This window comes from Anser cygnoides, chromosome 1 (genome assembly GCF_040182565.1).
Source record: "Anser cygnoides isolate HZ-2024a breed goose chromosome 1, Taihu_goose_T2T_genome, whole genome shotgun sequence".
NCBI lineage: Eukaryota > Metazoa > Chordata > Aves > Anseriformes > Anatidae > Anser > Anser cygnoides.
The window spans coordinates 122,404,197-122,476,285 of NC_089873.1; the positions used below are offsets into that span (position 1 = coordinate 122,404,197).

General features: G+C 38.2%; 1 long non-coding RNA gene across 1 annotated transcript; it reads left to right on the forward strand.

Moving 5' to 3' along the window:
• Positions 1–8,998: 8,998 nt before the first annotated feature.
• On the forward strand, positions 8,999–44,691 carry LOC106042140 (uncharacterized). Its single transcript, XR_010825999.1, has 3 exons — positions 8,999–14,662; positions 15,369–38,898; positions 40,214–44,691. It is a non-coding gene; the product is annotated as an uncharacterized lncRNA (long non-coding RNA).
• Positions 44,692–72,089: the final 27,398 nt, after the last annotated feature.

Consider the following 72,089-nt stretch of genomic DNA (forward strand, 5'->3'; position numbering starts at 1 on the left):
GTGGCTTCTCTGATGGCAAAAGTATTTTGATCTTTCTTTGAGAAGCTCAAAAAGTGAGATTGGTGTGGAGAAAAGAGGGACCCTTTCTATGGTTGTTGCTTTTATATGAAAACTGTTTCACGTGTGTTATAGCCCTGATGCTAGCAAAGTTTTTTTTTGGGAATCAGCAGGTTCTAGTCTTTTCCAGTATGAAATCATCAGATCTTAGATATAGAAGTCACTTGTATCATTAAAAGATAGTTGCTTTTGAAGTCTTAAGGCTCTGGTAGAAATCAGTTTTCTGTCACTAGGAATATATGTGGAGTTCATGTTGAAGAAAGAAAACTGGCTTTGATAATTACACATAACTAATTTTCTCCAGAAATATGTTCTTTTCATAGTACTTACTATTATTTTTCCACATTTACTGAAAATACCCCTTTGTCTGAAAAATAAAACAGACTCCAACATTGTACTGATAAAGGTGTAAGTAATTAATTACCAACTTGTTCATTACAGTGCAAGTAGCTGAGCAGAAGTCATATTTTACTAAATTAATTCAGCTTTTAATAAAGAAAAGTTCTCCCAGACTTCATGCCAATGTGGGGTAAATGTTTCTCAGGTGGTCCATTCTCAGCCAATATGTACCAAAGTTGAATTTGATATGCTGTAAGAAGATTTCTAGCTCCAGAATCTTTTCATAATGATATCTCAGGAAACAAAAAAATGCTATATGGGACTATTTGCTCCAATTAACTCACTTAAATCTATTGCCTTTGCTCTAGGATGCTCGTTTTCTCATAATATAAACAAGATCTTTTTCTCTCAGCTTGCTCTATAATTTGGCATAGGTGGAAAGCTTTAATTGCTCCATCAATTGTATTGTTTGCTTTAGGCTGACATTAGGTGTTTCTTACCTTTCTCTTAGGTTTTGTGATTTTTAAACTTCTCATTCTTGAAATGATTTAGGAATCTCTATCCAGATGGCTTTTAAGTAAAACTTGCTTCAAAACAATGCAACTGAGAAACAATTATTTTTGTAATAATAATTATTTTGTCTATGCAGCTAGACTCATTTAGCTCATCTGTACGTTGTTGAAAGTTTTCTTGTTTTCTATAGATATCTTCAGTTTTTTTTTTCTACAGCTTCTTGTGTCTCTTACAAAAGTATCATAACAATACTAACAGTTTCTAAAGGAATTTCATTTTAATCTTAGTGGCCAGTGAATCAATAATCATGTATATTTTTACCAATCTACATGAAGTGTTTTGTAGCTCTGAAATCAGAGGCTGTCTGAAGTGGAGTAGGAGGTGTATTCACCTGATTGAGCGTATGCCCTAGGCTACCAAACTTGAACAATTATTTTTTACCAGAGAAGAACTTCAGTATAATTACTGTGACCTCTGTAGAGAATAAAAATTTAGGAATATTTATGGCTTACCTTCAAACAAAATGGTTACCTTAAAGCATCTATGCTAAATTTAACAAAAGATTGATTAAGAAAAGACTTTGTCAAAAGATTTAACCAAAGATTAGTTCTATTAGTGATAATAGGAACAATAGAGTGAAGCCAAAGTAAAAAGTATGTAAATCTGGTCCACTGGAAGAAAGAAAAGCCATTTATGCATTTTAAAAAGACAAACTTCATATGCCATGGTGTTGGTTATGTTCTCTTGAATATTTGATTAATTCGAGGAACCAGCTTGTAAGCATTAGGAGGCCTGAGTCAGTGTGCTTTTTTTTTTTTTTTTTTATTGATATGCAAACTAATAAAAGAATATCTCCACAAACTCCATCACATGAGCTACAGCATGTTCTTGTTGGTCTTCATTTAACCAGCACTGGTGAACCGCTCTTTACCTCAGACAGTCTCTGATTTCAGAGTTACCAAAGCCCTTAGAAAGATTAGTGTAAGGATGATTGACCGTTGATTCCTGACCCATAATTAAATAATAATAATAATAATACTGCTAACACAAGAGTGAGCTTGTCTTTCTGTTTTACTTTAGTACATTCACTTAGGAGAAGTGGATCCTGGACAGAAATCTAATCCTAGCAGTAATATTGCTTTTAACATATCTTATCCTGCTATGAACTCCCTCTGGTTCTTAGTGCAGGTATGCTGGTGTTCTGCTTGAGATGTTATGGCAAAACTTTTTTCCTTCTTGTGGCAGTGCTATACTGTGAAAACACAGTTTGTGAGGTTTATACATTTATTTTGGGTAAAGGGTTACTTCATGCAACAGATCTGATTACACAGTATAACGTTATTCCAGAAATGCTGCGGGCCAGGTCCATGAGGAGGGAAAAGTAGTGGATCTTACCCATTTATTCTATCTGATAGTTTCATCTAAAGACTGTTGTAGTGACCTTTTCACTGCTGGATTAATTTAAGAAAAAATCTTTTTATTGTGCCATTTTTGAATTAGTCTGACACTTGCCTATTTCTGATGAGAAAGACAACCTCTGCTTATGTGCTGCATTATTGTATATCAATAGTTTCTCAAACTGTTTCATGCTTCGAGTTAACCCTTATATCACTATCTTAAGGACCACCTAGAATGCACTCCCCATCCCTCCAAGTGCTAAGCCACCATGACACCAGAGGGGGTTAGAAATTATATTTCTTCCATAATTTTGTTGAAGACAGGCCCTGGAGCTGTGAAATAACCAGTAATTTGTAAATGTCTATGAAATGAAAAATCACAGAGCACTGAGAGAATACCTCAAGTGCTCTGCAATTACTGCAGTGCTTTTTATTATCCTCAAAGGCAGATAGAAGAGCCTCTCACCACTATCATAATTTTCACACAGAAAATGTTAATAAAAATTGGTTCATAGTTCTGTGTTGTACTAAAAGCAGCTATTTCTTCCCTGCACCCCTTTCAGGTAACTATATTAAAATTTAATATTTTACTCCAACAGTAACTGGAAGGATTTAAAATGGCTTCAGGACTACCTTTATGAAATTCTTGGTTGCCTGAGAGTTTCTGAAATAGCCACTAAATCTGTTATCTGCTACATTAGAGGCTACGTTTGTAGGTTTATTTTGTTGGTGGTGTTTTGTTTTTTTGTTTGTTTGTTTTTCTGAATCAGCTGGGATTATTACCACTGGTATAGGTTGAGGCTAGTGAAGATACTCTGTCTCCAGTACTCAAAGGTATCGAGAGGCAGCTGAGCAGCACACTCAAGTCAGCACCAAGTGTGAAGACAAGCATGATATGATAAAAAGGTATGAAAGGAAGTTCAAAAAAATAAAAATATATGTCTTTACTGCAATCAGTCAGCAAAAATCCTGTTTATTTTAGATGTTTACAAAGTAAGTTCTCTTTCTAGTCAAAGGAAAGAAAAGGGACTTTGGGGGCCAATTGCTGTCTTTTAGGCATTTATTTTGTATCTTAAAAGGTCAGCTGTAGAGCTCTACATTTAATCTGATGCAACTTGCCTGTGACATCTAAGTGCTGTGAGTCACACATCACTGCATAGCTTCAATGGAAGCTCTTTAATACTTTATTTTTCTTAATATACTTTTTACTTCTTTAATGAAGAAGAGGGGTAGCCCTGCTTACACCTGTCCAACATATTGCTGCACCATGCCCAGCAAACAGCTGTAGGAAAGCAGAAAACTTTCACATGCACGCAATAAGTTTGTTCTTCTTGTTCCTTGAAACCCGGAAACAAAGGTTTATCTTTCTAAATACTACTTAGTGGTGCTCTTTATTATCTGTTTGTGAATGCACAGGCAGTCATTCTATAACATTACCAGGTAACTGTCACTGGGCAGAAGCCTTTGGAAAGATGTACATAAGAGGCACAGAAAAGGCCTTGTATGTGTGCAAATGTATTGAATCTCTTTATCCACTCTCTGGGGCAGTAAGGAATTTGCCTGTAATTGGGTTAAACAATTTTGTGAGGTACTCTGTATAATTTAGAGAATTGCTATGTGACTCATTGGTGCCTTCACAGAAGTGAATAAATATATGAAGTGGGGGAGGTGAGCTTTTCTCTGTAGAATACCAAATATTTTTTATTTATTTTTATTTTATGGATGAGTGCACATTTACTTAACTTTTCAGGGTTGTTTGAGGTCTCAAGACATGAGTGTGCAACACAGATTACTCTTTCTGTTTCTTGAGTACCTACTCATGTATGGAATAAACTATTTGGGGTTGTTCTCTGGAAAAGTGACAGTATAATTAGTTCACATGCTTGCTCTTTCTCTTTAAGACAGTCATAAAACCACACAAGAAACATTAGAGAACATCTCTACCATGGTCTTTTAGCTGGCTGTAGGGAAGATGGTAAGTAGTTTCATACTACTGAGGTGAGTATATGACATGGTGCAAATTATTATAATTCTTCATAGACAGATCATCTTGGACTGGGGACTTGGCAGTTTTTCCTAGAGCAAAAAGTATACTGGTCCTATCTTAACTCATTATTTGTAAAGAGAACCCTTAAAGTTGATTGTCTACTATTCCCCCAAACAGAAAATACCTTTTAATAAGGTAATATATGTATACTTGTATTGCATTTAGACATAAACAATAATAGTTGTCATTAATTGCAATATCAGTTGTGGGTGAAAATTGTATGTAGTCAGAAAGCTCTGGTCTTGCATGTTGGCTTGTTTATCTTTTGTGTGTACTGCAAGTTCCTCTGTGACTTTTGATGAGAATAGAAACTGACTGATCAGTGATCTTGAAGCTGGGGCTTTAATTATTAACACTGACTTATTTTTCTCTACCAGTATGCTTTATCTTCTTTTAATACACGAAAAAATAAGGTTATTTCTGCCCTGGACAAGAAATGCAAGGAATCCTAACAGTAGCAAGGAATTGTAGGAATTATATGGTGGGTTTTGTTTGTTTGTTTTTTTCCCCCACTTTATCATTGTAAGTTCATTCACAGCCACTACAAGAAGTGATAAATTTTGGCAAAGGAAAACTTTCCTATACAACATTTCCTGTAATGTTCTGGCAGATATTCCCTTACTCAAAAATAAAATAAATAAATAAACATTGAGTCTGCATTAATAACAGTTACGCTGCCCCATGTGGGCATTTCCTTTCCATTACTGACACGTAAAGAATAAGCTAAAGAATATGAAAGCAACCCACTCAGGATTTCCTTAATGAGAAAAATGGCTTTGGAGCCATGTTGGTTGCATAAAGATTGAACTGATATATCACACCTGAGCTAAAGACGTCTGTTTCTTTTTTTTTTTATTATTATTATTTTCCTTTTCTTTTTTTTCTATTTCTTTGGTTTGCTTTGATGTGTAAGTGTGTGTCTGACTGCACCTAGTGAACAGAGCTGAGACCTGTCAGTTTGCTTTTTCCAAAAACTATTTTTACACATGAGCTTTCTTGGAAGGTTCTTTCTATTTATCTGTAGAGTTTTCTTTTTCTCCCTTGACATTTCTTCTATCATCTGATAAAACCATCTTACAAGGAAGAAGGAAACTGGTTTTTCTCTCACAATACAGATCAGATATCTGAATTAATAGACTGTGGTGATAATATTTCCATTGAACAGGTCAAAATGGGCTGTAGCTATATTTTTAAGTTTCAAGTACTCCTCTGTGAGCCACAAAGCTTTTTTTTTTTCCTTTTTTTTTTTTTTTTTTCTGTTTTCAAGGTGTTTCTAATTGAAGCTGAAATGAAATGTGGCAATACCCTGATTGCAGCTTTTCTTTCAAGGTCATACTGTAATCCTTTAACTTCATTTTCTTTCAGGTCTTATGGAGTTTCTCTCCCTAGGGAAATACAGAGTTATTCATTCGCTGAGAGAAACAGGGAGGATATTGTTTAATATTTTGCTTTGTTTATACAACGCTATTCGAAACATTTCAGGGCTCTGATTAAACTAGAGGAAATGACTTTATAACTAGAGTTTCTAAAGGCAATATATTCTGGGATGTGTACTCCAGACTGCCTCTGCTTCCAACAATTTTGTAAATAACTTTAATATGCCTGTGAATGCCATAGCTGCGTATCAGCAATGTCTAGGGCATTGTTCACAGGAAGGAAACAGAAGAATGAGAACATTGTGAACATGCTCCTGACAAAAAGAAAATAAGAATATATCCTTTTAATGGACAGCTATTTCTTCAAGGTAAATAAACAATAAACAGAAACCTACTATTGTGATATCTACTATTGTAAAATTCTGTTTTAGGTAGAAAACCATGCTGATGTACGAATCTTGGAACACTCAATCTTATTTAAACGAAAACCATATCTGAAGTTTCTAAATTAATTCCTCTCACACTGAAATGTTAGCACAGCTTAGATTAAGACATATTAAAAAAACATCTCACTTCATTAAGAAGTTATTAATAGATTTGCTGTAACCAGTCATCTTGGAGAAACACAATGTAAGATCTTATCAGCAGAACGTGAGTATTTTAAAAATAACAGTCAATCTGCAATAAAAGGCACTTGGGATGAAAATGATTACTGATTCAATACAAAGATTGGTAAATTAATTAGGCTGGGTGGGATTATTCCTCTTAATTTTCCTCTCACTGAAAAATAATTAATGTCGTTGATGTTGCTCTGAGGGATGCAGTAAGGAAAGCTGCTGCCCTTCCTTCTTTCCAGGTGGTAATAACACAAGTGTTAGCAGCAGGCACACTGGCACAGGTGTCTCAGGAGATCACATCTGGAGCTGTCTTGACTCCCGGGAGGCTGGTGGCACTGCCTTGCTGCCATTAGGTAGGTGACAGACATTTACATCAGCTTGTCAGCCCTGTGAGTGCTGCTGGTAGCTTCAGCAGCCTGTGTCAGAGCTGGCCACAATGGCTGGGGCCTACCTGTCTGCACTGGCCACCCTTTCCCAGCAGCCAGCCAGCTGGAGCACTTGGTGAGTTTCCGTGGAATAGGGAGGGAAGGAGAAAGAATGGAAGAGGCTAAATATATGCAAGACTGCTTATAACCAAGTCTTCACGGTGCGTCAGGGTCTGCCTGTGCTGGCCTTGATTGGGAAGGTCTGGGAGAGTTCCTGTAGTTTGCATCATCATGGTTTTGCAAGTTTTAAATGCTACTACACTCTGCTGAATGTATCATTTCCCAGTTAGCCACCCTAGACAAACTTGTTGAAACAGCAGCTGAAAACTTGCTTGTGTTTCATTGGCATGGGAGGGAAAAGAGAATCATTGATGCTATGAGTGCCAATAACACAAAGAGGTTTTCAAGCAACAAAAGCAGTGAAATGTGACACAGAGGTAAACAGCAAAGCCTGAAATGCGAGCAGTAGTGACCTACCTGTTTTTCTCAGAGGCCTTTGAACTGGCCAGGACACTCCAGTCAGAACAAAAAAGGATTCAGACCTGTTTCTGTTTGTTTCATTTTCATACTTGGATTTCTGTTTGAACTGAGATCTATGTAACAAGCTAAGCTTAAAATTATTGATTCTGCAAAATATGTTGTATCAAAATATATAACACAAATGAGTTTGGCATGCACAGGCCAGGGCTCTATTGCATTGTATTCAAACCAAAACTCAGAACTCAGGGACCAGGGGATAGACGCTATGTAAATTACTGAAATTAAATCATCTTCTGGGCATATTCCAAACATTTGACCTGATGAAATGGTTACTGGATACAGTCAGAAAATGAAAGAGAAGGCCATAATGAAACCAGCTTTTCAGTTCTAAAGCATAGCTGTTGCCACAGCAACCTGTGTAATGGGCATGTTTAATCCTAAAATTCAGCATTGCACCTGAACTGACTTCAGCTGTAACCAGGATGTCAGTGCTGGCAAGCCACGTGGCTGACTGAGAAGAATTCAACCCTCCCAGCTGGGATGAAAAGTATATATGTACATAAACTGGTGATGAACTTTATTTATTACTTTGATGCCATATACTTTTTCTTTGAAGATATTTATTGGGTTTCATAAGCCTAACAAAGATATGCACAGCATAAATGATATTCTGAGGAAGATACTGGGCTGAGGCAGATATTTCTGAAGACTGTCGGTTTCTATAAACCCAAGGTTCATGCACTAGACTGTAGTTTAACATGCCTCTATTTACCAGCCTTTCCAGCATGGTGTCACAAGATAGCTGATCTGTCTGTGCTTTGAGCCCTGAGTCATATCTGTTTTACTTGAGATTGTTTTTGTGCTCATTTTAATCCTGTCTGCTTCTACCAGAATGGAAAAATGAGATGACACCCTGCCAATTTTTAGGACAAGTAAGAATCGTACTGTTTTTGAGTACAGTGTGTCTCACTGTAGGTTCATTATTCTTTCTAGACTCTGATTTAAAGCATAAATCTGATAAGTTTTATATGTCATTAAGCAGACCATGAATGTCATTTCAGTCTGAAACTTTTTTCTTTTTGATTCCTGCTATGATTTGGAAGGAGCAGAGAAGTTTTAAGGTGGGCAGTGCTGTGACTGAATTACTTTATTTGCAGTATGTCATACCTCCATTCTTTTAGATGGTACTCTTCATGCTTCAGATAATGCAGAGACAAGATGGATTAACCCTTAACTTTCCTGCAAAGCATCTGCTGCCAGGGAGAGATCAATGAAGCACAGTCATAGCTGAAGACCTTTACTTTGCAGACCCCATGCTGTGAAAGGGATTGAAATAATATAGACAATGATTTACACTGTGGCTGTTTGGTTGATGAATTCATCTCTTTTCCACTGTGCGGGCTAAGTCTGTAAACGTGCTGTATGCCAGCAGGGTTCACTGAGGCAAGGCACAACCAGTTCATCTTGCTACTTAATGACAACATATGACAAGAGCTATCCCAAAACCCTGCCCTGATGGCTGGATCCTACCTCAACTCCCTGCTTCTAGTACTGGCACCTGGAGCAGCCTTTCTTTTCTTACATTTTTCTCCTATTTTAATTCAATCCTTAAAAAACAAGCACACATTTTCAGGACCTACCGCCCTGATGGCTGTCTGTAATCATTCTTGATGACAGTGAACTCAGGAAAAAGTTATTCACTGAGAGGGTGGTCAGGCACTGGAACAGGCTCCCCAGGGAAGTTTTCATAGCACTGAGCCTGCTGGAGTTCAAGAAGTGTTTGGACAATGCTTTCAGACATAGGCTCAGATTTTTGGGTGGTCCTGCAGGGAGCCAGGAGTTGGATCCCGATGATCCTTGTGGATCCCTTCCAATTCAGAATATTTTATGACTCTATGATTATATAATTCTATGATTCTACGAACCACTTCTTATGACGCAGTGCGCAGGGAAATAACTGTAAAGAGATATTATGTTAACTAAAGAGGTAATGAGTTAAAAGACAATGAGTAAACTGAACTTGAGATGTGAGAGAACTAAGGGAAGGGTCCAAAACTGAGCTAGGCACTGAGTTAATGACTAAGTAATGTGGACCATGACAGACACGGTTCCTTTTTCCTTCTTGTTTTTCTTTGGTGGAATAGAACTCATCATTCTTGTGAATGAAATTACCTGTGAAATCAGAGTGCGCATGCTGTTGCTTGTGGCTCAAACTGGGCTGACTTGGCTGGGAGCAGACTGGGGATGTGAGGTGTGGTGGCACATCACCTCTGTGCCTGACTGCCCTGTTGCCTTGCTGTGCTGAGGTTAATTTCAGCTGATCTGCCTTGTGCTCCTTTCCTCCTCCTCACTGGAGAGTAGTGTGTGCTGGCCAGAGAGCTTCCTGAGGACTGGACCTCTGCAGGGAAAAGCATGGATGAGATTCCTCCTGGGGAGGCTCTGAGGAAGAGTAGTACGTGTCCAATGTGCTGGCATCCAGGCACAGCAGCCTCAGGGTTCTCTGTTTGGCAGGTCTCCTCAGGTGAAAAGTGGCAGGGTTGACCTAGGACATGTCTCAAAAATTGTGCTGATGGCCGTGCATATGAGCCCTCTCTGATAATGTTAACATCATATTAATGTCTTCTCTAACCTTTCTTTTACCAGTCAACATTCATTATTGCAGAGAACTGCCAAAAATTGAGTCTCTCAGTTATTCTAGTAGCAAATGAAGATGTGATCCCTGCCTAGATTAAATGTAATGGAGTTTTCCTTTTAATTACACAACTTTTAATGTCCCAGTACCAACCCTTTTCTCAGTTTTCCCACATGTGACTCTCTCTTGGTATTTCTACATCTCTCTTCCTTTCAGTACCCCTTCCTTTGCAGATACCTTTTCGTAGGAAAATGTTTTAGGTCAGAAGATAGAATCAATATTTTGACTTTAATCCAAATATTTAGATTATAGTTCCATCTCTTCTTTTTCAACTCTTTTCTAAATCCTCTTGAACATTTGAACATTTGTGCTCATGAAATGAACTGATTCATGACTTTCTTTCATTTATCTCGTAAAATCTCTTATAGTCCCTTTTGGGTTGAATTATTCTATACCCTGGAAGTGATAGCATTGCTTAGGTTGCTTCACAGCAGACATTTGCTAATTTTAGGCCATGTTAGATAAATTCAAGTTTTTGCATTGATGTGCTGCAAAGAAGTTCTGAAGGGTGGTTCTAAATTACCCCCACTTTGACAGAAGAAGCAGTAATAAAAGTTGCTCAGCAGGTAGTAAGAATTTTGGTATTATGTGCTTTGGAAGGTTGTCTTTCAGGTATGTCTCAGTTATCGCAAACTTGCTGAAAAATTAGTTCTATGAATATGTAATAAAATAATAAAAGAAAAGAGACAGCTATGGAATTTGTTGTTATAGACAGTCTAGCTGCTCCAATGACATTTTTAAAATTAATATAAACATGGGACATGAAATACATGTAAAAATATAACCAGAAATATACCTTCACTCCTAACAGTCTGAACTTCAGATGTTCCCATAATGGTATGGCTTTATATCCAGTCTTGACCTGTCTTCTTTTTTAATCAAAAATAACTATGAAATTAAGACTCTACCAGTAAGAACTTCTATTGTGACTATATACTGAACTTAAAATAGGCAATATTTTATCTAAGTAGTATTATAGTTAATCAAAACAGTATCTTAGAGTGAAGTCTGGGAATTGCAAGCACCATACTTTATTATTTGTGTAGCTTTGAGTATTTTTTGTCAATTGAATTTACTATATCCTCACTATTTCTGGTCCACACTGAAGTCCCCTAATAACATGAAATTATTTTTACATTACTTACTTTTTATTCATTGAGCACTTTAAAAATAATCAGGAGACTGCCTTTAAATTTGAAAGCTATTTAAATAGCAAATATGTAGGGCAATATCCCTTTTACTGAATCAGTTCCATTACTTTGCTTAGGCAGCATAAAATAGTCAGCCTATGGCAGCATTTGTCCAACTGGGAATATCCTTGATGAAAGGGAAATTTCAGCTGGCAAGTATCTTGTTTACCCACCTTCTTTGCTAATCAGTCACACCAGAGCAAGCATAAGAAGCATGGAGGGACAGAAGAGCGCAGCTGCACCGTGCTCGTTTGCATTTGCTGTACGGTACCTTGGGGGGAAACTTTACCAATGAAAGTGGGGAAAAGTGATGATAGTCAGGCCTGAAAAATATCACTACAGTCTGCAGTTGTTCCTCAGGCCACTTCTCAGCGCAGACCTGGCTACTCACTCCAGTCTAGCTCCCTTCTCAAGAGCCCTGGGAGCTGGGACACTGCCTGGGAAGGGAGCCAGGATGGGATAGTCCCACACAGGCACCACAACCACAGCTGAGTGGGGTCCACTGCTGATGAGGCTGGAAGTTTGTGCCCCTGGGATGTTTTCCAGCATTCAGTGTAGAGTTCAGAAGCAGGACTGGTTGATGACTTCATACTGCCTGACAAGGAAGGAAAAAAAAAAGCCTTTTGGAGAGAGACGCTGCTCACAGACAAATGATGCTGGCTAGTCCACCTTTTCTGGTTTCTCAGGATGCCCCAGCAAGGACAGCAACCTGCAGCTTCACCACCAACACTGCTCCCTCTCCTCCACAGCTGCCAGCGTATCAAGCTGTTCCCCCTACCTTCTGTATTATCTAGGTGCTGTCTAGCACGAAGCGCCATCTGGTACTGCATATGATCCATCACATTCACAGCCATCTATTCAAATTAGCAGGTGGTGTTTTCATTTGGAAGTCATAAAGTTGTGGCCACCTCATATGGAGTAGATTGCTTCTCACTTTTTCCAGTGCCCTAAGCTTCCAGCAGGAGCATTTGTGACATGGAATTACACTGTGGAATATTAAAATACCTTATCTAATTTTGTTCCCCAAACTGAAGTCGTTAGTCTTAATCTGAAAGATATCTCTTCTCTGCATTCATAGGAGCCAAGAATAGCAGTAGCAACAAGAAGAAAAACTTCCTGTTCTGATGAACTTTTGGAGTTTTTAAAATATTTCCCCTTTTACAGCACACATCAGAAAATTAAGTATTGCTGATGTCTTCTCCTTGCCCCAAACCCTAGTGCTGGTATATGCACTAGGAATAGCAGGAGATATTTCTGAGGCTATTATTCTGAGGATATAAGTTTTTCTTGTAAGCACAGGTATAACTGTATGCCTTCTCACAGTCAACTGCCTTCTATCCCAATGTAATGTGTTTACTATATTAAGTACTAGAAAATACTGTCAAAGGAATCCAAAATCTAGGGAGGAAAAAAGAATGCTATAGAATGTATTGATGGAAAACAAATATAAAAATATCTTACAGTGACTGCTAACGCATGAACAAAGAGGCTATAAAATAATATTCATGGTTGTTCTACCACTGTTTTCTCCTCCAGCTTGTTTGTAAATACTTGGTTTTATCATTTTGCTCAAGTAACTCTTGCCTGACGTCTGCACCTCCATCTGTGAAACTTCAGTGATGTTATCCAAGGAAAATAGGAGCAGATGGAAAACATTTTAGCTCCATACTCACTGAACACAAGATTAAAATAAAGGCCGTGGTGCATTTTTAGTAAAGTAGGTGATTACACACATAGCATTCCTTTTCTGTCTGGGAAGTTATGTAATTTACACAGCAATCTGGACTTCCTTGGTCAGCTGGTTTCAAAAATAAATTTTAAATTCTGTTGCCACTTAATCTTTTTCTGGGCTATTCAAAGAATCCTTTATAATCAAAATCAACTCTCTGTTCTATTGCATGTTAACACTGTAAATTGTTGCACCTGGAACTGATGATCCCTTGGTTTATTATGCTAGAGGAGTCATATGCAGCTGTTCTTTCCCCAAGTGATTCATTATCGCATGTAAGGAATGCATCCTACATTGCACAGTCACTGAATGAGCTTCCTGTTTGCCATTCAACTTTCTAACAATAATAATAATAAAAAATAAAAAATTGTTCTGTATCAAAATTAGGAGATAATACCAAAAGATCCCCAAATTATCATGAGAGCACTTTCAGTAAGCAGCTTGTCTGATGCATCATTGGAGTTCCCCCAGCTGTAATATTTATTACAAATATCTTTGTTCATAGATGAACATTCTAAAAAAAATGACAAAAAGTCCTCAGATACTGAAATAGAGGGTGATAAATGTTCTACATATGGCAGAAGAAGTTAAGCCTTCTGCAGGGTATATCTCAACCATTAAAGCTCAGAAGATTTCTGTTCTGCTTCCAAAGACATCCTGTGGGACCTTGCACAAGGTACTTTATTTCTCCAGAGGAGAAGTCAAAGTGTATTGATTAGACTTGTCAATTGCTATATTCAGAAGGATGAAGGTTGCCTAATCCAAACGTTTTGTGCTGGTAAAGTAATAGTGCTGTTATATGATGGTTTTAAGATTACCTAAGATTGTACTGCTTCTGAAAAAGGCGGTCAACCCTCTTGATATCCCTGGCTACTCACCCCCATTGCTGCCTTCCTCCTGCCAGGTGGAAGCTAACCCTGATGAGGAGCAAAACGACTAATTCTAAGCCAGACCTATGAAACGAACTGGTCCACTTAATGTCTGGGATTACTCGGTGCAACACAAAGGAGTTGATGGGAATATGGACACAGAACATTTGGGAAAAGGCAGAAGTGTAATTTATGGGGCAGGCAGAGGTGACTGTGAAACCACATGTTTACATTGGTTAGGATTTGAATATTTCTTCATTTAAAAAAAAAATATTTTTTTTTAATATCAGCAGAAAACCTAATCTAAGCACAGTAATACCAAATGCTCATATACCTCCTTCCAAATCTTAGCAATATTAGCATGTCTCTCTGACTGATCATGTGTAAATTTGCTTACCCTTGGATTATGGAAAAACTTGTCCACATTTTGCAATAGCTCTAAAATGGTTTGACTAAGAAGAATATGTTACCTTGTTCATTTGGCCTAAAAAGGGCCAATTAACAAACTCTGCAGAGAACAATTTGTAGTGAAATTTTCCAAACCCAAGTACTCCGTCTTTCATTAAAAGACTTTCCAATTGTCATTTACAATACCTTTGTTCATTTTAACTGATGCAATATCTTGTAGGTAGGTCTTAATAAAAATACCCACCTGCAGTATACTGCATGGCATATACACACTTAATTACATAGTTGTGTAATATGTAAAATGTTACCACATGCTTAAAGTGAAACGTCCTGCTCTTTCTAGTGTCATTAACATATACTCTATATTGACACATTATTTGAGCAATTGGATTTCAAACAGTTTTATTCTTATCCTTCTTATTCTTATTCTTTATCCTTATCAACAGTTTTATTCCTTTTTCTGTTGGGACATCTGGGAGCATCAAGAGATAAGCAGACTTCTCTTTGTAGTCTGGACTGAGAGGTGAGGGAAACTCCACTTGTCTGCATATCAGTTTTGCTGCTTTTGTTTGCAGGAGACATCCTGCCCAACTGGAGTCTACTTGCTTATATAGTTCCCTAATTAAGAGAAGCTGCAGAATCAATGTATGATGATTCTGATAGTCAAGAATATTACAATATATGTATGATTGCAATATACAACAGCATATACAGTTTTATAATGGTATACTTAAAAATATATGCATGTATTGTCTCAATGTAAAGAGTTTCTGGAAAGCTTTATTTATTTTATACTTACTCTGCAGGATTCATTGGCCAGTTTATTTTTTTTTTCTTTGCTTCTTTCTCTGTTCAGAAAATTAATGAATATCAAATGTGTTTACAAATGTAAGAGAAGCATTTGTTATTTGCCTCGGCTTCACTGTGAAAAGGCCGTCACTTGTTTCCTGGCAAAAACAAATAAATCACAGGAACCCAGTTCTGAAGTTCTTACTAAACCTTGTTCAAAGTATATCCAAGGACAAAGCTGAGGTGAGAGGCATGTAAAGGTTCTTCAGTCTTCAACGTCATCCGTATTTTTGAGCACTCAAAGATTTACTCATAGCTTTGAACACTTACAAAAATAAGACAATATTGGTAGCATATGTACAGAATTGTCATTATTTAGGTCAGTCATTATATATTATACAAATAATCTTGCTTTGATATTCCTTTTTTTTTCCTATTAGGAACACTAGGAAGTACAAGGAATTTCCACTCATACACTCATGCAGAATTAAAATGTCTTGCTTTTCCTCCCATGGCATCGTTTCCTCTTCAACAGAACTGGGTCCTTCACAATACTCAAGGTACTGTTTTGCACAGGAAAAAAAAAAAAAAATTGGTCATGGGCTTATGCTTCTTCTTATATTATATTAAGGTTGAAAAAACCAATGTGATAAAAGAAAACCAACCAGTTCTAACCTTGACAACAAAAAAGATATAAGACATCTGAGCAGTCTTCAAATTTAAATACGTTGATAAAGCAACATCAAATGCTTTCACAGCAGAAGCTGATGCATTGAAATCGAAATTATGTGACATGTGCTTTTTCTTACTGCTCTATCGCTGTTATTAATACCCATTACTTCCCAGGAAAAAAAAATGCATTCAGTTCTGCTGTACGTCATATGGATTTAAAAAAAAAAAAAAAAAAAAAGATTCTTGTTATAATTCCTCATTCTCCTTTCCACTAGCACTTTCCTCTCTCTTTTTATGTCTTCTGGCAGATACTCAGCAATGATTGGAAAATATCTACCAGCTTTCATGTAGCACACGCTTTATAAGTCTTCTTCCACTTTTGTACTTAGAAGTAAATGAATACATATAACTATTTACATGCATAGGTTTCCCAGTAACTTCACTTCTCAGTCATATTCACATTTATGGTTTAATATGTGGACTTAAGAATGATAAAGAATTTCTGTAATAGCTCTGTCAAGGCTGGATGCATAGAAATACAGTATTACATTTCAAGTCATGCGGACAGAGAGCATTCCCTTGAAAAATCTTAAGAAAGCTCAAGAGAAGCTCCTGACATTTTCTAAGGGAAAAAAAAATAATAAAAGGCTAAACTCAAACAGTTAATCAGGAAAATTGCACAAATTTTACAGAAAGGGTTTTTCATACAAAACTGGCAGAACAGGAACAAGATTTATTCTCAGCTGAGGCAGACCACAAGAGGACAGTGACTCCAGGAAAATACTGTTCCTGTGGAAAACAGTGTCATAGTTTTACACCTCTTCACACTGTTTCTCAGCATGATTTAAGGGTAAATAACTCTACGGTAAATTACGAGTTTTGGGACATTTTCACACCATGCATTAAAATAATATAAATAACAAGGATAATAACCTAACACCACAAAAAGCAATAAGAAAAACAAACTGTTTTGCATAAGTTGAGAATACAGTGTTCATGCAAGATTTTCTAAATTATGTACTGCATTCTTAGAAAGGAAGTTAGGCTTTACAAAAATAGCTTTAATCATTCACTTATTACACTTTCTCTGGGATGAAAGATATTACTTTATGCTCACTGGTTCAAAAGTAAATGGAAGGAACAAAACTTATGACACAACAAAAACAGCGACAACAATAGTAGTAGGTTAACTACTTCTGAAATATTGTGTACAAGATCAAATCACTGAAGATTTTGAGGATTAAGATGACAGAAGATTAGATTAACAACTAGGAAAAATTGTATTTCCTTATTTGTAAGAAAAATTTTGCTCTGATTTAAAATCAATAGGACTTTTCCACAGACTTCATTTGAGCCAAAATTTCATATTTTGTTTAAAATGTTAGAGAGAAGATAAGCAAATTACTATTAGAGTGACTATAATAATTTTTCATAGGAACTTGAGAAAGAGGAATTCAATATCAATTCCAGTTGAAGAGCTATTTATTTTGTCTAGCTGCAGGGTCAACAATGAAATAGTAGACAAAAAAAAAAAATAAACATAGCTTTAGTAGCATCTGAAAAGTTTCTGAAATTCTTGGCTTGGAATAGTAAAGCTAGCAAAAAAAAAAAAAGAAAAAAGAAAAAAAAGTCTTCATCACAAAGTTTGTTCAAGCTTTGAAAATTAAGGAATACAAAATTTTGGATTATTGTACTGAGTTTACTTGGCAATTTTTTCTTAAATTATTTTGGGATAATAAAATTCTGGAAAATGTGAGTAGCCAAACTGTGGGAACACTTCTGCCTCCATTCATTTATTTACATATCTTCTAGATATTACTGGGTCTTAAAGATAGCTTTTTTTTTTTTCTCTTTTTTTTTTTTTTCCCCCTTGGAACAATGTAGCATATTAGGATTCCAAAAGGAACAATTCAAACTTTTGTTCTAAAAACTATGAGTGAAAGCTGACTCTTTTTAAGGAACACTAAACTGTCTTTTTCATTGTTTAAAAGAGAATTTCTGTCCTGTAACTTATCTTCTTTCCTTCTTGGATGTATCAAAAAGTGTTTCAGTCTTCCTAGAGCCTCCTTTTCTTCTTGGTGCATCAAAAACTTCAGCATGATTCATTTGACCAATTCAAATAAGTAGTTTTTAAATTGCTAAGTAATTTCATAACTAAAAGAGTTTCTTGAAAATTAAAATAAAAAAAAATACTTCTGCAACTTAATCCTTAAAGTATGATACATCCACTGTTATTTTGCTATTTCTTAACATTTCTTAATATTTATTAACACTTTTTTTTTTTGTAATTTTCTGTGTTCTATCAGAACATTTCCTAATAATGTAAGTTAATGAAGCCATTTTCCATCCTGCAGTTTCAACACCTCGATTCCTGTAAAAGCACTTGTAAGTATAGCTAAACTGCACTTTTTATTCAGCATGCTAAAAATTTACCTGCTACATTCTAGTATGAGGAGAAAACAAGTGGTTAAATAGAAACTAACATTTCAAGAGTAGCCATGTGATACAAGAATACAGGATGTGCATTATATTATATGGAATATTTTACTTCAGACACTCAAGTTATGCTGTTTCAAAAGATGCATACTGTACAATTGATCCAGTTAACTTCTATTTGTTTCCTAGTGAAGCAATGCATTGCTCTCAGACAACCACAATAGCTAGCTAATGATCTGTGTTTAGAAGGCGCTTCATTAACTCCAGTCCCGCTCTTCTTTTATGTAAGCTCATGTAGTGTTTTCAAAAGCAGTGAAGAACATCTCAGAATACTGCCAATACTTTCATTTTCTACTAGAAAAGAACAAATGCTGTTCTGCAGTCAACATTTTAATTTAAACCGAAATAGTGATGAGAGTCTTAAGACAATTGCGACTGCAGGCAAAAACAAGGCAAAATTGCTAAACTTTAGCTAGTGATAAATTTAAAGTTAGACTTGAAAATTTATAAAAACATCTTGCAAAAATTGCAAGTATTTTAGGGCCAAATTCTTCTTCGTTTGCATAGCTATTAGTCATTCAGTCAAAATGTAAGTTTTCTTAAGGAACAGAATAAAATCCACAACCACAAAGGGTATGTATTTATTTAGTTCCTGCAAGTTTGTGGAAATCTAAACCTCAAATTACTCAAATATTCTAAAAGTCAGATTGAGTTGCAATTTCTTAAATTGTTTGCATTCTCCAGTCATCATGAATTTAACATGCCCTGGTCTTTTTAGCAAAAGAAGTATGGATATTAGGCCATTTTATGAGATTTTTCTTTGCCTATGGCCAGCTCACAAAGCTGGCTAACCCTCCAAGAGGAATAGAGAAAGGAGAAGAAAAAAAAAAAAAAAAAAAAACGGAACAGCTTCCACTCTTGTAGAAGAAGGATATGTAAAATTAACGCACAACTTTTCCTTTCTTCCTCTACATCTGCAGATGCTGACCTCAGTCTGGAAAGGTATGAAGGGTGCATGTTGGTGCAGAAGGGCCACAGCTACATCACATACTTCTTTGTTAGAGTATCTCTGATGATACTTTTCCCCTCTTTGCTTTTTGCACTTGTGAACTCACACAGCCTAATACTCTTGTACTGGGGTAGAGCTTTAGTGCCAGTCAGTCTGGCAAAAGAGACACACCACTCTGCAGTGCTCTTGGGACTGACTGTCAGTCTGGTGACAAGGTGTCTCAGGTGTCTCGCTTTCTCTTCTTCTCCTGGGATACCTGTCCCATGAGATGGGATTCAGGTATAATGGAGCAACAGGCCTGAAGTAATCTTCACAGTCTGCCTCATGTCTCTCACATGATCAAACTGAACAAAACTACTCCTCTCCCATTTGCTGTCTCATCATCCCCATATTGGAGGCAATGACTATCTTGTCTGGCACCATTAAACTTCAGGGAACTGGAAGTAAGTCTTCAAACCTTATGAGAATTATGAAGATGCGTATACTGGGATGTGAAAAGGTAAGCTGTGATTTTTTTTCTACCTTGAGCTGACCTTGAGTGACTTGACATGTGGGCCTGTGCAAACCTCATGCGGTTCAACAAGGCCAAGTGCAAAGTCCTGCTTCTGGGCTGGGGCAATCCCAAACACAAATACAGGCTGGGAGGAGAATGGATTGAAAGCATTCCTGTGGAGAAGGGTCTGGGGGTGTTGGTTGATGAGAAGCTCAACACGAGCTGGCAATGTGGGCTTGCAGTCAGGAAAGCCAACCGTATCCTGGGCTGCATCAAAAGAAGCGTAGCCAGCAGGTCAAGGGAGGTGATTCTGCCCCTCTACCCTGCCCTTGTGAGACCCCACCTGGAGTAATGCATTCAGCTCTGGGGCTCCCAGCACAAGAAGGACATGGAAGTATTAGAACAAGTCCAGAGGAGGGCCACAAAGGTGATCAAGGGGCAGGAGCACCTCTCCTACGAAGACAAGCTGAGAGAGTTAGAGTTGTTCAGCCTGGAGAAGAGAAGGCTCCAGGATACCTTATAGCAGCCTTCCAGTATCTAAAGGGGGCCTACAGGAAAGTTGGGGAGGGACTCTTTGTCAGGAAGAGTAGCAATAGGACAAGGGGTAATGGCTTTAAACTGAAAGAGGGTAGGTTTCAATTAGATATGAGGAAGAAATTCTTTACTGTGAGGTTGGTGAGGCACTGGAAGAGGTTGCCCAGAGAAGCTGTGGATGCCCCATCCCTGGAAGTGTTCAAGGCCAGGTTGGATGGGGCTTTGAGCAACCTGGTCTAGTGGGAGGTGTTCCTACCCATGGCAGGCGGGTTAGAAGCAGATGGTCTTTAAGGTCCCTTCAAACCCAAATCATTCTATGATTCTACCATTCTCTGAAACTGTACAGGATTGTTTGGCCTTCTTGGTAGTTAAATGACCTTCCAAAGTTCACATCTTACTAGTGCTTCTACCTGCTGTTATTCTAGTAAGGACAGTATGCCTGGAATCATAATTAGAAGAAAGAGTATCTTGAAATATCTTCATACCTCTCCTATGAGAAAAGGTTGAGAGAGCTGGGCACGTTCAGCCCAGAGAAGAGAAGGCTCCAGGGAGACATCACTGTGGCCTTTCAATACTTAAGAGGTCTTGTAGAAAGGATGCAGTAGGACTCTTTACTCAGGTAGATAATGATAGGACAAAGGGGAATGGTCTTAAACTAAAAGAGGATAGAGTTAGACTAGACATTAGGAGACTAGACGTTCTTCACTGTAAGGGTAGTGAAGTGGCTTCTCTGCCTATGGCAGGGGGATTGGAGTTAGATGGTCTTCAAGGTCCCTTCAAACCCAAGCTATTCTATGATTCTATGAAATGAGCAACATAATGCCTGTCCTGAATAATAATGTAAGGAGATTCATGAGAAGTCATTCTCTATTGATGAATGCTTATATACTGGAAATGCTTAGATAAACACTCAGCAGTAGACATACAAGCAGCCCACTTGACTTCAGAATATAATTTTAAATATGCATGTAAGTATTTGTAGAGGCTGGATCTTTGTAGAGATAAGCTCTAGCTGTTTTCAAGGTAAATAATCATTTTAGAAAGTTCAGCCAGCACAACGGGTATTGCAGTTTTCTTAGTTTTCTTGCCATAAAAAATTATTATTATTATTATTATTATACATGTTATTATATGTATATAATTGTATTATTATGATATATAATATAATTAATAATAATAATAATAAATGGCAGTGCCAAGCTGGAGACTCAGCTTGAGAGTATCACTTAGGCAGTTCTTAGAAATCAGGTCTTTCCTCATGGCCACTCGTGCTTGCTGCATGAGAAAACCCACAGAAGTGATCTTTGAAGGAGCTCTTCCTTATTTGTCTTATTGTGCCAGACATTCCTAGGTGAGACAATCTCCACAACTGTAGGATTTCATTGCAACCATTTTCTTCTTAAATGTTTATAGAAGCGGTTTCATTTGGTTGATTATAGGGGAACAAAAGTTATAGCTCCCTCTTAACAAGAGGGAAAAGAGGATGAGCTGCTCTGGCTCCAGCAGCAAGCCTTGTATGGAGAGTGTTATTACTCTATTTAACATGCTAGAACATGGCCTTCTCCTCTCTCTCACAGGAGATAGAGGGGTGGCCAATATATATATATGTATATATAGTTGGTTTTTATTCATCTATTTTTAACACTACTCAGTCTCAGTTTATCTATTATTTGTCTATCAGTCTATCTACAACATTAATTAATAATCTTTTTTTTTATTATTTTTATATGAGATGTTGGAAATATATGACTTTGACACCAATTAAAGACTTGGTACAATTTCTCTTCAAAATATAATTTTGTAAGGCTTGACACACTAACTGGATGCACTCCACATGTACACTTTAGAAAATATTTTACAATGTGAATTTTAGAGGAAAAATAGGGGCCATTAGGACTTTGTAATTTATTTATCACCTGATTAGGAAAAAAAATCATTTGACCTAGTTAGGAAAAAGGAAAGGGGTGCTTGGTTACCTCATTGGAGACATATTACAAAGAAGTTTCTTGATACCATTTTGACAAGATAAAGAGCTTTTAAAGTGTAGGAAGTGTAATTTATACTCACTTGAAAGCTTTTGAACTGTCACTGCAATGAAAAGTAGCTTTACTGCAAATAAGATTCATTCCTCAAAATTTTAGTTTTTTATTTGAGGTTGGAAAGTAAACAATTTTAGTCTGAAAGTTGCTTTCATGGTAAGAGCACTGACACATGTACCTATTTCTGTGATGGTAAACAATCCCATGAACTAATCTTCTGAATGATGCATCTGCATCCAGAACACCGTCTTTTATCTGGTCATAGTGTCAGACTGTAGTACCATATGAAGCCAGCTCTGTATGCCATAGTGTTGAGTTATGGCTCAGTAAAAAGTCAAGAACTGATCCTGTAAAGAACTAGAAATGCAGTTGCTATTGTAGTTTTTTATTAGTAGTACCAGGCTCGTGACACAAATAATCCTCACTAGGACTGGGACAATGCATTTAAGCTATTTTTAGAAAAAAATACTGGTTTGGAAGCTTGACTATGTGCAGGGTCATAACCAACCTTATGGCACATTCGGTATTTTCCCTTTGTTTTGTAAGGAAAGTGAAGCTAATTTATCATGAATGTGATCATTATATATTGCACATTATAATAATTGCTATCTGTTTTTTGAGCTGTTTAAGGGAATCAAGACTGGTTTTCTGTAGTTTCTTCCAGGATCTGCAGTATTTTGTGAAATGTTGCTTGAAATATGTATTGACAATAATTTTCAACCAAGAGAAAAGATGGCTACTAGCATAATCTGGGATGCTACCAGTTTAAATGGCTTATTTTTGCAATTGTTTAAAAAGCTAAACACTGATTTGGAAACTTTTTCAGTAGCTTATGTCTGATTTCACAGAATCACAGAATCGTCTAGGTTGGAAGAGACCTCCAAGATCACCTAGTCCAACCTCTGACTTAACACTAACAAGTCCTCCACTAAACCATATCACTAAGGGCTACATCTAAACGTCTTTTAAAGACCTCCAGGGATGGTGACGCAACCACATTTATATAGGTTTAGTTTGTACCAATGTTAAACTGCAGCTAATATACATGATCATCTGATATATATACATGATCATGTACAAGTGTGTGTGTGTGTGTGTGTGTGTATGTATTGGTTTCCTGAGTTAATCTGTAACTAAAATAGTAAAATTGCACCACCATATAAATCACACTGTAAGATTAAGAAACCGTTCCAGTTAGAGAGACTTAACCATAAAAAGAAAAGTAGCTTAACTCTGCACAATGTTCTACTTGTCCCACTGTAAGTGCATTCCTAGCTGGAGAATTTATGAAGAAGCAATGCCAAGAAAATTATGCCTGTGGAACTGGGCAGTGAGGTCTGGGCTCCCTGATGGGAGCTCCTGCTACCTGAAGGAACCTTGCAAAGTGGCTGGTAATGAAGCAAGGAATGCTGTTGAGGGGGAGTATGAGGATGGGATGAGATTTTCTCTTTCATTTTTAGCTAAATTCAGTGTCAGTACAGGCACTAAAAGAGTTGTTTACCTTAAGAGAGAGAACTATAAGAACAATTTGGACCACTATGACAAGCCTATGACCAAGAAAATACTCTCTGAACATGAGAGCAGGTTGAGGTGCTAGCAGTACTAGGAGAGGATTAAAGCATTATTCTGGATGATAGGTGACTCTCACTTCTCACCACTTCAAAATCTGAGAGAAAAAGCTGGTTTACAGAAAGTTGCCTGATGGACAAATATATGCACACAGAGTGCAAAGCCTCAGTCAGCTGGAGATGAGAAAGTGAGCCAATGCCAATGAATAAAATTTTTGTACCTCATGAGTTGAATTTCTTTGAGATCTTAGTAGTGGAGTGGCTTTTATTCTTATTCCTTTTCTCAATGACGTGACTAGAACTGAAAAGGAGGAGTAGACACAAAGGATAAAAAAGCAAATCTCTGGTAAGGATCCCACAGTCTTTTGCCTTTAAATAAATCACATTGTATTTCATTTAGATCTGCCTTAACAGTAAAACTACCTGTACCACTTTTCTATGGCAATTTCCCAGCGCTGTTTAAGTACACTTATCATTTTGATGAAATTTTGAAAATAAAAAGAGGAAAAAAAATAGCCAAAGGTTCACATTAAACTTCAGAAGTGCCTTATCCCAATACCTTTCACTTGGTGATTAAATATCCTGTATTTAAATACCTTTAAAATAACTTTTGGCATTGGTACCGTATATGACCTTAAGGCAAGTCACTACCCTTGTTGGTACCAACCTGAACATGAAATGAAGTTTGTCAGTCAAGCAACACACACTTCATGAGGGACAGACCTAGGGAGAGTAGCTATTCTGGTTCCCTTCAGTTCACTCCACCATAAGCCGCTCCATCCACTACCTGACTCCTCTGGGTCACCTTGCTCAGGCACATCCTGTGTGCCTCTGTGTCCAGAAGACTCATATACCGATTATGTCAGTCACAGCTGCAGCCTCCATAAATAACTCATTGCACTCAGGGCACCCAGACTGCTGCAGCAAGGAAGCTGAAACAAATCCATTATCAGACTTGATAAATGGAAGGGGAGCTTTTGTCCCAAAAGATTTCTCACTCCATATTCTACCCTTGACACCTGTGCAGATGTAGTGACTCTACCTGAGGTAGAGTGAATGTTCCTTCCTTGAAGGCAATGCTACCTTCATTTGGGCAGTAGTTTCAGGGGAGTGAGATCATGACCATGGCTCACCCTCAAATGAGCAGAGGTCTTTGACAAGGGATATAGGAAACCACTAGAGAGATCAAGTTTAAGATGACCTTCCACACTTGTAAAACACCAGCATGAAATGCACACAGTGCCCCACTTCACTCCCCTCTTCTTCTTTCTTGCAACTTTAATTCACCAGGTGTGAGTTACTCGCAAGCTGGAGAATTGACCTCCTAAATCTTGGGAGTGGAAACACTAAAAGTCTTCTACTGGTCCTCTGCCTGGGAGATGAGAGATCTTTGGTGAAAACAGTGTCTGCCTGCTAGCTATTCTCCATAGCTTTCCTCATGTCTTCTAGTGATTCTCCTTGTGATGTTTGCACCTCCTTTCTATTGCAAAGTCTGAATGCAAGAGTTTTCCTTCTGTCTCTGTAGAGTTGGGCACAGCAATTGACCAGGAGAAACTGAAGTGTTAGGGATTCCTGAAAAACAGAGGGGAAAAAAGAGGGAAGTAACAAATTCAGTGACCCCAAGATGTTTATCAAACATATTACCTTTATTAGTTTTGTTTCAAAGCATGTCTTAACAAGGCTAAAGAAAAAAAAAAAAAGGAAACCTTATTTGGCAAAATAAGTTCCAGAAGTATTGTTTGGAAACAGATGGTGCATCAGCTATTTCTGTTTTTTTAAGAGTCTGAGAGAAATGACATTGCTGTGAAATATACCCAGGTGACAGACTCACAGATCAGACTAACAGAGAGAGAAGAGATTTTTTGTGAGTTCCATGAAGTGAGGAGAAGCTGGATTTTTTCTGCTATGTGAGAGGCAACATGTTATTAGTGTGACTGGGAAGGGATCTGGCCGTACAAAAGCAGTCTGTGGAGTTTTCCTGATATGTGCACTGCATAGCAGAGGGGGCAGATTTGCTATATGTGGCCAGCAGTGAGCTGTTTTGGCATTAGGTTTCTGCTGCGCTTGACCACTGCTGTCTCCAGAACAAGATATAGTGCTCATATCTGATTAGCCCCTGGTTTCCCCTGAGAAGGACCATGCAAAGTACTAATGGAAGACAGTTCTAGACAGTTTTTATCCATACAGTTGTAGTACATCTGCCTGAACAAATATACATATGGGGCAGTGTTGGACAGCTTGTGTTCCCTAAGTGAAACTCATAAGGCGTTAGTCCCAGTTTTCCAATCTTCTAACAACTTCATTTGTTCTCAAACTTCTAGCAATCCAAATATCTACATCAACAGCTTCATCAGATGTCTTGATGAAAATGATAGATTAAGGTGTTTTGGATCATTGTCCCTGGGCAATCTAGTTCAGTGCCTGTGGACACTAAAACCAGACTATTGACTTTCCAGTGTGCCTTAGCAAGAGCCACACCTGACCTGACTGCTGGCAATGGGAGGACTGGTTTTGATTTCCAGGCCAAACATCCTGTTTCATCCTTGTAGTAACAGAAGACTAATTGTGTTAGGCATGCACCTCGGTACTGCTTTTAACTTCTTAATTTTTTTTTTCAATTTATTTATTTCTTCCCTGTTCCTAGTGAACAAGAGCTGTGAACCCAGTGATCTCTCACAAAATAATTTCATGCAATTGGCAAGAAATGTAGTTAGCAGTAAAACTGTGAATTCAGACATGTTCTTTGCTAATGTTTACTTGATTTTTCTCATATTCTACTAACTGTTCTCTAAACATATGATATTGTGAGTGATTTATGAAATGACAAAGTTTCTTTGCAGCCTGTCAGATAGGGATCGTTGTTGTGGAGTAGCAATGATAACACAAAGTTGAACATTGTGGTTCTGAGGCAAGGTATGAAGGCAATGGAAGGCTTAAAGACCTGCTCAAATGCCTTTGGCCAGCCAGCCAGCCAGCTGGACACTGGCATAATGTAGATGCCTCCATACTGTAACTGAAGAAGGACTCAAATACCCACTTCCGGTTCCTCTGCATTCAGCTTTCCTCACCCAGAGGGCAAACTGACATGCCAAAATGGAGCCAGAGTATACACACCAATATGTAGGTGATTGATGTGGCTGGTCAGGAATGAAGACCTAGACCTGAAGTTGAGAGATCCTGCCCATAACAGTGCAGCTAGACCAGTATCTAGAGAAGTCTCTGCAGTGACTGGAGAGACATTGGAATCTCTGCTGGGTAAGTCAGAACAGAAACTCATGTAAACAGGGCAGGTGCCTTCAAACGATGTGGTATGAATACCTCCATTTACTTTAAGTGTCAAGAGCATCTCATATATGATGCTGATATTCCAGCATCTCCAGTTCTAAACAGCATTACAGGTGTTGAATTAATTTCTATTTTCATCTGCACAGAAGCCTATGGATATCTTTCCCACAGAAATGCAAGCCTCATTTTGCAACCTCCTTCTCACCAAAGAGAAACTCTGGGAGCCTGCGGGGGCAGCAAATGAGCCGTATCTTTCAAAGCTGTTGACATCTAGATCTGTGAGAATCCTGCTCAGTGGGTCCCGGGGTTTCCAGACACTCTGCAGCATAGATAACTTCACCTGTGGCAGAGGTACTCCTCTTAGTGCCTGCCCCTAACTCTTTGCAGCTATGCAAGTAGGTAATTATAGTGAACTCCAAGGCTCTGGATAGTCACAAAGTCCCAGAAATCATCAGTGGAAAGAAATAGCTGCATTCTCTTTCTCCAAAATGTTTTCAAAATATATGTGAAGGACTGGAGACAGATTCAATGCTTCTCTCTTTCTTCTCTGTTTTGCCAGAAATGTCTCCCTTTATCAAGAAAAAAGCATATGGATTGCAAACATTGCCCTATGAAGGCTCAGCAACACACGTGAAACCAGGATGCAGAGCAAGGCATAGGCATGAATGAAAGGATAGCAGCTGCTGCTGCCTCCGAGGACTGCTGCAGTGAAAGGGCACTGAGGCCAAGCACCTACAGGATTCAAAGAGGCTGGGCCAGGGCTGCAGGATCTGGTCTGCCAATGCATTCAGGATACGTACATAGAAAGTTATTTGGAAACTACTTTTATGGCTGTAATCTCTATGTGGCACCAGAAAATATCTAACCTGAATCTGACCCCAGGGAGCTGTTTTCTAGAGCAATATTCTTTCATTAGCCCATGGTATTTTCAGAAACACACAGATAAGAAAAAAGGGTGCTGTTTCAATCTTTTTTTTTTTTTTTTCTTTTTCTTTTTTTTTTTTTCCCCTGGGAAATCTGCTCTATGAGGGTCCCGTTATTGTCACTACCAGCCACACATTACATACAGCTCCTGCACTTCAGGTTACCCTCTGTTTTGCTGTGCCAATGCTGCTATATATAAGGCCACATTTTAAAATTAATTGTTGAAATTGTATACACTTGTTTTTAAATCAGGATTAAAAATAGCCCTAGAGAGGTCCCACAAGGAGACAGTCTAGATGACAAGGGACATTTGGTTAAGGGTAAAGGAGTCTAAATAGAATTAACATGGGAAATAACCTAAACAGGTTTCATTTGCATTTCCTTTGAGACTACTGTTTTTTAAAGAATGTTATACATGTGTACTGGGTCTCAGAAGAGGAGGGGGAGTGAGAGAGCAGTTGTGGTGGAGTTCAGCTGCCTAGCAAGGTAAAACCACCACAGGATGAAATACTTTTGCTGTAGCAAAAGTAGTTTACCGTTAAAAAAAACACAACTGTTTACTGGAGCAACCCACCTATATCTGAAGGGCCTGGGCTGAGCAGATACCTAATTCAATACTTGCTAACATCTTGCCCAGAAGATAAAGAAGGAAAGTTAACGTGGCAAAGGCATCTGTGTATTACTGTTTTTGCCCTGAGAATATATTACCATCACACACTGGCATGAGCAGCACGTGGCTGACACGAACAGACAGAGGAAAGAAGTGGTTAGCAGAAATCACTAGTGGAAAGGGCCTAGCAAGAGGAACTAGTGACTGCAGTTGGGATAAGGACAGCTAGCAAGGAAGGAAGTTATCAGAAAGAGTAAGCAGAGAAGACAGCTTCAGCTTAAGTACAGTCAAGACCAGTTTAAGACTAGCAAGACAACTCTGCCCAGAAGCCCAAACTGCTAATAGCAGATAGGCAGTACCGCCTCAGGATGAAACTTGTTTGGGCTGATGCACAGTGAGTACACTTCCCTACAACAAGAAAAGGAGATTAATTCTTATCTGTTCAGTTTGGGGAAGGAGGATGTGAGTATTCCTGTTGGGGATTTTTCTCACTCGAAGCGGGAAAACTCTTCTCTCTCAGTAAGCCTATGCTATTTGTTAGCTAGAAGGGCTGCAGTGTAACTTGTTGCCAGCCTTCATGGTCAGGCACTTTCTAAAATGGGACATTATTTTCCGTCTTCCTGGATAGACATGTCAGCATTTCAGGAAAGACAGGCTGAAGCTGGACTCACTTCAGCCAAGGCCTAGCAGAGGTTGCCATTATTATTTAAGATGGAACAATGTGCTCATTAATGAGGCAGCAAGCTAAGCAAAGCTGTTTCATTTCAGTGTTTGTGTATCTACATAATCTTCAGTAGCACTCCAAACTATACTGTAAACCTTGACCGTGCCAGTTAGGCTTCCCGTTCTTATTAGCAATGTCTGTCTTCTTCAAGACAGGGAATTTAGGATGACCTTTACTGACTTTTCCTTGTAAGTGGATTTCTTATGTTAAACAAATAATTACTTCTGTTTTGATGTGTCCAAGTACCCTGGGTTTGTTATAGCTTTTTATCACGAAATGCAGTTGCCCTTGCCCTTGATGGCTGAGGCCCAACCTAAGTTGTCCCCTGGCTTTGGAAGAAGATGGTGCTCTCATTCTGTGCAGTTTACAGCAAAGCAAATCTATTTTAGTTCCATTTAATCAAACTTCTGGTGGATCTTTTCTATGCAAAGGAGTACTACATAGACCCTTGAGGCATCCAGTCATTGTGGCATACATTATAGAAATTTGTTGGTTTTGTTCAGAAAAAGAAAAATGATCCAATTCAGCAGCAGCAACAAACTGTCCTGACTGAGGTTAGTTGTGATTCAAAGCAATTGTCTTTTTTCTTTTGTGCTTTCGTACTGATTACAGTTTGCAAGCATGTGCTTCCAAGAGCTTGTTTACATCTTGTAATGAAACTTTTTTGAGTCCCTATTCTCTTATTAATTTTCTGGGAATCATTTTATTTGAACTTTCTCAAACATGAAGATAAATAAATGAGGAATTCAGTCCTCACAGGCATATCCCCTAAATACGCGTGCATCTGTCATTGCATTTCATCATTTTCTGTTATTCTTCTTCTGTGAAGATACATCAAGATCACAGATGGTAAGTGACCAATATATTAGACATTTATTTTAGACTGATTACAGGTATACACTGTTGACACAAAACTGATTCTTTATCACAGAGTGTTGATGAAGCATTCAGTGTGATCACAAAAGGTGACAATTTCAGTCAGGTAGTTTCTAACATTGTTCAGAAGAAGATAATTATCTACCATGGATTCATTTTAAATTTATATGGTGTTAACTTCTCTCACATTGTACATGGTAACATTTTATGTTTATTTGTTTTCATAATATATCCTGATTTCAAAGTGATGCAAAAGCTACTACAGAGTTAGCATGGTGTACAAAGCTATGTTTTTTATATCAGGTTCCAGTAGATCTGCAGCCATTACTCTATAATCTCCATTATGACAAAGGTGTCCTGTATCACTAGTATATTTATGTTTCGTTTCTATTCGTGTTGATAATGAACTTATCGTCTTGCCATTTAGTGTGAACTGGAATAAAATTGTGAGTTTGCCTTAGTGAGATTTCGTTGTAAAATACCAAAAATAAATGTGAAAGCAAAATAGGATTGCTTACACTTTTCCAGCAATTTATCCTCAAGCAGTTATAAGGTGTTTTATATAGAGATAGATAGATAGATATTATTTATTTAATTACTTAATTATTTAATTTAGCTCAGTTATAAAATATTTATGCAGAAATACCCATGGAGAAGCAGCACTTCATTCAAAGAATGGCTGGCAGTAAGGGGTAAGGTGCACATTAAAAATAAATTAGAACAGAATACTCATTATACAAACACTGGTAAAAATAAGAGTGCTTAGGACATAATTTTCTAAAAACACGCACAACTGCAGCAACCTCCAGTGGTGCATATAGTAAGTGAAGTTTGTTATTTTTGTACAGCTGCTTATCTGTTACATGCCATTTCCCTCTGTAAGGGGAGGCAAGCTGCTAATTCGTTCAAATCATCAGTGAAAAATGCAGTCCTCTGTGCATTCTTTCTTTTTTTTTGTTGTTGTTCTTTTGTTTTGTTTTTCCCCCAATTAGAAACTCTCTCTTCTCCTGTGATTCAAACAATTGTTATTTATTTACCTTACAGTATTACCAAGGACCACAGTGCCATTATGCAGGCTACCCTACCTACAAAATGACTTTTGATTCAACTGTACAGTCAAAAGCTCTGATACTGGAAAAGCTTAAAGCTGCATAATGAGACCACCCTGATTAATGTTAGGCAAGTAAATGTCTTTGATGGTTCAGGGTTTGCTGGTTTGCTCTTGCCAAAGAGAAAAGGAAAAAGTAATAGCAAGTAAAAAATAAATACTAACAAAACTTAGTCATGCTCCTGCAGCATCAGAAACACAGAAGATACCAGGGACCCACTGGAGATACAGAATATCTTTATGAGGATATATTTTTTTATGGCACTCCTACTGAGAAGTGATCAGGCAGAATTCTATCTAGGACTTTCAAATATATATATATTTAAAAACACCTTTCATCCGAGTGCATAAGCTTTTTTTCTAATATCATTTGGTGAATAAAGTAAATGAAATACCCAGGCATACAAAGAAAAAGAGTAAGAGAGGAGCGATTTCTATCCATAGTTCCCAAACATAACAATGGCAATTATCTGCATCAACTAGAAAGAACTATGTGCATCTGCTGAACAAAGGGGTGGGTGAACTTTAACTTGGAATTATCATAAATATGTGCAGAACATTAGATTTTAGCAATTCATCTTCAAAGCAGTATATCCTTTCCATTACACTTGCTGCAGAGAATATTATCTGGGGATTATTATAATGTATATAATTACATATATATTAAAAATAATCTTTAACTATTATTTGTATTGATGCAAACAGATTGGGCAAGGTGTACTTTACCCCTGAATGATAAGACTAGCTGCCATTTATAATTAATTTTCATTTGTAAAAACCTTCCAGTAGGTGGATAGTGCAGAGACAGAATATGTTATCTTTTGGGATTGCTCTATATGAGATTTAAGGGGACACCACTATATGCAATAACAACAGTATAATTGGGTGGAGAGTTCACTGTGCTTCTCCTTCTCTGGCTCCCAGTTAAATTGTCACAGTTCAATATTTTCCTTCTTTCCCTACTGGAAGTGTGTAATCCAGTGGATTCTACCTGTTGTTGTCCTCTGCCCTAAGCCATGTTCTCTTTTACAACTCAGTTGTGTGTACTGGGAGTTTTGTGTGATGCATCCATCATTCCTCTCACTCTTATTTTCTTGGACTCTTCATTTTGCATTTTTTTTTAAGACATCATTGACTTTGTGTCACCGGTTGTACTATATCAATAAGGAAAAAGAATGGAGGCCTTCAATGATTTTATTCTAATCTTGATGGACCATATGTATCTGAAATTAAGTATAAGATCATTCACCCTTTGTTGAGACTGAGTAAGGAATTCTTTCTTTTGCCAAATGTAAAATATTTCAGGCATGGGACTTATGTTATCCCTAGATTAGTAACGTGGGGTTTTTTTATGTTTTATATTAAAAAGTTCAGAACATTTTTTTTCCAGTAAACTTATTGCTTAAGGGCAATTGGAAACAGACAATAGACCATGATAAACTGTGTTATTGTTAAACTGATGTTTATTTATTCATTAGGCAAATGGAGGAAAAGGTCATATGAGGCATTGTCATCTTGTCATTTTTGAATCTATATTCTGATTTAATTGAAGGAGATACATCATCTTCAATGGGGAAAGTGAACAATTTACTGTCATAATCACTTTGGAAGATATGCACAGTGGTTAAATTAGGTAATGGAAAGGTTTTAGCTGGCCAGACAGAAGTTTGTTAGAATGGTCAGTCTTCGCTCTGCTAAGCTCACTAATGCTTGAATTGCTGGAAATATGGGCAATTTCACTCCTGTTTGAACAGAGCTTCTCACGTGCCTGTACTTACAGTTCTTGCCTAATCAGCTTTTGAATTCACATAAAGTGGTTACTTCCACTAAGCTAACCAAATGACTCAAAAAATATTTCTGTCAAATCTTTTCACAATCCCTTTTCCATACAGCTGCTGACTAAAAGGGATGAAGTACTGGCAAAGATAGAGTGCAGTGGTCTCACAGTGGTCTCACAGTGGTCTGGGGGATCTGCTGCAGTATAGAGAGTTAGCACCTTGTAAGTTGCTGATTGCTGTGTTTAAAACAACTTAAACTACTTTCTTGGTTAATTTTTAGGACTAGCAGTTAGAATATAGTTAGTTTTTTAATGATTGTGTTGGTATAGAGACTAGGGATGGGACAGGTCCAAGTCTAGGTAACAGAACTACCTAAAAATAAGGAGTAGAGATAAGCTGTGTTGGATGAGGTTTGGAGGGGAGTAAGCAAGTCAGTAGGGAGGCCTCTAAATACAGGACAAACCCAAGCGGGCAGTAGGCAGCCCTGCATCTGCTTGTACATACCAACTACTCCAGCTTCATTGAGAAAATCTGTATTTACTGCTATGTATGTAAGTGCGAGTCCTAGTGGAATGTCTGTAGGGCAGGTGCATCTCAAAGCAGCTCTCCACAGCCACCACAGGGCCTGGTCTGGACACACCATAGGTCATGTCATGAATCATGGTGCAGAGCATGGGCATCACCCAGGCACTGGCTCCAGGGTTGCAGCACAGGTCTTTTACTGTTCTTTTGAAACCTGTGAGGACTAGATATCCTAGATGTCTGAGGCCCACATACCTCAGTATACTCCAGTATGCTGAAAAAATGATTAAGATACTTGGAGTAGTTGAAAGAATCCATGGTAATGTCAGGAAGCCAGAAGGGAAAGTTCTTGGTCACCGAAAATCTGAGGTAATGAGTGAATATTGTGGTTTGGTGATTAATTGTGTGAATAGCATTAATGCAATTTGAAAAAGTAGAATTTGTTGTGTTGCAAGTGATGTGTTTTGGTGGGGGAGAAGTTGGCATTGTAGGAGTTGATGAATTCATTCACATTAGTGTCCATTTCCTCCATCCCTTGTAGGGTGATACTTTTTTCATCTGAGGAGGAAACAGATTTCGTCTTGATTTTTTTTTTTTTCTTTTTCTGGGATTTTATCTTGCATGACATCCAGAAGAGCTACTGAATTCTGTTCTCTCTTGCTGCATTGTGCTTAAAGTTAAAGGCAGAAGGCAATCAATTTTCTTGTTCTTTTGCTGGGCACAATTCAAAATCCCAGCTTCCCTCCTCCTTGCGCACAGTCCAACGCAAGATCCATTTCCCATGAATGCTATCGTTGAGAAAAAAAAGTGATAGATTTTGTCTACTACTTAGCATTTGTGCAGCAGCAGCATACAACCCAGAAGTCCTGACAAACTGCTTGGAGGCAGCACTTGTTGTCCGTCTGAGTAGAGAAATGAGAATCATTTTTTAGATAGACGTTATCTCTGTGTCTGCCTGGAAAAAGTGTGGGGAATATTGGCTTGGCATGAGACCTGTAAGGAAACTCTGCCAATTTCCCTGATGATGCCAGTGTAAAGCAAAGATATGACAGCCATGAGGGAGACTTGCAAGCAGTATGGGTAGAGAGAGATACAGTATCTTCCTTGGTGAACTGATTAGATGTGGATTTATGACATCGCATAGCCTGATAACTCCAGGAAGCCAATACTGGTGCCTTGGATTCAGGTCAGTGGAAAAGAGTGAAGGGGAGTCTCTTGTTTGAAGACACAGTGATTTATGGCCAGTAAAATTCATGGCAGGATCCTCTTTGTGAAGAGATGCAGCCCTATCAGCACTCCAATTAGCTGTGTTTATAATTGATGGCATGACTGGAAATCACTGTGATTCATGACCAATAATATTCATGACAAGAGCAACTCTTTCATTTCAGGGAAAAAAGACCAAGAACTGCTCTAAATTGCACATGATTGTGATTAATGACTAGGGAAGATAAACGGTGAGTGGGTGCCTGAGACCAGTGCTGTGCTGAGAAATCTATTTAAGCCACTTTCCGAGGAACAGGAAGGAGAGGAGGGAATAGCTGTGTGAGCACCATTGCTTGTCAAATACCTCCCACAGACTCTAATGGGGCATTAAGGGTTGTGCAGATAGTGCAAAACTGTAGAAATGAGAAACTGGCCAAAATTCTGTTTTATTGATTCTCCAACCTTTTGTCTGCCGTGAGCACATTGAGTGATTTGTGGTATATCCAAACTTTTCTTTGTGATCAAAGAATCCCAGGTGAAAATAAATGGAGAGAGGGAGGGAAGAAGCTGACAGAAAACACAGGACAAGAAGTAGGGCTGAGTAAGTCTCTACACCTTATTTCCTAGCAGACTTTGAAAGATCAGAGAGTCTGCAGCTGAGTGGAGAGGATGACAACCAGCACCTGCAGAGAAAGACAGTGGACATTGTCAGAACCTCAGCAGAGCTCTACCCAGAGGAAAAAAAATAATAATAATAATCTGTAGCGTTAGAAATCAGATCTGAGGGAACTGAAACAGATTTATTTGGAAAAGGGGAAAAGTGCATTAAGAGAAATAACCAGCAGAGATGAGAGCTCTGTCTTTTTAACCCAAGAGTCTGGGGGCTCCTTTTGATCCTGTTCTTCATATGCTCATGGCAGAATTTAAATCCAGTGAATAAACCCATCTAGAGAATATCCATCTTCAGTAATATATACTAATAAGCAATTTTTCATCTTTTTATCCTCACAACAATCCTGTTTATGAAAGTTTCAGCCTATTAAGTTTGAGCTTTCCTACCAAAATTCTTAAACTGGATCTTGTTTATTAAAAATATCTGGCCGTATAGAGAAATACTGGCTTAGCTGATAATATCTGTCATTGTTACCTAGTATCCAAATGCCCAAGTCATGGACCAAAACTCCAGTAAACTGTCATCCAGACACTGAGAAAAAAAAAATCCTAATACATTCAACAGATAGCAAATGTGACAGTGAATGCAAGTGAGGATATAGTAACACTAAAAGACTTCTCATTGAAATTTAGGTCTAGTCTGCCTTAGAAGCAAGGTGTCAAATTAACTACATGCACTTATATTTGCAAAAATACAGGTTTTAGATCACAGATTAGAAAATCAGAGCTAAGCAGAGCTTGGCCTTGAAAAAGCGTGCTGTTGACATTGAACTCCTGTTCATGCTGAAGTTCCCACCCTCCAGGGAAATGAGTTAGTTGCTTCTCGCATCTTAATATGTGATGCTTGGCTAACTTTAAGTCCTAACAAGCTGACCACTTATTAGTGTTTCTTGTCCTGTTTAAACATATAAGAATTTCAGTATTATTTTCTTTCTGTTATAAACATCAGCCTATTTCTGTATTTCTTTCCTGCGATATTTGTATTACATTATTTTAGACCATTTCCTGTCTTTCTTGATTAATGTTTACAGAAAACTACCATTAAAATCAGTTATTTCAAAAAGGTTGACTTTTCTTTTTACCTGGTACTGATTCTTACCAATCTTCTGGTTTCTAGGTTGCATGTGGGAGTTATACACCCCACAACAAAACAATAATATAAATTTCACCAAAGCAGTACAAACAGTTTGACAAAGAGAACTTGAGTAATAAACAGTACATTTATTACTTCAAGCAGAAATAATATCTCAAAGCAGGGCTTAATGTTAGGTCCTCATCTAGTTGGAACAATTGTTTCTGTTAGGTACATTTTTCACCTACTTCCCTGAAGAAAACAGGCTGAGATAATCTCACTAACAGCTTCCTTTTGACCACTACCCCTAAAACTATTTTAACTTGATGAAGTTTTAATCCCATTGAAATCAAATTTGGTGGAAGGAAAGAAATCTCAAGAATTAAGATACTGCAAGTTTCAAGAAAACTAGTAGAATGCTGCAGTGTGAGTTAGTGTCTTCAGTGAGGAAAACTGAGCTGTTTCTCAGAACTGGCAAAAATATCAGGCCCATCCTGCACAGACAGAAAGTGTCCAGGAAACCAGAAATGAATACAACATCTTGCAGTTAGAGGGATTGCCAGGGTGACACGGTGCATCCACCATGCTTTACTACTTCTGCTGCTCTTAGGAAAAAACGATATTAAAATCTGTATTTATATAAAGGCTGCTGTTCTACATTCTTCTCTTATTTTTACTCAAAGATTCAGAAAGTATTTATGTGGCTGTATTTATCTGTTCTTCTTTAGCAGCTGTGTTTTCCTCTGTAGAACCAACTATAAAAATGTACCCTCCATGCCTTGCTGAAAGATGTCTTTTGGAGATTCTCCACATACTTATCAAAATCACTGATTGAACCTGAAGCATTGAATATGGATCTCATTGAATATGTAGGCTGGAGCAATACTTATTTGAAGGCCATTCACGTTCCACTGGCTTTTGACATGAATACTGCCATTAACCTATCATTTGGTGCAATTTTCTTCTCAAAATGTATTTGTGCCTGAAGTGCCCAACCTGACCCCTACTCCCCATGGGATTCTGAGAAGCCAATAGTGCTTCACATGAGGCTGCTGAGCTGTGAACAAGCTCTGCTGATGATGGAGATGTCAAGAGAAAAGACGATTTGAAAGAAATAATGGAATCTCCCTCACAAAATGCCAGCATCTTTAATGTGTTGAAGGTTCTCCTCTTGCTGAATTCAAGAGCCTCCTACCCTAAAAAGCAACTTCTTTTATGTTTTGTAAGGATTTCTCTTATCCGAAGAGAAACTGGAACCAGCTTATGCTACTTTTCATGAATAAAATTCCATTTCTCAGCTGGTGCCATCTTCCTTTCCTGTCAGTTCTAAGGAAGAACAGTAATTTAGTAGAAACAGTTGTATTGGAAACAAGGTCATATACACAGATACCACTTGAAATACATTTAAGAAATTTATTGTGAACAAATACGAATTTTCTTTACTCATATTATACTCTAGACAATTACAAGCTGATTCCAAACTATGTAGTGTGGCACCGTGTTTAAATTCATAAGCCTATAAAGAGAATGTCCATTTGCAGTAATATCCTCCATCACATATTTACACTTTCATCTTTCCAAAGATAAATCTATTGTACTGAAATGGTGTCTTTGGAAAAAAGTTTCTGCTGATATTCCTGAAAATATAGAAGTGTTGGAAATCTTGTAAGAATATCCACTCTACTTAGAGTTTTCAGGGAGGCAAGCAGAATTGTTCCCGCAGGTGGGTTTGATGAGGACTTAAGGCAAATACAAATGCTATTTGTCATATTCAGAATGGTTTTCATAAGGGCAAACAGTGAATGCCCCAATGTGGTGACCTTAGTTACTGGGAGTGAAAGATGGATTTCAAAATGAAAAAGAGTGTGGAGAGTCCTGGAGTCCCGGCTACTGTGGCTACCAGCAAAGCTAGTCATACTTGCCTCTGGCTCTGTTCTCTCTGTGTTTGCAGTAGATAGCCTTGCATTCCTCATCTTTCTACAGCTTTGACTTTCCTTGTTCAGTTCATTGTTACTTACCCTCCAAAAACTAAAGGTTCCTGTAGTGATATTTTGATGTTGTCAAAAAGGTTTTTCCTTTCCCTCAACTTATTTTCATCGTCACTTCTTTTTTTCTCCCCTACTAGTTTCCTGCCATTTATCCCTTGGTCAGTTGTCAAATTCATATCGTCTCCAGGGTCTGATTAGTCCCCTCCTAGCTTAGCGTAAGAACCATAAAACCAAAGCCATGTGCTCATGTTTATCAAATGTGGTTTTACTTCACCAAATCTTCTGCAGAGAGAAAAATCTCTTTGCATAGATCAAGCAAGGCTTAGCATATTTAGGCCTTTTTATTCTCTCTTGTGTTCAGCAAAACTGAGTGTATCCCAGATTATGTAGTTAATAAAGAATCTTATTGTAGAGATGAAGATAAACGTTTTCTGAGGAAATTTCCATGCGTGCAGTAAGTTTTTTTTTCTTTCTCTAATTTATGGTATCTACTTATTTTAGCCAGTTTGAATTATTTGGTTATGTATATTTTGTGGCTAATACTTATGGGCATTACTCACTGTGATCCAGGGATCTTTTGCCCCAGAGATATATTTGTGTGGCTCCCTGTAACACTATTATGTGCATACTAAGACAAAAGCCTACTCAAAGTTCTGCATTATCTGCTTTAGGTACAAAAAGGCTGATAGATTTTTAAGGTTTGAGACAGGCATGTTTATTGCCTTCTTTATACTCTCTGTTAGAGAGAGACTTGTTGGTTTCCAGAAGATTTTTCTACATGATAACATGAGACAGGCGTACTTATTTGGAACAAACTGAGAATCTGTCCAAACCAAAAGATGAACCTCTGCCCTTAGTATGAATTTTCACTAATCTGAGGATAATGCTTACTTTTCAAATGCTTTTTCAAAGGCAGTAGGTTGAAAGTCCTTCAAATCAGCTCATCTGTTTTTCTCCAGTTACAAGAATAGCACGGTAAGCTGTTTTGGATCTGTGACAAAAATAACACTTGCAAGGATGATGGTGCAGAATTTTTCAAACGTAGTAATAAACAATGTCTCCCCTAAGGCGTTTACACTCAAAATAAAGACTATGCCCTAAAGATTATCAAGATTGACAAGTCAGGTGCCAATTAATCCCCAATTAAATTGATTATTTCTTATGTTTTGAACAGGATATGGACTGAAATCAGCTCATTATATATAGGCCACAATGCACTGTTAATTAGATGGCAGCATTTTTCTGTCATTAAGTATTTGACCAGATCATGTTAATGATGACCTAGTGGTGAAAAGGTCTTTATATTGTTACCCAATGCTTCATTTGCTAAGCCTCCAGAAGAATATCTTTGCTATAATCAATGCAATTGCTTTAAGAAGTGCTAAAATAATTTTTAAAATATCTCTGATAACTACATAACAGTGACAATCAGAGGATGGGGAAAAAAGAGAGGTACCTTAAGGTCAACATGATGATTTCTAGCAAACCTATAGAAATTCCCATTATGCAAGTCATTTCTTTCCCACATAAGATTCCTTTTGCTCAGAACAAAACCTTTCTGTTCCTTGTGTCTTCTGATTCCTGTAGGCCTTCTCAGGTACAAAGAAAGTTGCCTGTTGTAACTGCAAGTTCTGAAAATAACAAAATGGTTCATAGTGAATTTAGACTCTAGGAAAGGAATTCAGAAAATGGGCTGGTTTAGTTATGTTGCTTTACTTCGACTCAATCTCTTCATGCTAACATTTCACTTTCTTTTTTATTCTTCACAGCACCATGAGCATTCATAAGATGCTGTTCAGGTCAACCTGAAATTTCACCTACTGGGCTAACTTCAGGTATTGCACCAAATTTCAGACTCTTGCAGTTTGGCTCTGATTTTCCCAATTCTGAGTAGCAGATCAAAAGTTTTTGTTGTCCTCCTTGTCATGGACGATTCACGGCAAGGGTAGACCTCTCCTTGATAGATAGACACAGATAGGGCAAACTACAGAACATGTCCCCAGAACTGGAAAGGAGCAGCAGAGTGGAATAGTCTGGGGCTTCTCTGAGCAGAGGTTATGTAGTGTGAGTGGAAAGCATAACACACTACTGGTGAGAAGAAAAGATGTCAGGTTACTGCTTGTTTGAGAGGTCAGACAAGATCAGAATTGCCCCTTGACCATACAGGTGACTGTGAAATGTCAGCTAAATAAAAATGATTGTTTAAACTACATGTCATGGACCACTGCTTCTCTGCAAGAGACATTGCATTACGGCGTATTTGAAAACCGTATAGAGCCTTGGAGAGCTGGCATCTAACAATGCTGAATAAAAGCATTGTCTACTTCTATATCTGAGTAAACTAATGCTATGGACAGTTTTAGAAAACTAGCAGTGGTTGCATTGGCTTCTGTAAACGCAATCACTTTTGAAGAACCTACATTTTTTTGATAGATATTCATTCAATACCTAAACAGATAGAGTGGTGTGTGTGTTTTTTTTTTTTTTTTTGAAGTTTCATCTTCATTCCATATTTTGTCATCTCATCTGTTCCACTGGGGTTTTAATCATCCCATAACTGAGAGACATACCTGTTTTCTTCACACATACATTGACCACATTTTTTTTTCCTGAGCTTACTGATAATGATAGTGCTTGAATGAGTAGAGTCAGCAATAACCTTAGAAGTCTGTGGAAATTTCAGATTCAATTTTTCTTTTCTAACAGTTCCCTTTGAAGAAGAAAAAGAACGGGAAAAAAAAAGGCATTAAAAATGTACTTTCCAACAGGGAATTTTACTTTCAAAACCAGAGGGGCAGAAGGAGGCATAGTTGTAAACAATAGTCTGTGAAGGCTTAGTGAAAGTAATGTGTAGGATTTTTCAGTCTCATCAAACAAGGGAAAAGAAGTTATCCTTTCAATGATCACTCTAAAGAAAGATGATATCAGAGAGCTAATCACTCCCATCCCTGTAAATAATAATTCATGGAAACAACTAATATAAAAAGTGAAAATTATAAAAACCTCTGTCGCTGTTCCAGAAATGAAACAAACAAACAAACAAACAACACAAAGAAACCAACAAAAAACAGCACAAATACATTTGTTTATACACTTTGTTTAGTGAAACTGATAATCTGCAGATAGAAGAGATAGTAGTATAGGGCTCAGTGAGCTACACCATTAATCCCAATATGACTTATAATTGCATGACTGGATGCCTTCATTATCCCAAAAGAGATGGGCTGGGCTCCTTTAAAAAGAATTTGTCTGTTAAGAAATTTGGGATTTTGTACGGAAGATGTTGAAGATTAAATGCATTTGAATCCAGATAAAAGAGTAGATATTAAAGAACATATATATATATTTCTGTAAGACTATCAAATAATTTTAGAAATAAAGCACTAAACATTAACAAAATAGTGGTGAAAACCTCTATTTTGGCCTCATCTTCACAATCTGCTTAGTTAAATTATGCAGAAACATAACTAATGCAAACAGAACAACTCAAATAATACTATTCAGGAAAGAAATGTTATTAATCTAGCACATAACAGATGATATCAATTTCTGCAGATGTTAGGATAGACTAGAGCAAGCTAGAAGTGGGAAATACTATTTAACAATCTAAGTGAACTATTTCTGCACACAGTACTAAATGGAACTGGGTTATAATTACTCTCACAGGCAGTTGAATACCATACCAACGAGAACAGAATTGCAACCAGAATTGGGGGGCGGAGGGGGGGAGAGGGAGGAATAAAAAAAGGACCCCCACAAAATATATTGATAATGAAGTTCAAACCATTGTTTCCAAGGTTGTGCACTTCTGTGTTTGTACAAAAATGAATACTGAAGATTATTCCACAGCCCCACCATGTAGCCAGCACATTTTTGCTACTCTTATTAATTGATTGTACATAGGAACTATTTTAGACAGAGTAGATTCTAGGAATGAGAAAATATTTTGGAGCTATATATTCAATAAATCATGTTTATTTTTCTCTTTGTGAATGTTCTGCAAAACAAAGTTTTCTCAAATGGGCTTGCTATTCAAATAGTTCTCAGTTGCAGTTTGGTCCCCAGCAATTCTCTCTAAATATTAATAATTTGAGAAGAGTTGATTAGTTGCACTCAGATTGCATGCTGTGGTCTTGGCTCCTTGGTTGAATGAGCTTAATTCTTAGCATCATGTTTTTGATATGAATGCTTGTGCAGGAATCTGATGTATTTCCTACAAATACTCTCGAATATTCATTTAATATCTGTTACACTGAAAAACATTCCTGAAAGTATAGTGCAGGTTCACAGAAGGTGAAACAGAGGTGAACTCAAGAAGATTAAATACAGTGCACACTTCTCAGAACTTTGGGGATAGAGGTACTATATTGGAATCCCTCTGAAATTATAGAGAGTAAAGAGTTGTTGTTTTTTGTTTGTTTGTTTGTTTTAAAGGGGGTGAATCATATGCTTTTAATTTCATTTTTGTTCTTATGTTCTACTAGGCTTGAAAGTATGGGGGAAAAAAGACTTCCCATGAAAAATTTGTATTCAACAAACAGCTTTCTCTCAAAGCTTGGTTTAAAAGGGAAAAATTGTTGATCCTTTTTTTGAAATTTGCCTGGTTAGGAGGGTAGGTAATCCCATCTAGCAAATGGAGCTGGAGGGTATATACTAAAGGGGAGGGAGCCATTAGAGAAGGAGGTCAGTAGCTCCTTTATCCTTGAGCTAAGGAAGTGTCCTTGATGCAAGGAAAGCTCATCTACATGACAGCAACTGATGCATCTCTGTATACCACAGGAAGAGTACAGACACTCCTCACAGCCCTGTTTCTTACTGAGGACTTGGCTCTGGGACTTGCTAAGATGCTAAAATTTAATTGAATTCTTTATAAAAAAAGTCTGTCACAATAGCTTCTGAACTTCATTTCCATTTCAAATTGCAAACATTTTTATGACACAGTGAAAAAATGTTTGAAACATTTCTAACACTACATGTATTTCCCTCTTGTTTATTTTTTACAAGAATGAAACAGCAACAACAACAACAAAAAATCCTTTTTCTGAGACAACATGTCGAGTTTCAGTTTGGGCTCATTTCCATAGCCACAACCTCTATACTCAGAGATAGAGGTTTGCAAATGGAAACACTGACACATCTTTAACATTAGATATTAAAATGTACAGCTAAAATCATTTGCACTTACTTGCTTTATCTTCCCTTCACAGACCAGCACCATTGGATTGCTGATGCTTTTACAATACATTACTGCAATTCCTTCATTTAACAGCTTGTGCTGTTCTTCAGGTTTGCTGCCTTAATTACGTAAAATCAGACTATCCTTCTCCCCCTGTAACATATTGATGCTACAGTTTGTGGAACAGAGGACTGACCTTTGTAAGCACACATTGGTCAGTGACTTCTGACTAACACCTGTGCACAGATCGACCCTTTTCTCTTCTGTGCCTGCAGACTCCTCCTCTCCTAAATGATAGATTGTCATTTTTAATTCTCTTTAAATTCAGTGACAGATATAAAGTGGAGCTACAGCCTGCTTTACTGACATGATTAGAGAGGCAGACTACACACGTGGATTCCTACAGATGCAACTTCACACGTATGGAGCTTAAGGCATTATCTCCTGTGGCGGTTTTACCCAGCTGGGCAGCTGAACTCCACCACAACTGCTCTCTCACTCCCCCTCCTCAAAGGGAAAGATGAGAAAATACAATCAAAAGGGCTCAAGGGTTGAGATAAGGACAGGGAGATCACTCAACAATTATTGTGACGGGCAAAACAGACTCGGAATAGGGAGATCGGAGAAATTTATTACTTATTACTAACAAGCTGGAGAAGTGAGAAACAAAGAAAAATTAAAATCACCTTCCCCCCATCCACTCTCTTCCACCTCCCCCTGAGCATTGCAGGGAAATGGGGGCTGCGGTCAGGCCCTAACTCTTTGTCTTCGCTGCTCCCTCACGGTCCCTCTCTGCCCCTGCTCCACGCGGGGTCCCTCCCACGGGATGCCGTCCTTCCCGAACTGAGCCTGCGGGGGCTGCCCACAGGCAGCAGCTCTTCCAGCACTGCTCCCACACGGCTCCGTACCACGGGGTCCATCCATCCCCCAGGAGCAAACTGCTCCAGCACGGGTCCCCCACGGGCGGGCGGCAGCTCCCCCCAGACCCCCTGCTCCTGCGTGGGCTCCTCTCCATGGGCTGCAGCTCCGGCCCGGGGCCTGCTCCTGCGGGGGCTCTCCATGGGCCGCAGCCTCCTCCAGGCCACATCCACCTGCTCCACGTGGGCTCCTCCACGGGCTGCAGCGTGGAGATCTGCTCCATGTGGTACCCATGGGCTGCAGGGGGATAGCCTGCTCCACCAGGGGCTTCTCCACAGGCAACAGGGGAACTTCTGCTCCCAAGCCTGGAGCACCTCTTCCCCCTCTTTCTTCACTGACCTTGGGGTCTGCAAAGCTGTTTCTCACTCTTCACTCTCCCAGCTGTTGTTGTGAAACATTTTTTTTTTTCCCCCTTTCTTAAATATGCTCTCACAGAGGAGCAAACATTGCTTATTGGCTCAGCTCTGGCCAGCAGCGGGTCCCTTTGGAGCCAGCTGGAGCTGGCCCTTATCTAACATGGGGCAGCTGCTGGAATCTTCTCACAGAAGCCACCCTATGTAGCTCCCTGCTACCAAAACCTTGCCATGTAAACCCAATACACTCCTGCCATGTTTGTTTTTTTTTTCTTTCTTTTTTTTTTTTTTTTTTCTGTGCACAGCGTGATTGACTGTAGAGGAGTGGGATCCTATCCTTTATGGGTTGTGGGGAGAGTCTTCATCATTTATTGGATGCGGGGGGAGCATAGTGACAAGAGGTGAGGAAAAGTCTGAGGTACCTAATGCCTTCTTTACCAAAGTCTTTAGCAGTAAGACCAGTTGTTTTCTGGCTACTCAGTCCCCTTAGCTGGTAGATAGGGGCAGGGAGCAGAATGAAGCCATCAAAATCCACAAGGAAATGGTTAGTTAGCTGTTAAACCACTTGGACACACACACACAAGCCTATGGAGTCAGATGAGATCCACCCACGGGTACTGAGGGAGCTTGTGGAAATGCTCGCCAAGCCACTTCCCATCATTTATCAGCAGTCCTGGTTATCAGAGGAGGTCCCAGTAGACTGGCAACTGGCAAATGTGATGCCCATCTACAAGAAGGGCCGAAAGGAGGATCCAGGAAACTACAGGCCTGTCAGTCTGACCTCTGTGCTGGGGAAGCTCATGGAGCAGATTATCTTCGGTGTCATCATGCAGCACTTACAGGACAACCAGGCGATCAGGCCCAGTCAGCATGGGTTTATGAAAGACAGGTTCTGCTTGATGAACTCGATCTCCTCCTATGGCAAGGTGATGTGCTTAGTGGATGAAGGAAAGACTCTGCATGTGGTCTACCTAGACCTCAGTAAGACTTTTTACACCGTTTCCCACAGCATTCTCTTGAAGAAGCTGGCTGCTCAATGCCTGGATATGTGTATGCTTTCTTAGATTAAAAACGGGCTGAGTGGCCAGGCCAAAAGAGTCGTGGTGAATGGAGTCTAGCTGGAGGCCGCTCACTAGTGGTGTCCCCCAGGGCTCAGTACTGGGACCAGTTCTCTTCAATATCTTTATCAATGATCTGGACCAGGGGATCGAGTAAATTTGAGTAAATTCAGTACTCAATGATAAATCATTAAATTTGCAGACAGTAAATTTGCAGACAACACCAAGTTAGATGTGAGTGTTGATCTGCTCAAGGGTAGGAGGGCTCTGTGGAGAGATCTGATAGGCCAGATCGACAGGCTGAGGGCAACTGTAGGAAGTTCAACCGTGTCCTGCACTTGCAGCACAACAAGCCCATGCAGCACTACAAGAGTGGCTGGAAGCTGCCTGGCAAAAAGGGACCTGGGGGTATTGCTCAACAGCCAGCTGAACGTGAACCAGCAGTGTGCTCAGGTGGCCAAGAAGGCCAGCAACATCCTGGCTTTTATCGAAAATAGTATGACCAACAGGACTGGGAAGTGATTGTCCCTCTACTTGGCCCAGGTGCAGCTGCACCTTGAATACCGTGTTCTGTTTTGGGCCCCTCACTAGAAGAAGGACATTGAGGTGCCGGAGCATGTCCAAAGAATGGCAATGAAGATGCTGAAGGGTCTAGAGAATGAGTCTTATGAGGAGTGGCTGAGGGAAATGGGGTTGTTTAGCTTGGAGAAAAGAAGGCTCAAGAGACACCTTATTGTACTTTACAATTACCTTAGAGGAGGTTATAATGAGGTGGGGATTGCGCTGTTCTCTCAAGCACCAAGTGGTGAGACAAGGGGAAATGGCCTCAGCTTGCACCAAGGGAGGTTAAGGTTGGATATTAGGAGAAATTTCTTTACTGAAAGGGTTGGGCAGCATTGGAATAGGCTGCCCAGGGAAGTGGTTGAGTCACCATCCCTCGAGGTCTTCAAGAAATGTGTAGATGTAGAACTTAGTAACATGGTTTAGTACTAGGTTAAAAGTTGGACTAGATGATCTTAGAGGTCTTTTTCAACGTGAATGATTCTATGATTCTGTGATCCCTGGTGACCCCATCTGATTAGATGCAGATGGCATGTGAACACAAGGCTCCAGTGGTCAATCACAGTCACCTGTATTCCCAGCAGTGAATGTTTGGGCAGTATAGACCTCAGTGCCTATACAAGTAAACACCTGCTATTTGTCAAATCAACACGCTGGGATACTGTAGATGAGTGTGTGGGCCTTACTTCTGCATGACCTACAGTTTCGGTTCAACCTTATCTGTGAATGCTTATCAGAAAGCAATAGCTGAAAACAATCTGTTATCCTGCTTCATTATATGTGGTCCTCTGGGACAGACAGGGCAAGAAGCCTATATCTATCATCCAGCATGCGGTACCCAGCAAATTCCTGATTCTAGTGCTGCTCTGATCTCCAACACAGGACTGTCCTGTTTCTTGCTGTATATTTCACTTATGCCTTCTGTGGAGCCAAGAACAGGAGCTTCTTCTAACAGAGATGCTTGGGTAAGAGCTGTTTTTTATACCAGTGGTGGGAGAGGATCAGTTTGGCTCTGGTCTCAGATGAAAATATTTTTCTTTCTACACCCTAATGTCACTGCATATCAGACTCCAGGCAGATTTGTTCGCAAGTGTGTTCAGAAAACTGTTCTGGCAAAATAGTGCTGTTAAAAAAGGGCATCTATTGCCATTTTTCTGTCCTTTCTGGACTGTGTTGTCAGTGAAGCATTTATACAGCAGATAAGTCTGACCAGCCCTAACAATTGCAGGGACCCACTGCTTTATCCCAGTCTGTTCTCGCTTTCAAATATTTTAGAGAACCATTGAATCTCTCTTGAAGAGTAGCTATTGCTTATTCTGATCTTGTCTCCTCTGTCATAAATTGCCAAGTATCTTTTCATTTTTCCTCTCAGGTCGTGTCACAGAAGCAGATGCTTCTACAGAAGGAGGTGAGAAAAAGTGTGAATTGTAAGCCAGTCCATAGAATTACATGTCTCTGTATGCATAGAGACTTCTGTGAAAAGGAGGCTTTGCCTGACCTCCACTGCAGTCCTCTGCAGAGAAGCTGGCCTAAGAGATCTGAAAAGTCAGAAAGAGAAGCTGGCAGAAAAACGTAGTGTGTAAAAAGTAGAGGGTATTACTAAAGATTCTATGTCAATGCAAGTGTAGTCATTGATCTGGGATAATTGCCTTTCTGGGCAGATGGCTTAGTTACATTTTTTTTTTCCCCTTCTGAATTGCCAGTCCCAACATGCAAACAATTGTATTGTGGAACTTTGATTTGCTTAGAGCAAAAAATTGCTCTGTCATTGCTCTGTCAAGACTGTTAATTTGGAGGACTTTGGAGGACAGGTCTCCAGCTAAAAAATGTCTCAGTTGTGTACCTCTCACTGAACCCTTCACTCAAGGCCCAGGTGGTCAAGGCCTGGTTCTTCCTGACCTGATTTCAGAAGACTTTAAAGATGCAGGAAAGTGGTTTGGGTGACTGAAATGTCAGTGCAAAGCCCTGAGGCCCTGGGGAAGAGAAGCTTTTTCTCTGAGAAAGAATAAAAGAGATGTATAATACTCGTCTAAAATAAAGGTTGTGGACATCTGTTTGGCATGAAGTTCATGGAAATTTTTAACACTTGTCCTGTTTCCTGACTTGGCCCCTGGGCAATGGCTTTCCTCTTAAAATCAACTTATTTTCCCTGTGAGCACACTGAAATCTTTGTTTTCTTTGCTTCTGGTTGTATCTTTGAGTGTTGGTCAGTTTTGTCAAGTCTGGGCTCTAAGGCACGTCCCAAAGTGAAGATGGTGTCCTTACCGTCTTCTTAAGTAGATGCTGTCCTTACCATCTTCTTCCTTGTGTAACGTAAGAGGAAGTGACAGGGTATGTTTTCTCCTGCATAGACATGTAGCTATGCAGGAGGTACTATTACTCTCTGAGTTGGTGGCAGAGTGGGTGTATTTGACTCAAAAGTGGGTAACTGCAAAGCCTTCTCAGGCAAACAGTACTGATGGAATAAGTGTCAAGGTAGTGTGTGTCTGATGCATAAAACTAAGGCACTCTCAAGAAATATTAATGATTTGTGGGGTGGATCTATACAAGGATTTCCAGTCTGTTGTATTATCATAAAAATGTGCTTTAAAAAAGTTTTGATATATTTGATTGAAGGTGATTTGCACTGGAAGAGCAAGCTGAAAGTCAGTGAATTCTGTAAAAAGACAGTGAGCCAATGAACTGCTTCCTGACTGTTTTGTTTCCTTTTTGGTTCAGGGAAGCAGGAGATCATTTGCATTCTTTGAAATAAGGAGCATTCAATGAAAGAAAAATGTCATCACTATCTTCTCTTTCCAGCAAAAACTGGAAGTCCTGAAAATTCACTAACCATTTGGGTCAAAGGGGAAACACTATGGAAGACAGTAATAGTGATCTTTAATGAGGAGTCAGTCATCGATGCAGTTAATAACCAGCTTTTTGAAGGGTTAGCATCATTGGAATTTTCTCCTAACAAGCCTGTCATTGACTGCTGGCACAAATTAATCTCTTAAGTCCTGTTCAGAAGTGATCTATGGCCTTCTGCACCATGTTAGGAAGTTAAAGCTCAGCTTGATGGATTTGGCCTTTGCATTTACTTCTTTTAATCAGCCCTCTAGCCATCAGGGCAAAGAAAATTGTGCGGGTATGTGTATTTAAAATACTGATGGCACAGAAAGACACAAAGAGGTTGTAAGGCTTGAAAGTCTTCATTATTCATCTTTGTGTCTTAGTAGAGTTCTTGACCACCTGTAGTTCTAATTAAGTTTGACAACAAGATGTTTATTCCTGATATGTTATCTGGTTGTTTGTCCATGCATGGAACAGCAGCATGTTCTCAGATTGGTAAATCAATCAATAAATAAATACATTCTGTAGTCATGTACTAAAAGATTAAATTATGAACTCTGCTGTATTACAAACACATTGAGAGACTGTAATACTTCAACAATGTCTTTATTGAAAAGGTGAAATGATAGACACTTTATTATACCAGCTGGACTGGCATAAGGATTTGTGTCTATGATTAGCATCAGAAAGGAAGGCTTGTACTGCAAGATCAGCAATTTAGTTAAATCTGGGGGGAATCAAATGTTTGGTTTAGGCTTTCCATGAACGGGACATGATGAGCTTTAAAGTTTCCAAAGCAGAAAGTTGATTATGAAAACAATCCGTAGTTCATAGATCTTGATCATCAGAACAAACATTTTGAATATGACTGCTACTTTTGCTTAACATACTTTACCCCACTAAAACCCAAATGAAAGTATAATTGGTAAATGATTAGTATGCTTAATTACATCTATTTTTTTCAGTGTTTAAGTCTTTGGAATCTTTGAAACAAACAGCCATTACACTGTACTAAAAACATTTTTTTAAAAGCACCTATTGGGGCCAACTATTATGGTATTTGATCTGTTTAAGAGAAATCGTACTCTTGGATGAGCTATGGAAAACTAGATTGCAAAAGATGTAGGTCACATACAATGCTAATGTCTTAATCAAAAGACAATGGTCATACTACCATAGCAAAGAAGAAGAAATCAATCAAGGACTTGGGAAGTAGATTGAGCATTGTCAAATCAGATTAAATGCTCCTAAACCATGGCAAGAATAATATTTCCTGTGGGGACTGACCACAGTGATGCTAAATGGGGCCAGGATTAATCATATGCTTTTGCATCATGGTAGTAGTGATAGGCAACTACAGAACTTTCATCATTTATGTTTGTCTTGAATAAACAGCTGAAAGTTAAGATGACTGAAGGCCATTCCAGTCAATTAAATCTAGAGGAATGAGTTGGAAAGCTTTCAGAAATTTTCTCATGAGATTCTAGCTTTGCTGGGCCTAGTCTTATGAAAAATGTTTTTAAGAACATTATTTCATATTACTTTTGGTCCCATCTGGAAGGTATACATAGGGAAAGAAATGCACAGATCTACCAGAAACCCATTTCTTGTTCTAAAGATCTTGAATATTCATGTAATATGATACCACTTTTTAAATTGTTACTTATAGGAAGGGTAGAGGTGAGCTGTGAGAAGTGTCTTGGCTTGGCTTATGGCTGGCTACAATAGCAACTTCTGGTTAACCATTTCATTGCATAAGCTATAGAAGCATCTCTCACACTGCCTTAGAGTGTTAGTTGCAAAATGTGTGTTAGTAACTTTCATTTCCATATTTTTTGACTTCAGTCAAAATAATTCTTTGTAATATAGTCCTTGTAATAATTCTCTGTGGAGGAGGATTGAACTTTAGGTGGCTCAACGGTACTGCTGGCTCACAATAAAAAAATCACTTCTGAACTCAGAATAAAGTGAATATTATAAAGGCCATTTTTTATTTCACTTTCACAACTTTTGCTTATCCAGTACTTCTGCTCACCACATATTAATCCAGTGGATTGATATGTGACACAAGGAGCGTCAGGGAAGGCAGTGTTGCCTAATACTCAGTTTAGTAAATGAGAGCCAAGTGCCTGGAGTTCTGCACCTGGCTGTACTGAGGACTCAACATCTCAGCAAAAGATCTCACTACTCTCTAATACTTTCTCTGTCTACCTTATATAAATTGAAAATCCTAAGACCGCTACATTACAGTTTTTAGTTGAATAGGAATGTCTTCTAAGCTTAAAAGTAAAAAGGAAGCATTAGCAAAAAAAAAAAAAAAAAAAAAAAAAGCATAAAGTCAGTTCTGGGTAGCAGCAGCAGCTCATGAAATAAGTGCCATACAGTTTCTGACCAGACCATCAGTAATTAAGGCAGTCTGAACATCTGCTGAGAATAAAATAGATCTACTAAACAGTGAATAGGAGATAAATTGACAATGGTGGGGCCTAAGTCACTTCCTATAGGGAATCTGTGGGACTCAAAATGGTTGGTTAGACAGCTGAAAAAGTTTTTTGGTTAGTTAGAAGACAAAAAGAAAAAAAAAAAAAGCACTTCTCTAATAGAAAAAGGGTTATTTTGTTATAGTTACAGTTTCATAGAAAGCCCTCCAGTACAATCACGTGCTGGTTTTGTACAAAATAACCTTCTCAGATTCTCAGATCTACACAATATGTGTCTACTTATACTAGGTGTAAACAACTTCTCAATAATAACAGTTATTCTCTGAACATAGGAAGATCATGATATCAGAACAGAGAGTTTCCTTGGAGAACTGCAAATGTAAACAGACTTCTGCATTCAACAGAATCACAGAATCACAGAATCACAGAATCGTCTAGGTTGGAAGAGACCTCCAAGATCATCTAGTCCAACCTCTGTCCTAACACTAACAAGTCCTCCACTAAACCATATCACTAAGGGCTACATCTAAACGTCTTTTAAAGACCTCCAGGGATGGTGACTCAACCACTTCCCTGGGCAGTCCATTCCAATGCCTAACAACCCTTTCAGTAAAGAAGTTCTTCCTAACATCCAATCTAAACCTCCCCTGTCGCAACTTTCGCCCATTCCCCCTCGTCCTGTCACCAGGCACGTGGGAGAATAGACCAACCCCCACCTCTCTACAGCCTCCTTTAAGATACCTATAGAGAGCGATGAGGTCTCCCCTGAGCCTCCTCTTCTCCAGGCTGAACAACCCCAGCTCCCTCAGCCGCTCCTCATAAGACTTGTTCTCCAGACCCCTCACCAGCTTCGTTGCCCTTCTCTGGACTCTCTCGAGCACCTCCATGTCCTTCTTGTAGCGAGGGGCCTAAAACTGAACACAGTAATCAAGGTGCGGCCTCACCAGAGCCGAGTACAGGGGGACAATCACCTCCCTAGACCTGCTGGCCACACTTCCCAGGTCCTTCTCTGCCAGGCAGCTTTCCAACCACTCATCTCCCAGCCTGTAGCACTGTTTGGGGTTGGTACGCCCCAGATGCAGGACCCGGCACTTGGCCTTGTTGAACTTCATGCAGTTGACCTCAGCCCATCGCTCCAGCCTATCCAGATCCTCCTGCAGAGCCTCCCTTCCCTTGAGCAGATCGACACACGCACCTAACTTGGTGTCATCTGCAAACTTACTGAGGGTGCACTTGATCCCCTCATCCAGGTCATCGATAAAGATATTAAAGAGGACCGGCCCCAGCACTGAGCCCTGGGGGACTCCACTAGTAACTGGCCTCCAACTGGATTTGGCTCCATTCACCACAACTCTTTGGGCCCGGCTATGAAGCCAGTTTTTAACCCAACAAAGCGTACGCCAGTCCAAGCCATGAGCAGCCAGTTTCTTGAGGAGAATGTTGTGGGAAACGGTGTCAAAAGCCTTACTGAAGGAAAGGTAGATCACATCCACAGCCTTCCCCTCATCCACCAAGCGCGTCACTTGGTCATAAAAGGAGATCAGGTTCGTCAAGCAGGACCTACCTTTCATAAACCCATGCTGACTGGGCCTGATCGCCTGGTTGCCCTGCAAGTGCCGCGTGATGACACTCAAGATAATCTGCTCCATGAGCTTCCCTGGCACTGAGGTCAAGCTGACAGGCCTATAGTTCCCTGGGTCTACCCTCTGGCCCTTCTTGTAGATGGGCGTCACATTCGCTAGCCGCCAGTAGACTGGGACCTCCCCTGATAGCCAGGACTGCCAATAAATGATGGAAAGCGGCTTGGCCAGCTCCTCCGCCAGTTCGCTCAGTACCCTCGGGTGGATCCCATCCGGCCCCATTGACTTGCGTACATCCAAGTGCTGTAGCAGGTCGCCAACCATTTCCTCATGGATAGCGAGGGCCACATCCTGCTCCCCATCCCCTTCCACCAGCTCAGGGTACCAGGTATCCAGAGAACAACTGGTCTTGCCGCTAAAGACTGAGGCAAAGAAGGCATTGAGCACCTCAGCCTTTTCCTCATCTTTTGTAACTAAGTTTCCCCCCACATCCAGTAAAGGATGGAGATTCTCCTTAGTCCTCCTTTTTGTGTTGATGTATTTGTAAAAACGTTTTTTGTTATCTTTAACGGCAGTAGCCAGATTGAGCTCCAGATGAGCTTTGGCCTTTCTAATTTTGTCCCTGCACAGCCTCGCAACATCCTTATAGTCCTCTTGAGTAGCCCGCCCTCTTTTCCAAAGATTATAAACCCTCCTTTTTCTCCTAAGCTTGAGCCACAACTCTCTGCTCAGCCAGGCCGGTCTTCTTCCGCATCGGCTCGTCTTTGGGCACGTGGGGACAGACCGCTCCTGAGCCATTAAGATTTTCTTCTTGAGGAGTGCCCAGCCTTCCTGGACTCCTTTGCCCTTCAGAACCTCCTCCCAAGGGACTCTGCCAACCAGTGTCCTGAACAGCTCAAAGTCAGACCTCCAGAAGTCCAAGACAGCGGTTTTACTGGTCCCCTTCCTGACTTCGCCAAGAATAGAGAACTGAACCATTTCGTGGTCGCTCTGCCCGAGACAGCTCCCGACCACCACATCTCCCACCAGTCCGTCACTGTTTGTGAACAGAAGGTCTAGTGGGGCACCTCCCCTGGTAGGCTCTCTAACCAGCTGCATCAGGAAGCTATCTTCCACGCTCTCCAGAAACCTCTTAGACTGCTTTCTCTGGGCTGTGTTGTGCTTCCAGGATATGTCTGGGAAGTTGAAGTCCCACAGTAATGAAGTCTCACCCTAAGATGTCCAAAAGGGTTAATAACTGTATAATTTTATATTTCATAAATTTATTTTTATATATTTCACTCCCTCTTTTACATTCCTTCTTTCTCTGATTTTTTCTTTCTTTCTGTCTCTCTCTCCCCTCCCCCCCCCCCTTTTTTTTTTCCTAATAGTTCAGGGGTAATTCCTCTTCTAATTTTCCCTTACTAGAATTTCGCAATAGAGTTTTCGTGCACTAAATTTTGGGAATCACTTTGAATATGTTTTCCCTAGAGGGATCTTAATGGTGTCAGTAGCAATATTAGCCTATCACAACATTTGTGTTTTGCAATATAATCTGTGTCCAGCAATAGTATGCATTCTTCATTTCATTTGCGATCGTAAAATCCTGAACTGATGTGGAACTTATGTTGTATCTATTTGTCATGTAGTCCTTGACCAAAAAATGGAAAAAAGACAAAATATGTTTTTGCCCACCTGAGGGAGAAACAGTGATTAACAAAAAACAAACTATCAAATGTGAAACATGGGTAAGGACCATTTAATGCTAAAGTTGGCTAAAGTGCAGTAGCATAAAAATAGAACTGTAGGGGGATTAATGAAAGAATGCTCAAAGGACTCTTGCTGACATAAGGAGCTTCTAGCTTTCTACTTCTATGAACTGAAAAGGGGGGGACTGATTTGGATTTTGCTTCTATATGAAAAAAAAATTGTTTAAATGTGTTTTTTTGTTGATGGTGGTTTGGAAGTGAATCTTGGAGATGAGAAAATCAGAAATACATCAAGAAAAATATAGGAGAGAAGAAGTGCTAGAAGATGAGGAGGTAAAGTGAGATGTGTGTGATGTAAGTCATTGCATGTACAGTTTGACGCATGTTATTTTTTAGTTCTAACATTTTAACAAGGTTGCAGGAATGTTTACTGGATTCCTTCAGAGGAAGTCAAACTCTAATCTGAATGGTACAGCCATCTTTTTCAAGATACAGGAAACCTGATTTCTAGTTTATTTTATTTTGTTTTGTACTGAATGCTGCAGACAACTTGTGTGACATATATTATGATTTAATGATGCTCTAAAATTGCAGAGCAGCCAGTGAAAATCCTTAGCTTGCCACCATAACCAAGAATAAACAGCAAGGCAAATCAACAAAAAAGTACTAATTATGTTAGGTAGTACAGATTTCTAATAGTTCAGAAGGCCGGATAAATGCATTTAAAATTATGCCTCTCAAGTAGGAGTTGGTTTTGGAAAAAAAATAAAACAACAAACCAAAAAAAAAAAACAGTAACATGTTCCCATCTTCCATCACAACAAATGGTTATGGTTTTGATTTTTTTAACTGTTGTCTGTGAATATACACGTAATTGTTAGTTACCTTTTGTGGAGTCATGCTGCAGACAGTTTTCAGATTCTGTTTTTTAAGACTAGTATCTGTGTTAATGGAGCCAATGCTCTAGAAATAAAGCACAGACATATCCCACATTTCCAGTTTATCAAATTTGACTAGTTATTATATTAATATATGATATTTGTTTTCCTTTTTTTTTTTTTTTCCCAGTATGTGGCTTTCTGCCTTCATGATTCAGTCTGATCTCTTGCAAGATTTAAAGCATAGAATAGACACTGTCCCTTAACATCTCCATAGAAGTGGAGTTGGGAGAAGGAAAGGGTGCAGGTGTGGAGGTATTATTGGACCAAGCAAAACAGCAGGGGTGAACAGACACATGGAAGATAGCACAGAGCAGGGCAAAATGTGTTTGCAAGATACAGTGCTATTATCTGTGCCTAATAATCTTAATATTGTTTGTTACTGCATGAATCTAGAATGCTAATACTTGAATGATAACTACAGATTTCTCACCATTAGAGAGTAAATAGTAGTTCTCCTAAATTTCTTTTGAAACCAGGTAATTCTATTGCTTTCAGTTTATCTACTTCATGTTGACACAGGGTGAGTTCAGAGAACCGTGATTCAAAGCTCTGAATTTTGTGCCTGGAAATAAAAATATTACTAGGATCATATTAAAAGGGGATTTAAAATATGGACTTTTATGTTAGAATCTATTCCCATTCCCATTCCCACAGGAAAATGCAAATGCATGTTGCAAGTGCATTGCAAATATTGTACAAATTTTGTAAAAAAAATTGTACAAATATTGTACAAGTACATTAAAAATAGGCTATTATGAGATGAAGAAAATAATTGAAACTATGTCAATAAGTTTTGCATAAGTGATAATTTGCCCAATTTTAATTCAAAAAGGATTTCAGCAGAAATAGAAAGTGCTGCCTTTGAAAAAAGAAAGATGTATTAGGTTCAAAGGACCTGCAACATGAATGGAAGGGGTTAAATTTCACTTTACTTGATAAGGTAGTAGGTTACAAAATTTAGGTGGATTTTCCTGTTTCTTGCAGACAAAAGGAAGGTGAAAATTTGTTATGAAGAACCAGGAAGATAAGCTGAAGAATGAAGAAGGAATGCCAAAAACAGACAAAACTAAAGAGAGATAATGAATTTATTTTTATGTTATTTTCTTTCTTAGTAAAGGCATGCTAAATAATGTGGACTGTGCAGGTCAGATGCATTTGTTCAGACATATTTACAGTCAAATATATATATATAGGGGATATTGTATATGTATGAAGATTAATGAAAGCAAAAACTAAAATTATTTAGATTTTACAGAAGAAAATGTGTTATCGAGTTCCCAAAAAAAGAAACCTTGAGCAGGAGAGAGAGGGGACAAAGTTACTATAATATTGACATACCAGCTTTCAAAAGGAACTGAGAAGCAGGCTGTCTGCCAACACAAAGATCAGTAGAAACAGCAGAGAGATCCAAGAGATATTAAAATAAAATAAATAAAATAAAAATAAATAAAAATTTCTAACATGTATTTATCATAATGAAGTGACTGAGAAACATTACTACGGATTTACTTGACAGACTTAACATTCTCCAGATATGACATTAGTGAGGCTAAGACCCTGGAGGAATAGTTTACATGCACTTAAATAGAAAAGATTGTTCAGAGCTCAAGAGCTTGTCCGAAGCCAGGAGGCTTTATGATGGTGGCTTAAGACTCTTAAAGAGGAGATACTTCTTGTTCTGGAAAGAATATTCACAGATACCAATAAACAGGGAGCATTTGTCCCTACTGGAAAAAATGGACTGCTGTAAGTCTTGAAGTGCCAGGTCATTTTGTCTATGGAGACACTTAAGTTGGAGTAAGAGAAGTTTACTGAGTGATGCTAAGGAACTTTGTGCATTTAGGCAGTATACCTCAGCAACTTTGATGTTTATTGAGTATGATTTTAAAAAAAAACTTTTTTTTTTTTTTTTAAATATGACTTCAAAAGTCAAACCAATAGTTGAAGACGAGCCAGCAGGCAGGTATGTAAATGACAGTTTATAACTAACAATGAAGTCTACCTGGTTTATCTGACCAAAAGAATAAGTGAAGTTGCTTCTGTCTCTTGATTTAAATTTTGCTGTATAAACAATTTTTTATAAGGGCAACAAATCTGGTGAAAGGTCGAGAGAATGAGTCTTATGAGGAGTGGCTGAAGGAAATGGGGTTGTTTAGCTTGGAGAAAAGAAGGCTCAAGAGACACCTTATTGTACTTTACAATTACCTTAGAGGAGGTTATAATGAGGTGGGGATTGCGCTGTTCTCTCAAGCACCAAGTGGTAAGACAAGGGGAAATGGCCTCAGCTTGCACCAAGGGAGGTTAAGGTTGGATATTAGGAGAAATTTCTTTACTGAAAGGGTTGGGCAGCATTGGAATAGGCTGCCCAGGGAAGTGGTTGAGTCACCATCCCTCGAGGTCTTCAAGAAATGTGTAGATGTAGAACTTAGTAACATGGTTTAGAGGTATGTTTTAGTACTAGGTTAAAAGTTGGACTAGATGATCTTAGAGGTCTCTTTCAACGTGAATGATTCTATAATTCCAATTCTTTTATTAACTGTGTAATTCTGATATTGGCCTCTGGTGTAAAAGGTAAAAGGCACATGGACTGTGATTTCAGTGCACTTTTGCACCGTGGTAACCCTACAGAATTCAGGAAAAAAAAAGTTTAGCTGAGTTAGTTACTGTGTTTCTATGCTTGTTAATAAGGTAGCAATGCAGATATTAATGAATGGACAATTGACTGCTGACTAAATTTGAAGCACAAAGAACTTTTATGGACAAAAAAATAAAAAAATGAAAACTTGCTAGTAAGGCTTTTATTTCTGGAATTCTTGCATTGGTTTTAAGGATAACACATTATAAATTTTTTTTGCAGCCATATAGACTACAGGCTACAGCCAGGAAACAGGTGGTCATATGCATGAACTAATCCTTTTATCCTTTCATTCAGGTCCCTTCTCATGTCATTCAGTACAGGCACAGCTAAGATCCATAGAATTTCATTATAAATCTCACATTTAATTTCCTTTTGAACTGGTTACAAAAACACAAAAAATATTTTTCTCACTTATATCAAGAAACTAAAGTTTCAGAGCATCTTGTCAAATGTGAGACTGTTGATAAGTGAAAGTGAAAATTCTGAAGATTTTTTTTTTTTTGTGGTCTTGACAAAAAAGGAGCATATTCTCACTATAACACTCCAGATCTTACCAAAGCAATGAACAACATTATTAAAAGAAGTATCTTAATGTGTTTTATTGAGCTTTCCTCAAATCTGTTCTCTGAGACAAGACTGCAGACATTTCTCGTGTATATAATGAAGTTCCTCCCTGTGGAATACAGTATGTGTGTGCCATATGCTCACAGGAGTCATATGACTGCACTGAGTCATGCAGAATGGTCTTGAACTCAACCTGTCTTACTTCTGGACTCAACTTGTCTTACTTCTGGACAGCTGGGAGCAAAACAAGTACAAACTTGTCTGCAAAAGCCTGTGCAGACAAATCATCTACTCAGCACTGGTGAGGTCACACTTGGAGTATTATGTCCTGTTCTGAGCTACCCAATGCAAGAGAAACATGGACATACTGGAAAGGGTCTAACACGGGGCCACAAAGATGATGAAGGGACTGGAGCATCACTCCTATAAGGGAAGGCTAAGAGCACTGGACCTTCTCTAACTTTCTTATATCTTTCTTATTCTGTGGTGCCCAAAAATAGAGTCAGTACTCGAGGTAAGGCTGCACCAGCACAGAGCAGAGTGGAACAATCCCTTCCCTTGACCATCTAACAATGCCTGATGCACCCCAGGATACAGTTAGCCCTCCTTGCTGCCAAGGCACACTGCTGGCTCATGTTCATGTGTAAATATCTGAAAGAAGGGTGCAAAGAAGATGGAGGCAGGCTCTTTTCTGTGGTATCCAGTACCAGGACAAGAGGCAGTGGACACAGACTGAAACACAAGAGGTTCCATCTGAGGATCAGGACGCACTTCTTTACTGTGAGGATGATGGAGCACTGGCACAGGCTGCCCAGAGAGGTTGTGAAGTCTCCCTCCTTGGAGATCTTCAAAAGCTGCCTGAACATGTTACTGGGCAATCTGTGCTGGGTGGTCCTGCTTGGGTATGGGATTGGAGCAGGTGACTTCCAGAGGTCCTTTCCAACCTCAGCCATTCTGAGATTTTGTGATTTAAAGTCTCGTATTAAAAATGAGTAAATCTATCTATGAACTTCACAGAGATGCTTCAGTATTCTGAGATCTTTGTTTAAACTGAGACAGTAGTTGAAAAATACTTATGATTTGCAGTACAGAGAAAATACTATGTGCCAAAGAAGCCTCTTTAAAGTACAGGCAAGAAAAAAAAAAAGTATATTACTTCATAATCTCTTATTCTTCAAAGGTCTTAAAACGAGAAAAAGGAAAAAAAAAAAAAGAAAGAAAAAGATAACAGCATTGTCCTTAATTTAGGGAAAGGTGAAAGGTGGACCGTTTCTTAAGAAGCTTCATGATATATTATTATTTCTAATAATAAATCACATTTTAAAGTTTATATCTAGGAGAATTATGGGAGAGGAGATAAAGGGTATTTATATCTGAATTATTAAAAACATCTCATGTTCCTTAAATATTTTGGCAGCACGTTTAGTAGAAGATTTAATATACTGACACACAGACTCACAAACACATTTTGGAGCCCAGGTCTCAAGAGATTCATTGAGACTTAAGCTCTTAAAAGCCTTTTTGAATCTCAGTCCTATGCCGGATGTAATGTAATACATTTGCTGTTTATTTTTTGTTTGTTTTGTTTTGTTTTGTGGTTTTGCTTGTTTTTTGTTTTTTTTTTTTTTTCACTTTTAATCTTTGAATGATGGAATTGAGTACTTGCAAAAGTGACAACTTGAAAATATTTCTGCTTTGTTGACAATAATGGAAAGCACAACAAATGAAATTTAGACATTTACATGGTTTAAATAGGTCCAAAATTAAGACAATACAAGCTTTGTTAGCCTAGCATATTGTACAAATACCTTAAATGCACTTAGAACCTTAACTTCCAACATTTGAGCTTGACAGTTTTCACTGCCTCTATCAAGAATTCTACATATTTCATGACCCACAGGTGATAGATGAGATACTCCAGCTAATGACATTTGAGCACCTCCAACTGTTTGCTTCTTTGATCTTTGTTTCTGATTCATGGGCGCATCGCTTTTGTCCTAGAATTTTCTTTGGGCTTCTTAACAGACTTAACTAGAAGTACTCTTGCTCTTCTGCTCATTTTCAAAATAAAGAATCGGTTAAATGGGAGTCACATTGTGCTTGTTAAACACCTGTTGCTACAGACTTTTAATTGATTATCCTACAAATTATCCTGCCTTTAATTTGTTTCACTTTTGTTTCAGCTTCAGGAAGGACGTTGGCTTTGAATTAAGATACTGTCAAATCCACACAGGTATTTTATTACTAGACACCTTGTTTCCTAGGTTCATATTCAGAAACAAAACAGGATATGTTGTCTCTGCTATTTGTAATCATGTTTGCATGATTACAATGGGGACTGCACCTCAACTGTTTAGATAACATAAGATTATAGTCTTCAGTCTCCCTGAACACAGACTACTAACAGGCATTTGTTAAGTTTGTACTTAAAGCACTTGGATTCAGAAGCCTTCAATACTTGTATTATTACCTTCAGTTACTGGTGGCCAAAGACATGCAACAACTAAAAGGAGTATTGCATCGATCCTTCTGGGAGCCTGAAGCCAGTTGCTGTGGTACAGTTAAGCACAGGAGGAGTTAGTTGAGCCAAGGCATATATTTCAGCAGGGTCTCAAAATTGTATTATAGATGCAGCTCTCAGTAGTTCACAACCCAAGACAGATTTAGGGGGGGCTGATGGATTGCAGACACTGTGTCTTGAGCAGACCTCATTGCTTCAGTACTGCACAAGAAAATAGTGTCTGAAAAATAATGCACATTTGCACAAGAGAGTTGAATTAAAAGATACAAATGTTAGCATTTCCTACTTATTTTAACCATATAATCACAAGGTTCTTTTCAGTGTAGTTAATCTTCTCACTTTTTAAAGATTCATTTTAAAATTCAAGACTCTGATCCTCCTAATCACATGGATTTTCAGAAATAGAAAAGATCCAATCACAATAATATTTCCCTTAGAAAGTAACTTTTGCTGTCCCAAAAGAGCAGTATATTGTTATTCTCATCTAAATTTGGCCTAAGAATATCAAAAAGGAGTAGATTGTTCCAACTCTGTTACCAAGAACCCTATGCTCTCCAGCACACTGATGCAGCTGACTGGTTGAAGTCGAGATAACATCAGTGTCTGAGACGGTCTGGCTTTCCTAACCCTCACTACATACGCTCCCCTGCTGCTATGGCTGAGCAGAATGCTTCTCTCTTTTTGTTGCTACACCAGCACAGGCCAGTCAGACCCTACATTTTCACTTCCATATCCTACTTTAATTGGCACTACCTGGGGAAGAATAGGTAGCATTAAAAACAAAGCATACACAGAAAATGACTTATTCCTCTAACAGCTGAATTATTTTCCTAATCTTAAGAAATAAATATATATATATATCTTTTTGACAAGAAGCAGACTGATGCTTTTGGCACAACAGATGAAAGGTTTGATGAGTATAAGCCCCTAGAAATACAAGCCTAGAATGAATATTTTGTGTCATTATCATTACATATGTCTTAATTTGCAATCATACACAAGTCTGTGCCAGTCACAAGAGAAATGTAGTATCTGAACTGCTATAGCTCTCAGTTTCTTTGGCAGTGTTATATAGTGTTAAAACACCCCCCAAAAAGACTTTAGAAACATTCCTTAAGTAAAATTCAGATGTAGAAATACCTACACCTTTCCACAAGAGGTATACAAAGTCCTTGCCAAATTTGTGGGGGAATATATGTGTCAAGTACCCACAAGACCAAAGACCCAGATTCATTATTGTTATCCACTCGTGTTATCCACATGTGCATCTAGTTTTTCTCTCTGCTATACACACATTAATGAAATCACAGAAAGGAGCTATATATGACTTCCATGCTGCCATTATTTCAGATTTCCTACTGAAAAATAACTTTTCTCCTTATTCAAACTTAATCTTATGTGTGATTGCTGGCCATTAGTATCTTCTGTCTAATTTGCTCTTGCTATTTCCTGTTGCCTTTTTTTATGGTCAGGAAAGTATTCTGTTTTGAAAAAGAAAACAAAATTATATGTTCTTAACTCACCTTTTGTCTTCAGATTCTCCAATAAAATGTTTTAACTGCGTAATAAACAAAGGCAGGAGACTTTGACTCTAAAAATTTCCCAGCCAGTTTTCAGACAATCAGTGGGTGATGCTAATTAGATTTGACAGACTCTCTAACACTGTCACGTTAACATATCTTTCTAATTTGATTCAAGAACATAGTTTAACTTAGGGACTGAGATCTAAACAAATTCTATTACATTTTTCTGTTGGTTATGTGTGTTTCTGTATCACTGTTACTTCGCCAATTTAGGGAAAAAAAAAAAAAAGAAAATGAAAAAAAAAACACCTTCCTCTTACACTCATGTTTTATCGTAGGATATAGATCTTACTGTTCATATAATCCTTTTCATACTTGAAAAATAGTGTAATGTCCCTTAATGGTAAACTGAAAGTTCTTTCTCTTTCTGGTGAGAATGTTAAATAGTTTTTTTAGAAGTAACATTTATTTTGTTATTCTTATTGGAGACCTGGGTTTGACTGCACAAAGCCCAAGAATTTTTCAGTATCTCCAAGGCCACTTTGACACACTAAAAAGATTCATAAATGTTAAAAAGTTCAAGTGATAAGAGTTTAAAAATTTCTCATATTTCCCTCTCACAAAGTCATTACTATCATTATTTCCCCACAACTACCTCCTTTTTGCTTACAATGATCTACAGAAAGTCTTTCTATTTCTACGTATGGTTACAGGTACAGGCACATTCTGATTATTACCAATGTATACTAAAAAAAACCCCACAACACTATTTAAATGCATGCATGGTCTGACTTTCTTGTGGTCTTAAGGTTGTCATTTATATCTGTGATCGAACACCAAATGAGAAATGTAAATAGTTATTCCATGTGAAAAGTAATGGAAAATAAGCTCCATACTTGCTTGCATTTACAGGAACAAATGTTCTAAATCAGGTAGTATGACCCAGTTCAGGAAACTGTTTTTATGCTCATACTTAAGTCGCTATGATCTAAACATATGCCTGAACTTTAGTGTGCAGATGCACTTTAATTTATTTAAAAATTAGGATGTTTTTTGTGTATATGTATTCATATTTTGTGCATGTATATTCATGCATATACATACACATACATGTATATGCGTGTGTATCTATATGTGTATCTATTTACAAATTAAAAACATGGACTTTCATAATGGTAAGTGTGAAGAACGCATCATATCACTGATACTGAAAAAAACATTTCAGTTTTGGGGCTTAATATATCACCTGAAGGGCAGCTCCATGTACTCAGTTGTACCAGAACCTGAAAAACATTGACAAATGAATTTACCTGTAACTGGGGCAATGCTTTTCCAAGGGTTGTGCCTCTGAGCCTAAAGTCATCATCTGTGATTACTCAGTTATTTAGGGAGGGCCCCAGAGCTCAAGGGCACTGCAAAGGCCGGGTATAATCATTTTCCGTCTGTTTAATCTTTACTGAGTCAAACTTTCAAAGTGAAGGAAATGCACATAAGCTCCATTACCCAGAGTCTCCTCTTTGTCTCCATTTGCCTCTGCACATATTGACCCAGTGCAATGACAGATTAATGGTGACATTAAATAAGGTATTAAATTTAATCTTCTTTACTAGATGTAGCAAAAGTTCCCTTTCCAAATCGCCTTTCTTTAATTTTTGCTTCATGATTGCCATTTTTCATTCGCTGATTTTATTCATGCTAGACTAGGCCAGTGACCTAAAACTGCCAATCGGGAAGTGAAATGCTAATCACATTTCTTCAATTGAAAGCATCAGTGTAAAAACTTCCCATGCATTATTTACATTAATTATTTTCTGTCTCAAGTATTCTCCTGCTTCTTCCTAAATCAGTTCAAATAAAATGAACACAATGGTTTATTTCAACTCCAGATGTTTACCATAGTCCTTCCCATTGACAAAATCCATCTTTTATTTTTTTTTTTTTTTTATGAATTGTCTAACAAAAAGGCCTTTCTGGCTTCGCCACTTCACTTTGTTACTGGATGGACTTATTAGCCATTTAAGACCTATCTCTCAAGATGCTCTTGCAATCTTTTCTCTCCTTATAACATATTAATGTTTTTAGGGTAACTTCTCAGATATAGGACAGTTATTATGTGATGGTCTGATTCTGATTCTGTTGGATATTTTGTATACTTATTTTCTAGAGATAGAGATGTTCACTGAAGCTACTCAGTTTATTACAGCACTAGCCAAAATCCCAGAGGCTAAAGCCCAGAGTATACACACTGTCCTTAATAAGCTCTCTAACATTGACTGTGTCCTTTGCTTTCAAGTGTATTTTAATTTTAACACCATTTTGTAAATTTTCAGTTCTTCAATATAGCATGAAACTTTATCTGCAGGAACTCAGTATAGCTATTAGAATATTTTTATTTAATATATCATAAGCTGAATGCTGCTTGCTTCTTACTGTGATACTGGCTTTTAGTCACCTCATCTAATTTTATGTACAAACATAGTACCAAATCATTCTTTATGGAAGTATGTAATTTATTTTAAATGAAACATATTTTAACAGATCTACATTTATTTTATCAAATACCACTAAAAGGCAGGAGATTATATGCACCTAGCTGCTGAAATAAAATAAACCAAAAAGATTAAATAAAGGAACGATATTTCAAGGAGGACATTAAAATGGATTTTGGAAGCATCAATCATTCAGTGCTGTAAACATTAAATGGATTATTCTTTGATTCTTTGTGAAAATCCAGAAATTATTTCTGCACACTCAGTCTATTTATACTTTTGGGGATCCTTCACATATACAGGAGTTACACATAGCATCACTGAACCCACCAAGTAACCTCTAGGATACGTTCCTTCAGTTAGAAGGAAGAAAATATTAGGGGTAAGTTATTAGGCAGGTGTGTCCCTGGCACAAAAGTCACAGCTAGCTGTCTGGCCACATCATCCTTCTGCAAGCTTCTGTCCTGGAAAAGGAGAGGAAGAGGTGCCCCTGCCCCCAAAGATAAATATAACTGCTAAGAAGAGGTGGAACACAGTGTTGTGCAAAAAGGGTTGTATAGCCCTGTTAGGGAGATTTGAAAGATGAGATGAGATCTAAAAGCTGTCGGTTAAGAAGGAGACCTTTTAAAGTATTACAGTGAACAAAACCATGTAGCCTGTAGCACTAAAATATTTATTACCATCCACAGCTCTTTTTTTGGGGTATCTTTCCTGTCTCCTCCTTGTCCCTCACTGCAGTAGGATCTGAATCAGTAGCCTTAAATGACATATTTATTCTCATGGTACTGTGGTAAAATCTTCTTTCTCTGTAGAGAATTAATATACAGGAATCCAGATGAATGTTTTGAATATGAAAACTCGACTGCTATGTTGACAGCGTTAGAGGTTACAGTATTCTCTCTTTGGCTGAATGCAGTGTTGTACTAAATCTGGTGGCTGCTCCTTCACAGCAGCAATGTTATCTTCTGGTTTTGAAACTTGACTGTAGGTGGAAGTCAGTAAGAGATGACAATATTATATTTAATTAAATATTCTATTAGAGAAGCGTGAATACATGAGGTTTCTAACAGATCCTCTCCTCAGCCACATAATATTCAGTTTACATATTCGCTTGTTGGGCATTTTTCCATACATTAGATCCATTATAACAATTTGGATTAACAGCTCTTTAACACAAAACTGCTAAAACAAAAATGTTATTAAACTGGAGCTAGTAACTGGATGAATATGTTCTTATCTATCAAAATTTTTCTCCCCAAATAAAATTTTAATTAATGAATAAATCTAGTCTTAATTAATCTTAAGGAATTATTCTTAAAATTTGCCTGGAAACAGGAAAACAATTAATTAGGAACATGCACAAAGTGCAATGGTTAGAGAGAATAAGTTGGATCACAGACTGAGTGGTAATCAACAATGTCAAGCTGATTACCAAGAAAACAAATGTTAGGCTGTCTAAAGAATGTGTAAAGCTCAGAATATTTTCATTTTAATAAGGCCACAGTTGAATTGCTGTGTTTGGTTTACATGTGACCTTTTAATGAATCTAGAGCAGACAACAGGAGTGCATCAGAGGTCTAGAAGAAAAAGTTGTGTGAAGAAAGATAGCAAGAACTGACGCTGTTTAATTTAGAGGACAATGCACAGAGAAAAGATGTAATAGAAGTCTCCAATTACAGATAGACTGCCTTCTACAAGTTGGAAGGCAATATGCTCTTTCCAAAGGTTAAGACAGGAAGTAACAAACTTAATTTGCAGCAACAAAGATCTAGATTAGATGGTAGACAAAAAGGTGCTGAGTATAAAGATGACAATGAATGGAATTCATTGTCTGAGAAGGCAATGAAGTCAGCATCACTGAGATTTTAAAGAATAGATTAAATAATTATCCATCAGAAATATCTGACATTTAGCTGGCTAAATATCTTCTAAAGACCTTTCTGATTTTACTCACTCAACTTTTCTAATCTATAAATGTTGGGTTTAGGGTGACAACACAGGAAAACATTCTTACAGAACATTGCTTATTCACCCAGGTTATTCCTTGTGGTTCCAAAAACCATGTGGCCCATTTACTCTTCTGAAAGACCATGTGCTATTGAAAGAGACATTAGCTGAGAATCAATAGCTGATGCTATTCCTATTGATGTTATAGCTGAAAGCTCTTGGCTTTCACAATGCATTATCAGCTCAAAGCCAACCAGAGCAAGTGCAGCTTTCCTACAGAAGCAAAAGGTGTTAAGCCTTTTCCATCAGGTTACTGACACAGCTGAGGTGGAGGAAGGGATGCCCTAGCATCTACAAGGACCTTTGCAGTCTGTGGGAAGCAGCTACACTAGCTCTGCTGGGAAACTCAATAGGATGGAGCTGGTTTCCAGGCCTTAGCATAAGTGGCCTGTGGTAGGGCATGATTCATGTTTACAAAGGATTCCCATGACTGATAGTAGTGGTAGGTCGGATCTTCCTTCAAATAGAAGAACCTCTCCAAAGGGTCTGGAGGGCTTGCTTGCTTTTGATCACAAGAAAGCTTCTTTTCCTATCTACCCTGCCTTATTTTCCTTTAATGTTATTTAAAAAAAAAAAAAAAAGACATTTAACAGAGAAACTGTTAGTGACGGAACAGTTTATTTACTTAGACTAGGGAATGAAGCGCCTATAATACGTAATTCAATGTATGCTGATAGAAAAAGTAAGATGCTTACAATAATGGCTGCTTATTCCCTATAGGTATCAGTGAATGAAATGAGAAGTTTAATGATATCGTATTGTTACTCTTTTGCCTATAGACTGTAAGCCTTAGATTCGTAATTGCATTAAGAACCATAGTTTATACTGATCATTAACAAGGAAATTTCACACTAGAGATTCATTGTACTAAAGACCAGTTAAATTACAGTACGGATATGCATATTATAGATATTATGATTCATTTCTGGAAGACTTTAAAATACTCCAGCTAGAAGAAATCATCTTGCATATTTCTCTCTGTGTAAAACTAAAACCAGGGAAAAAAATCTTAGTGCTTATAGTATTTGACTTTTTTTCTCTGTAAAATCTTTTCCTGTCACTCCCAGCTCCAATTACTCTGCCAGTTTTACAGGGACCAACAGTAAAAATGTTATGGAGGAAGACTTATTAATAATTTTTTTGCTCAGTGGAGCTGTATCCCTCCTCGGCTATTTGAGCAAAATAACAAGAAACAATGTCAAAAGTGGACAGTTACTGAATATGGCTCGAAAAGAACTAAAAATGTAAAATGAGAAAGCAAAGTATTCTGCTCTGGCCTGCTATGCTACATTGTTTTATTTAGTACTTGTACTCTAGAAAGTTAACAAAAGAAATACAAAGAATAGTGGATAACAGCATTCAAAGAACTGCATATACATGCCTTTCTTTTGGACTCTGAATAGATTGAACAGTTGATAAAATGTAATTAGGAACCCATCTTGCAGTTATGCATTTGTATGAGAGATTACTGCAGATTAAGGGTCTACCAAATAATCAGTTTTTCTTAAACATGCACCTAATTAAACTGCAAGATACAGCAACTCTGAGTCTCTCCCTAATGTGCTACTTAAAGGGTCAAGGAATAGGGCTTCAGATATATCCTCCTTCTGGGAAATTAGCACATTCCTCTTTTCCTGAGCATTACTAATTTACTAATTAGTCAGGGAAGATAATTTATCTTGTTCATTTTGAGAAAGCCTGTTACTACTGGTGTTGTGCATGGAGGTTGCTTTTGTGTCTGTCGTTTTGTGCTTTTGTTCATTTGGTTGGTTTGGTTTGTTTGTTTATTTTTAATCAACTTGTTATCCGCAAGAGCAGTGTTTGCCCCTTGTCAGTTTTTGCTTTAGTAGTTGTTACCCTTGACACTACCAGTGCAGCAAAGGAAGTGAGAGTGTAAGACTGAAAGTGTAATCCATGGGAATCGAGGTGGCATGGGATCCTGGCTTTATTATAAATAACTCTAAATAATAGATTAAAAATATGTTCAATGAATTCTTCTGTGGAACTTGTAAAATAGGTTTTGCCAGAACCTGGAGAGAATGCTGGCATTGCCTGCTGGAATTTAATCTGAACACCAAAGGCAGCCTGAGATGAAGGCAGGAATGGAGCACTGGGCATTGTGTCCCAAGATATAGGTATGGATTAACAAAATCTTACAACAAAATAGAACTGAATTTTCTAATTCCAGACGTAAGTGGGTCAGCTCCAAACTGCCTTCAGGGGAATGTATAGCCTTATCTCTTAGAGAGTTTTAGCACTCTATAACAATGTGTAGCAGGTTCAGACAAGCATATAAAGTAGAATTAACATTTGCTTCCTGACCCCTATATTGATTTCAGCCCAGTAAATTAACAATCACAGTCAGCTAATAATGTGGATATGTTTCGTTTTGCTGTGCTCTTGTTTTAGTAGTAAAGATATATGCAAACTGCAGAAAAAAATAGTGTTATCTGCCCTTTACTACAAGAGGAAATAATGTGTCTGAATATCAAGACTTTGGATACTGCTGAGTATCCACCATAATCTTGGTGCTGAATTTGTCTCCACTTAGGTATGTGTATAAAAACTTGATTGATTCTGTTGACATATTTTGTGGGAGCCACCAGACTGAGCACAATATTTGGGGTTCAAATTTACTGTTCACTTCTTATTGTAGGTTTATGGTAATATATGCAGGTGTTTTGCAAGGATTCTTAATGTGCTTACAAGTTGTTTTCTGTTACAAAGGCAGCCCTAATATTTAGCCAAAATTCTGGGACATATTTTCAACTGGAGGAACAGATTTTTTATTTTTTTTTTAAATAGATATCCTTCATTAAGTATTATCATTTTGGCTGTCTTTCTGGGGATGCTGCAGTTCTTTCAGTCGGTACAACTTTGCTTACACTTTACATTAGGATTAAGTCCTGCCACTAAGTCTCTGTCTTTGATCACTCAGCTGGACACAAGGAGCGCTTTTCTACATGGGACTCAGAACAATTTTTTCAAGGTAGAGACAACAGCATGGAGCACGATTATGTCTTAAGGAGCAATTTATAGTTTCTTTTTGGCCTGGTACTGACAATTCATTTCTTTCTCTGAAGGTTGATCAGCTCTCTCTGATGCCTCACATCATCCCACCCATGACTACTGCAGTTGTTTAATATCACCCGTTCATCTTGAGTTTAGTCAGATGAATGTTGCATTTCTGTTTCTTCAAGAAACAAATGTACATAATATTGACTTCAAAAAAAAATAAAAATCACTTCTTCATGCTGAACTGACTCCCAAAGAACACATAGATGAACTGTGCTGAAATTAAGATTAATCTGTTCTTTTCTCCCTACTAATTATTTATGAGCAGAGAGTTCACAGCTAAAGACATGAAAGTTGAAGGTAGGCAAATATAAGAAAAATAATAATAATTAAAAAAAAAAGAAGAATAAAAAAAAAAAGGAAGATGCAAAATGTTATGAGATGGAACAAGGTACTTCCAGCTGTGCTAAGTTCTCTCTTCAGTATGTTTGTAGTCAGATTGCATGTACTTTCAAAGTCATTTATTCTTTCATTGAAAATTAATTACAATTTTCATTTAAACATATTTTCATTTAAATCTATGGAGAAATCCAGCAGATCATTCACAGACTTGCTGTCACTTATTCTTTGAGTAAGAAATTAATTTCCTCAACATTTTTCAGTTTATTCATCAATCTTAGTTAAAATTCATAAAGATATTAATCCTTTGAAGAAATTCAGTATTTAGATTACTCATTTCTGTGACCTAGCTGAATAATTCTGACAATTCACATTTCTTGTATAGAGAGAGTTAACTTTAATCATTTGCAAAGGTTAATTGGATAAAAGTAGGATCCAATTAACCTACATTATTGATAATTGCATCTTGCTATTCATATAGGTTATAAATAGAAGCATTAACAAAACTGATAACACAGACATAGGATCACCGTGGCTGAACATGCTACATGTAATTCAAACTATTACTGTACCTTTTTATTCTATTTCACAGTTTTGTCACAATGATGGCTCGATGAACAGTATATATATGAACAAATATATCTGTATACATATACATACACATGTATACATACACATGTACATACATACATATATATGCTAAGGGCTCTTTTTGGTGTATTACCTGCTTGGCTCTTGCCACTCTGTTGAGGGTCTGTAACTGCATCACTTCCTGAAAGATTCCCACAGCTTTAATCTCAATTCTGCCATAAATGCAAAAGGCATCAGGGATAGCTGGGGAAGAGGCTAACATGGAGACCCAAAGTCACAAGGACTCAGGCATTGCACCTTCTTTGAGTTACCCGTCAAGTGTAATGCCGATCCTCTTAACACAGATCTCTAAA